Below are 72,089 nucleotides of genomic sequence, written 5' to 3'. Positions count from 1 at the left end.
AAAGTCCCGAACAGTATTTTCAGGAGCCAATAGGAAAGTAGCAGTCCATCGCCACCTATCGATGAATGCTGATCTGAGCACGCAGGAGAAGTTGGTGCCGCTCTGCCGGGCACCGTTTTCGCATGCTCGTGGATCTAGCTGGAAAACCCTGCTTCCGATTAGCACTTCATTCTGTGGCGAGCTGTGGCCGCTGGCCGGCGCGCCACTCCTTTGCGAGTCCCGAGTTACGACCGTACCCCGCGTAGCAAACTTCTGTGATGGTGCATTTAACAATTTTTTTACGTGATGCAGGGTCGTCTTCAGGGTTTCGACATGGTGTATTTGCTCTCATTTATTTCAGCGATGAATTTTTTTTTCGAGTGTGTTTCGCCATAATTTATTTCCATTCCCCGTACACCTGGGAAGACAGTGCAGTGTTTAGTATGCGAGTGTATTTGAAACAAATTGTTTAAAGCAACATCTGCAAATGTATTGAGGCGTTAAACTTGTTACCTAATTTGTTTATGCGTGCAAATAATACAGAGTAGTGGAGAAAGACAAATTTCATAAGTGTGCCGCGATCACTTTTTAGAGTCTGTGTTCAAGTGTGGCAGTATACACTGCAAAGCTGAAGCAAACTACTGTGCAGCGATCTCTTTGAAAGTGAATTTAGAGACATATTCAGTTGGATTTAGTTACTCCTGGAGCTGCTCGTGCTCAAAGACAAGGTTATTTCCCACAAAAGCGCTCGAAGTGTCCCATGGACAGTTTCGCAAGTGTGTCTCGATCTTTTTACAGGCTGTGTTCAAGTGTGGCGGTGGTGGTATTCCTCAGAATAAAACGTGTAATTGTTTAAATATTCTTGCGTCATCTGCAATGCTCTCTCTCTCTTTTTGCAGTGGTGCATTTAGTTCCTGTGACATCTTCAAGTTATGTATGTGACGATACTCTACACATTGCTTAAACACGAGATGTAATAACTCCCGAAGCAGTCCGTGTTCAACGAGAAAGGGTATCTGTGTGCCAGGGATAGGGAGGAGGAAGGCCTTTCCAACGTGACAGCAGCTACGCAGCCACTCCTGGAGCTACCGAGTGGTTTGTCTTGAGCCCAGCAAATGGCCTCTCCTCCTGTGGAGCGCGTGCACCGGAGTGAATCTGTTGCCTTTCGCATTTCGAAAGACTGACTGGGTTTTTGTCGAATGATCTACAGTTACAGTGCACGCATTTATCAGCATGAGTTGCGAAGTTTAACTTAGCCCCAGCATGCTGCATCTACATTATTTGATGAAGCATATTCGTCTTCCCCAAACATCAGTGCTATCGATATAGTTCTCAGATGTATGAGTACAGGTAATACGCCCATTAAACTCCTTCTCAAACACAGACATCTCATCCACTGAACACAATAAACAATTTCATCTGTCCTCTCAGTCCAGCAGCTAGACACAGAGTCCTTTTCCTGTTATTTTTTCCCCAGACCGCCATCTTGGATTACATCATGGGAGGGGAGAGGGGGAAGGCCAACACCACTCTCTGGTGACGGTGTTGTGAACTAGATCAGAGGGACTCTGGACCTCATAGCGAACACACTGGCTGGAGCTACTGTCTATGTCATCTCAAATTGTTTAAATAAACAATGCATACAAAATAAAGACTTACATCTATCCTATCTGGCAGCCAGGCACAGACTGAGTCCTCTTCCCGCCAATTTCCTGATGGTGAAGGGAGGGGAAGGTAGAGAGGTGGTGGCGAGGGGGGTGGAGGGGAGGGGCTTAGGTTAGTGTAGGTAGCCCAATTGACCTATAATGCAAGTGGGGCTGTTATCTCTTTACCCTACTACTCCCAGTGTTGCATGGGTATGTATTTGTTCCAACTTTGTATTGGTCTGTTTCTTCCTTCCCCCTCTTTCTGACCATTTCCTCATCCCCTCTCTTTGTACATCTTCTCCTCTTCCCTTTCTCTGTCCATTTCCTCTTCCTCTTCCCCTTCCCCTGTACATCTCTTCCTCCTCCCTCTCTCTATCTATTTCCTTATCCTTCCTTTCTCTATCCATCTCCTCCTCTACCCTCTCTCTGTCGATCACCTCCTTTTCTCTTTCCGTCCACTTCCTTATACCCCTCCCTCTCTCCATATCCTCCTTCTCTCTCTTTGTCTGTCCATATCGTCCTACTGCCTTGTCTCTGCACTTTATTGTCCCCTCCCCAGGAGGAGGTTGCTGTTTCTTACCCTAACAGTGTTTTTTTCCATATAACAAATAGTACGTTTACCCAATTGTGGTTGACAACAATCCACAGGCGGAGATTTTTACTCTTGGCTTTGCTCATCTACGCACATGTCACAAAAATTTCACATACATTTAACCTATATCACACATATTTGTACACATAGTTCGCCTGCATCTTTAGCGAAATTCGTCCTGCTGTTTCGCTCTCACGTAGCTCGGTGTTTAAGACCTCATATCTCATGCACTGTGTGTCGTACAATGATATAATTTTGTAGGTATATTCAGCTGCATACGTGGATCCTGTCTCCGAAATGTGCTGCTAATTAATGGAGTTAGCAGCAAAGAAGCAAAGAACTGAAAAGTCATGCTGTTTCTCACGCATCTCAATTTATGGCGTCATGTCCCCTGAGCTATGAGTGACACAGTGATATAATGTTGCAGGTACATTCAGTGGTATTTGCAAATACTGTCTGCAAAACGTGTCGCTAATACAGTTAGTGGTGAATAACTAATAATTCAAAACGTCATGCATGATGCGTCAGTTTTACTGCATGAACAGTGAAAATGTAATAAGCGATAAACTTTTTTTCTTTTACAATTTTGTGGGGGATGTCAGCGAAAAAAATTTTCTTAAAGGTTTGAAATTATGTGTAAAGTTTGTTGCATGTCACGAAGTACTCCCATTCTCAAATATTAGATGAATGAACTCTGGGTATTCACGCGTCTTGGTCTACATTTCTTTTTCGCCCTCACCCCTTTGAGAGGTAGGTACTTTTTGCTCCCACAGAGATCCTTTCCAAACGTTAAGTGATATGTATACGAAATTTGGCTGGAACCGGTAGTATGATTTAGGAGATGTGAAACTAAGATACACTCACACATACATACATTTGCACATACAAATATCCAGTTTTATAATTTGCATGGATGTAAGCTGCTTCACTACACGGAGGATATCTACTTCTACGTTACTGACGTTGGCAGCTCTTCTTTATTCGAGCTCTGAAATATTTACTTCATCTCCTGTGGTCAAGGAATTTCTGAAAACAATGTTTACTAACTCTGCTTTAGTGACACTGTCGTCTGTAATACTATCATTGGTATCGCACAATAAAGGTAACGATTGTGTCTTGTTGGCGGTGTACTTTAGATACAACCAGAATCTTTCTGAATTTCGTGCCGGATTTATAGAAAAAGTTTCGCTATGGAAATTATTACAAGTTTCAATGCATTGAACTCTGCACTAAGTTTCGAACCTCTGTAAAGAATAGCCGGCCAGTGTGGCCGAGCGGTTCTAGGCGCTACATTCTGGAACCGTGCGACTGCTACGGTCGCAGGTCCGAATCCTGCCTCGGGCATGGATGTTGTGATGCCCTTAGGTTAGTTAGGTTTAAGTAGTTCTAAGTTCTAGGGGACTGATGACCTCAGAAGTTAAGTCCCATAGTGCTCAGAGCCATTTGAAACCTTTTTTTTTTTTTTTTTTTTTTTTTTGTAACGTATAGCCAGTCTTGGAGATTTTGCGTTCATTTCGATTTGTAAGACTTTTTGTTGTTTCTGCAACAGAGTTCTGTCCTATGATATGTACCATGATGAATCACTTGCGTCTCTTTTTTCTACATGGTATAAATCTCTCAATTGCTATCGATACTGTACCTTTGAATTCAAGCCACATCTGGTCCACGCTTACATGGTTAACTTGGAAAGAATCAGGACTATATTCCAGTGGCGTAGGTTATGACTGGCACCGGACTTCACTCTCTCAAAATGATTCAAATGGCTCTGAGCACTATGGGACTTAACTTCTGAGGTCATCAGTCCCCTAGAACTTAGAACGACTTAAACCTAACTAACCTAAGGACATCACACATATCCATGCCCGAGGCGGGATTCGAACCCGCGACCGTAGCGGTCGCGCGGTTCCATACTGTAGCACCTAGAACCGCTCGGCCACTCCGGCCGGCGACTTCACTCTCTCCCATCGCTTCATCCATAACAACATAAACCCAAGACTAGACTGTACAAAACAAGTCGAAGGAAGGCAGTGGTAAACCACATCCAATAGGACCTTGCCAAGGACGGCTATGCGTCATCCCTGCAGCTGCTCCCCTTCACTAATTCCATGGTTATCAGGAGGTAGAATTTTTACGATTTCGTAGGATTAAGAGTGTGCTTTTTTCATGATGTTTATTGAAGTAAATGTCAGTTGTTTAATTCAGTCTGATTTAACATATACCAATGGCCAACCATCTCCCCCGTACACAAGGATTTTTGTTAATGCCTATGATCTGGTACTTGCGAGCCAAGGAAAATATTTTGAAGTTGTTGAAACCCACCTGACAGACGCATTGAGGGAAATAGTAATCTATTAATTCGTCCAAATCCAGCTAAAACAGAACTGTGCGCGTTTCAGCTTAAGCACAATTAGGCACGTCGCAAACTTAACATCACATGGCAAGAGTTATAGTTAGTAAATATGACCCATCCAAAATATCTGTGAATAGCTCTGGATCCTACTTTGACCTGCAAGCAGCATTCCGAGAATACGAGAATGAAGGTGGAAGCCAGAAATAAAATCCTTCGCAAGTTCACTGGTGGCAAGTGGGTCTCTGGACCACAGACGCTGAGGAAGACAGCACTAGCAACATGTTACAGTGCTGCATAGTATGCATGCCCAGTCTGAAGGTGGAAGCCAGAAATAAAATCCTTCGCAAGTTCACTGGTAGCAAGTGGGTCTCTGGACCACAGACGCTGAGAAAGACAACACTAGCAACATGTTACAGTGCTGCATAGTATGCATGCCCAGTCTAGTATAAATCCAACAGCGAAAACATAGTGGACAAGGCGTCATACGAAACGTCTACGTGGTCTGAAACCGAAGCCACTAGTAAAACTCTACCAACACACTGGCGTAGCGCCACGAAATATTCGTCATGAGAAGCTGCCAACGCGAGAGAACAAATAATTCTCATCAGGAAAATAATTCACTGTATGGACACGTTCCAGCGGCTCTAAGGTCCAGAAGAAGCTTCCTCAGTACTGCTTTAGTCTTTCCAACAACAGCAGCGGCAGTAAGTAAACAATAACTTGAGAATATCTTGTAAACCTTCCCACGTGGACATGATGAGAATTGGACCATGTAGAGATCACTCAGCTGTCTTCGTTCTGGCGTTGCAAGATCCAGGAGTAATATCGAGAAATAACACTTCCCTCTGGATACCAAAAACTGTGCCTGCGGAGAATCAAAGACATGCGGTGGTGTCAGCTATGCCTTGCGTCTTGCACAGAAGATCCGCTTGTTACACCAGGTGTAGTTCAAATTGCAACATTTTGGTCAAGTAGTGGTAATGATGACTTACCATGTATTGTATTTCTTTCTGACTCGAATAAATAAAACAGTAGTATTTGTGAATGTCAATACCAGGAGGCCTTTTTCTTTGGTTGTTCAAAATGGTTAAAATGGCTGTGACCACCATGGGACTTAACTGCTGAGGTCATCAGTCCCCTAGAACTTAGAACTACTTAAACCTAACTAACCTAAGGACATCACACACATCCATGCCCGAGGCAGGATTCGAACCTGCGATCGTAGCTGTCGCGCGGTTCCAGACTGTAGTGCCTAGAATCGCTCGGCTTGGTTGTTCACCACAGAAATGATTACAGTAGGGATCTCTGCTGGAGGTACTTTAAATTGGCTCGTTTCTTGAGAGTATTTCGAATACTTCGGCAATGCAATAGGTGGTGCTTGGCTGTGAATGATACTTCTCCCGGAGAGAGCTCATACGGAACCTTACATGGGGATTTAGTTGCAGGCACGGATCGCAAGTTGTTTCATGGGTACTGAACGAGAGGATAACTTCAAAAGATTGTCGATAACTTCTCAGTTTTACAGGAAAGCAGATCTAACAGTGCAGGAAGAATTATCACCAAAGATCGACTTTCTTCTACGATTTACGGAAAGTCTACCCCCGAATGTTGGGGCGGGGATCTGGCTCCTGCTCCTCTCGAATCGGAACTGGGTTGTCCTAAGCGCCAGAGGGTTTTCAGTGGTGCCAATGAAGCTTTTTCAGGAGTGTGGGAAGGAAATAATCACAGAAAGGTGTTGGAAAATGGGAACGCTAAACAGAGAAGAGTGATTAGCTTGAAGGGAGGAACCACAATTGGAATGTACGTTGCTGACGGAATTTGTCAACTAATTTTTGGCCCCGGTGCTGAATGTGAGCGTAGATTATTGAAGTAAGATAGTTTCGTAGTTAATGTTGGGGGCCGAGAGTGCTGATCGCGTTACGGAAGTTTCAATTTTTAAACAGGGAGTTTGGCCCAGGAATGTATGTTGAGCTAACTGAAAGAGAAAGAGGCATTGTAAAGTTAATTAAGATTTAGTCATCGAGGACTTTAATTTGCTGGTGGTAAATCAAGATAGTTTCTTGTGTTTTATTTCGTAGTACTAGTCCTATGATACGTGGCATCTCTTAAAATGATTTGGGGAACGGATTAGAACAGAAAAGTGGGTTTTAATAGTATTATGGTGACAAGAAAATAGATACTTGGTGTGGAAGCTGACCTTTGTGGCTGTTCACTCTCTATTTTCAACCGCGGATGTTGCGACTTTACTCCTTAGGGATGTGTGGACGTTGATTAGAACCAGATGGTGGTTAAAAGATGACAGTAAACAGTAAGTAATGTTTATTGTAATGGTTGGATCTGGAACTTCCCGAGGACAAGCTGGTAGAAACGTGACTCTATGAAGATTTTAAGGAAAAGAGACCAATACTGTCTCGTGAGTCAAAGCTTCAGATATAATAAACATCTTAGGGCCTTAATGGTGAAGATGATTGCTCTAGATCTCGAAATAAAATGCTTTAACCGTGCGAGGTGGCGCAGTGGTTAGCACACTGGACTCGAATTCCGGAGGACGACGGTTCACAGCCGCGTCCGCCCATCCTGATGTAGGTTTCCCGTGATTTCCCTAAATCACTTCAGACAAATGCCTGGATAGTTCCTTTGGAAGGGCACGGCCGATTTCCTTCCCCAATCTTTTCTAATCCGATAGGACCGATGACTTTGCTGTGTGGTCCCCTCCTCCAAATCAAGCAACCGAAATACTTTCTTTGACAACTATTAAATAATTACGTCATGTACCGAAATCCTAGTGGGATAAAACATCTGGACGGATGAAAGAGAAATATTTTACATCACGCAGAACGCGAAGTACTGTTTCAATGAGAACGGGAATGTCATTACTGTGATGAAAAATTGGCTCCTATCGACTTCGAATGATAACAGTATTACGTGATTTATACTCAAGATTTGCTTTCAAACTAAAAATATTAATCTGGCCACTAATCGCAAGCACACCATTCGATTTCACTGGCTTGGAATCGGTTTTCAGGCTTGAAAAAGCTTTTGGAACCCTTTAATATACTGACAGACATTCCAAACCGATATCAATAAGTTCTTGCCAAAGATTAGGACACAGTGGAAATATCTGAGATAAGTTGTCAACTGCACTGTTCTTGTAAAGAGACTAAGCTGTATGTTTTAAGGTTCCAAAAATACATTCATCCCTTGGTGCTATTCAGCGTATAATGTTAAGAGATTAAAATAATAAATTTGCTCTTGTTAGTGAGGCAAGTGATTCGAAGGTTGGGGATGCGCTTTTTCATCGTTTCCTCTACGTTTTCAGATATCTTCAGGCTGGTGAGTGAACGATCATGATTCCCCAATAACCTAGCATAATCTGAAATATAGCGAACTATGAAAATTTGAGCTGAAGATATGGAAGAATTATATTCTGTCCAATGTACTAACAAACTGCAGTTACGAAATTGCGAAGTTGTAATAGATGCTGTTAATGTTAGTATATTTTATTGCCTCATGAAATTTTTGTCTGATGTGTGTTTGACGGAAAGTGTAAAGACCAAATACTTTCAGCAAGGTTATTGAAGATCAGCTACATTTGTGAAAAATGTATGCTCGAATTTTATGGAAAAGTCTTCTTTTACAACACCACGAATTTATTAACAGTGAGCGCTTCAGTCTGGAACCGCGCGACGGTCGCAAGTTCGAATCCTGCTTCGGGCATGGATGTGTGTGATGTCCTTAGGTTAGTTAGGTTTAAGTAGTTCTAAGTTCTAGGGGACTGATGGCCTCAGAGGTTAAGTCCCATAGTGCTCAGAGCCATTTGAACCATTTTATTAACAGTGTTTAAAACCATTATTGATGTTGCCATTAGTAATCGGAACAGTATATTACAGATGAGAGGCGATTAGCTGTTATTACATAGAAATGATTTTATAGGGTATTCCTCTGGCCTGAGGGAGCGTTGGCCATTGGCTCTCGGAAGATCGGTCAATGCTTCATTTCTGTTGCCTCTGATATGAAAGTAAGGCTTCTGTTATTATAGGATTGTCCCGAAAAACTCATTTTATCATGAAACAAAATTGTAGTAGTTACGTAGCAATGTTCTACGTAGCACGTCGATCTGACTGTTAGCTACTTAAGGCTTAAATCACAGTTGACCTAATTTACAGTGAATGGGCGAGCGGCAACTGTGAGGCTGCTGCCGGGACTCATCGCACGGACTGGGACAAGGGCACACACTGTCCGGTAGTTAGCTACCGCCAGACTGTCGTGCATAGGAACTCACAAAAGAAGATCCATCGAAATGCAGCGTCCAATTTTTGGCTACAAGAATACCTACGTACAACAGATTTTGTGTTGTGAGACGAATTTTGATTGTTATGTAGATGACAGCAACTCTGTGTCATCACATTACTTCTATTTCCGGATCGTAGGCTACTGTTTTCATCCATTTCCGCATACTATACAGTTTATACTATCAATGTAAGATAATTCAGGCCTAAAGGCATAGCGCCTCACGGTTTAGAAAATCGCGAAGAAGTACTGTTGCACTCTGACAGTACCTCCGGAATTTGTTCAATACACGTACATTATCCGATTCTCTGTTCAAAACATGTAGTCTTATGTGGTTAACTTCGAATTATACACACTGTGTGTCATTCTTCAATGTTTGACTATCACGTGGCACTACCACAAGTACTCGTACCAATTTTACAAGAAATATCTTCCTTACACATACGAAAAAAAAAATGGTTCAAATGGCTCTGAGCACTATGGGACTTAACTTCTGAGGTCATCAGTCCCCTAGAACTTAGAACTACTTAAACCTAACTAACCTAAGAACATCACACACATCCATGCCCGAGGCAGGATTCGAACCTGCGACCGTATCGGTCGCGCGGTTTCATACTGTAGCGCCTAGAACCGCTTTTTTTTTATATAAAACCTTTATTAAAAAAAACAATGTTACACATTGCAAATACATACTAAGTTATACATACATGAAGTTATTTAAACAAAGCGGTTTGATCATTTCAATTGCGCTGACATTAAGGAAAGACAACAGAAGATTGTGTTACTGACTAAATCACCAGAAAGAATTAAATTAAACATAAATACTTGAGAATGGCGGAAAGGAGATATATAATAAAGTTGACTAGCCTTCCAACTACACTTTCTGGACATTAATTGAATCTAAGTATTTCAAGTGATCAGATCTATATAATCAGTCTTTCACTGCAAAAATGAACAGGGCAATGTGCCAGCCATTGAATATTACATTTATCGGATAGAATCTTATGGTTTTAACCAATCGATAAGGAAATTTCTATAAAAAACTGTCTGTTTCCAAATTTCTAGTATAAGCCAATAATGCACCTTTCATGTTTTGTGTTTGGCACTATTAGACACACAATCTCAATGTCACATAAGTTCTGTACATTAGCTTATAAATTTCAAAAAACTACTCTCTGAAGTAGAGAAAGCACACATAATAAATATACTGTAAAATCTTAAATAGTATCCTTAAGGTAACTATAATACATCACTGTCAACACAGTCTTCTTTTTTATATTAACCAATGCCCATTCTTTCAAATACAATTTTTAGCATATTACCGAACTTTTTCTTGTGATTCGAATAGCTTCTAATTTTGTGGAACTCACACAGCATGTGTACCTTGAACTCTATGATACTATCGGATCCTAATTTGTTAAGGACGTAGTTAACAAAATTTCCCAGCAACCAGTACACAGCGTTATTTTTTGCTTCTGGGAAATAGCGTGCTTCAGGCCTGTTTATCAATGACAGCGATATATACTCAGGGGATGTTCTTGTAATCAGAGCTATTTGCTCCCGGATCCACTTCCAACTATTCATGTGACCACTGCAAGTATATCTATGAATTACTGTGTCAACTAGATGGCATTGTTGACATAAATTTGTTTCACAGAGTCCGATTGCGTGCAGTCTTTCATTGGTGCTAACTATGTTGTTAACTGTCTTGTACCATGACGTTTTTATGTTAGACGTGAGCACATTAGAACTAATGTTCTTCCAAATCTCAGTCCACTCAATGTTTGGAAACTGTCGTTCTATTTTGTTTCTTCCTTCGCTTTTCTTTCGTTCCCGCATTATGGCTCTCGATGTTAAGTGTCGGGACTGCCTGAGTTCGACACTGACATAACTAAACTCAACATAGAAAATCCTCACGTGCTGTAAGCGACTGTTGATATTCTGCACGTCAATCGGGGGAAGCAGGCTTGGAGGTTTAATGATCTCGAAAAGTTGGCTGGTTATGCTTTCTCGCGAGTCTCTTATTAAATTAACTTGCCTTTTGATAAAAAGAGCAGAGGCTTTATCCGTTATGTCAGTTAATCCTAGTCCACCATTTTTAGGATCTAAAGTGGCTACTTTAGCAGGTACTCTGAACACTTCACCTCTCCACAAAAATTTTGTGATTTTGGACATTATTCTTCTCGCTATCATTCTCGGTATTGGAAACAGCTGGGCAGTATAATAAGCCTTAGCAAGGATGCATGAGTTGATATACTGTGTTCGTTGAACTTGGTTCATATATCGAGTTAAATTCTCTACAATGGCTCCTTGCACTTTATCTGCTGCAACTTTCCAATTTAAAGCCGTCATTTTCATAGGGCATGCTGTCAGGGTGATCCCAAGTGTTTTATGTTGTCCGACTAATTTTGCCCACTCGACGTTGATATTAGCAAAACCTCTGAGATTTAACATCTTACTTTTTTTTCCGTTTGCATTGGCTCCAGATGCTCTACAGTACGAATCAATCACTGTTGCTAGCGTGGTTACCTCGTCATTATTCCTTATAATGACCCCTATATCGTCAGCATAGGCTCTTATAACTGTTTTGTTTCCTGATAATGTTAAGCCTTTTAATGTAGCATGGACGTGTCGGAGGAAAGGTTCCAGCGAAATTGCGAAGAGCGACATGGACAGAGGACTTCCTTGAGGAACACCTCGTTGTATTTGCATCGGCCTGGATTGTTGACAATTCACCGCTATTTTAGCATTTATTCCAGTTGCTATGTTCTTAATCAACTGGATAACCCTATCGTTGAAACCTATTTTCTTCAATGTCTGTAGAAGATATTCATGGTTAACTACATCGAACGCCTTATAAAAATCTAAAAACAATAAAGCACACTTTATGTTTGTTACAGAAGTTATTGCAATGATATCCCTGAATTCCGCTAGATTTTGAAAAATGGTTCTGCCTTGCGCACAGTTCTGATGTTGACTAATAATTTTATCTGTAAGGCATGAAATTCTCTTGTTTATTATTCTAGCTATTAATTTATAATCAGAATTCAGCAGTGAAATTGGACGAAAATTATTTAAATCTTTGTTTCCATTATTTTTTGGCACCAGAACAATTTTACTCTCCTTAAACTCAGCCGGAATCATTTTACCCTGAATAACCTCATTTACAATGTCCGTAATTTTCGCACCTACTATTGGCCAGTAACGGATGTAAAACTCTGCTGGCAGACCATCCGGTCCTGGGGATTTTTTTGGTGGCGAGGCGCACAGAGTCTCATACACGTCTTCTTCACTGACAACCTCGAGAAAATTTTCGTTGTCATCTTCTGTCAGCTGTGGGGCTATGATGTCAAGGAATTCTCCCAAGGAAGTATCACTACTTTGATGTACAGAATATAGCTCGCAATAATAGCGATAAATCTCGTCCATGATATCCTGCTGGGTTCTGAGAATCGTGCCGTGTTTTGTTCGAATTTCTTCAATAAAAGTCCTTCTCCCGTTTTTCGTATGCTTCACTAAATGATATAGGGAAGTAGTTTCATCTGCTGACACCGAATTTGCCTTCGATTTTATCTTCAACCCTTCCATTTGACTTCTCTTGATATTAAGTAACTTGGCTTTGACTTTTTTTATGTCTGCTATCCGAAGTGAGGAACCTGCTGAGACTTGATCATATAGATCTCTCAAAACAGAATAGTAATACTCTATAGTGCATTTCATTTCCCTTGCGCTCTGGGCACTGTATTGAATAAGAACTTTCCTCAACTTTGGCTTTGCCATTTTAACCCACCAGTCAATAGCAGTGGCATATCTACTACGGGCTCGCAGGCATATTGCCCATGTTTCTTTAATCAGATCTTCTAAATCATGATTAACTAACAAGGAAGTGTTCAAATTCCACTGATTCTTGAATCGGCGAACCGGCTGTCTTGTTAGATTTATGCAAGCTAAGACACTTGAATGGTCTGAAAAGTACGTAGGAACGGTTTCTACTTTTGTCACGGAAGTTACAAGATTTTTAGAAATATATAGTCTATCAATCCTGCTACGTGATGTTGCCGTGACATAAGTGAACTCAACAGTGGAGGGGTATTTGATTTCCCATATATCCTTTAATTCTAAACCAGTAACTAATTGTTTTAGTTCACTTGAGAAATTAAAATTAGGTAACTGATCTTTTCGATTTAAAACACAATTAAAATCACCTCCAAGTAATAACTGTCTTGGTGATTTCATTAACAAGTATATCAGGTCATCTTTGAAGAAACGTGCCCTGTCAGCTCGATGAGAACTTCCTGAAGGGGCGTACAAGTTGATGATAGTCACATCATAGATGTTTAGTCCTATTCCCCTTCCGGATTCCAGTCGTTCCAACTCGCTTACTGTAATCCCTTCCCTTACCAAAATAGCTGTTCCAACACTTGTTTCGGGAGACACATTTATGTAACTGACAAAACCGGGAATTACCAAATCCGAAATTAGAACTTCTTGTAACAGGGCAATATCAGTCGCGGATTCGTACAAAAATTCCTTAAGGGCCGATAATTTCAAACCGGTCGTGATTTTATTTATGTTTATAGTGGTGACAGAATAAGATTGCGTCATTGTGCTGTCACTATGTAGTTGTTTTGTTGAACTAATTTAGTTTACTGTGGTTCAGGGTTCAGTTAAGCTGTAACAGTTTTCTCGGAAGGCTGAACATGGAATAACACTTCAATCAGTTTATTAGTTACTGTCCCGTTTTTTTCTACTTCTGATGTTTTCTCTTGTGCCGCAAGCAGACTGATTTCCTGGTAAACTTTCTGATTTTTCCTCCAGTGATTCGTGTACGACCGTTTCGGACTGAACATTCTTTGGGCTTGGGTCGCCCCTACTGGATTTTCCCTTCCCTTGGTTACGAGCTACATTCTCATTTGGTTGCGTCGGTATTTTACTTCGCGGCTTATCTGGAGCAGCAGCAGACGCTTTCGCAATTTCGGTTGCCGGCGCCTGCCCTGAGGTGTTGACCGTGATTTCAGTTTGGCCACCACTTCCTCGTTCTTTATTAATTTCACTCACTTTCTGATCGAGGGAAACAAATGGAGACTGCAGTTTTGCATCCTCTCCCTGAAGTTGTTTATTAACAGATAGATTCTGATCTTTGCAATCGGCTACTGCACCTGTTGTTTCTTGCAAATTAATGCTACTTACACCCCTTTCATTTTCTGGTACCGTATGTGTATTATCTTTCTGTTCATTAGTTTCCATTCGCATTTTGCCTTCAGGTTCCTCTGCCTTCTCATCGCACTGTTTTTGCTTGCGAAGTGAGGGAGTGGGACAAGACAGCTCGTCCTCTGAGCAACTATCAGTTAGCTCCAGAGGTCGTTTTTTCGGTTGCATTTCAGTTTCACGAGTAGTGGCAACGGGGTTTCCTTTTGTTGTTAACGGGGGAAATTGACTGTTATCGTGAAGGGAGACATCAGCTTGTCCCGCTGCGTAACCATCCTCAACCAGTTGTTCCGGGCTATTCTTTGGTAACAGATCATTTAAGGTAAGCTTCTGACGCTGTATCAAATTACTTTTAAGCACAACAGTTCGCCGCGGACATTCCTGTCTGGAGTGGCCGGTTTCGTTACATATATGACATGTAGCTTCCTAACCTGTATAAACAATTTGTGCCTTATACCCACAAACAGTTATGTGAGACGGAATATTCGTCTTAACGTCCATCTCTACACAGCGGACCCCGTTAAAACACTGCAGTTTAAAGCGAGGCGACCATCTTTCATTTGCAATTGATTTAACGTCTCCGTAGTTTGAAAGAGCTTCCTTAATCTTATCATTTTCAATTTCAATGGGGAGATTCAAGACACGAACGGTTTTGTAATGAATGTCCGCTCTATAGATGGAAACCTTACTTTTATAACCATTTCTATGCACAAAATCTACTTCATAGCCCCACTTTCGTAACACTTTATCAACAGTCGAAGCACTGATTAACTTGACAAAAACACAGTATTTTTCCTGATCCAGTTGCCAGGTATGAACGGTTTCAGAATTTAGACCAATTACCTGTGTAATCCAGTCATCAATTTCCAGGGATGTCGGCTGAACAGGACGGGATTCTTTGTCAAAAGCAAATACCAGAGTATTCTTCCTGAGGTTTGTAGCCATGGTTAATCCAGCGAAGCAATTTCGGTTAAACAACCGAAATTCCAAGTAGCAGCAGCAAGACCAGAAAGAGCGATCAGATCACAAGGAACAGGAACGAACACGGAGATTAACGGACAGACGGCACTCGGCGAAGCACAAGTACAGCGATGTAAACACTGAAGCGCAGCGCAACAGTTAACAGCGGCCACTCGCGAGCGCGGCTGAAACGGAACTGTCGGCCACTCCGGTCGGTTACACATACGAGTTACGTTAGTAAGTTTCAGACACAACTTCGTAGGAAAATTGGGTATGTTCATTTCACACTGAAAGCGGCTGAGGCGTAATACAAAATGAATGAAATGTAACAGTGTACTCCATAGTTATTCCAACAAAGCGGAGTATGAACGTTGAAGCTTAAAAGTCTTATTTCTGAATACTGAAATGAGTAGCGTGATTTTGTTCGATGTACTAAGTAAGTGAGAAAAACACTTACGAACACAGTAATACAGTATGGTAGAAATACAGGGTGCGGCAGAACCGACTACGCAGTTTTAAGGAGCAAGAAAAAGTAAATCTGGATGTATAGAATAAAAATGTTTTCATTTCCTAAATTAGTACACAATTTGTAAATTTGTGATAAGATTTTATGTGACCAAACTACTTAGGTCCCTAAGCTTACGCACTACTTAATCTAACTTAAAATAACTTACGGACAACACGGACACCCATGCATGCCCTCGGTGGAGGACTCGAACCTCCCGCGCGGACCGTGACAAGACGCCGCAGACCGTACATTATACCATTTTACATTCATATAGTTTTGAAAATAATGTCCTCAAGATGGTGGCCGTTAACATCAATACATTTTTGTAGACGATCCTTGGAGCTTCCAAGCAGCTCTTGGACAAATATCGCTGGGCATGGCATTCACATCGTCAATAATCCGCTCTTTTAACTTTGGTAGGGTGTGAGGGCGGCTTTTGAAAACCTTTTCCTTCAGATATCCCCAAAGAAAGTTGTCATAAATGCTCAAATCTGGTGACCGCACAGGCCACCCGATATCACCCCTTAACCTCTTAAAACATGAAGTGAAATTCGAGCTGCGTGAGCAGTAGCTCCATCCTGCTGGAGCCACAAGTCCCCCAGTCCTTTTTCTTCAACAATCTCGTCCATTCTGGGTTGCAGAAAATTTTGCAACATTGAAACACAACGTGTGGAATTCACTGTCACGGTCACTCCTTCCTCCTCAAAAAGTAAGGGCCTAAGACGCCAAATTGTAATATGGCACACCACACTGTCACTTTAGGAGAATTGCGGTCTTTAATGAATAATTCTGGGGTTATTTTAAGCCCAGTAGCGAAAGGTTTGCTTATTCGCGCGCCCACTAAGATGAAAATGTGCCTCGCCACTACTGAAGAAAGCTGCATTCGCAGGGATCTGAGCAAGAATTTGCTCACACAAATTTTGACGGTTGGCGTGGTCTGCTGGGCGTAATTCTTGAGCAGTCTTTATTTTGAAGGGATAGAACTTCAAATCGCATTGCAGAATCCTTCTCAAACTGCGGTCTGAAATTCCCAATGCAACAGCATGTCGTCGAGCATAACGTTGCGGCGATTGTTGAACTGCTGCTCTCACCCGCTGCACATTTTCTGGCGTTCTGATGGATCTGCGTCGCCCATGTGTACCTATTCTTAGTGTGCTACTACTTTCCTCCAACTGCCGAACCAAAGACCGAATTGTGTTTGCATTAGGGACGGCAATGTGGCGTGGAATGTTGAACTGTCGCCGAAAAGCTCGTTGTGTAGCGATCACAGATCTGCTATTTTTATAATAAGCGCGAACAGCAAAACCACAATGTGCACCGACCCAGACCATGTTGGCTACTGAAATGGTGTCAACGACTGCAAAAAGGAAGACCACGTGCCCCCACAGCCCCATCGGGAATCGATAGAAACTGCTTAGTCGGTTCTGCCGCACCCTGTACTTGCTCGTATGACTCATTTAAAGGGTTTAAAGAAGAAAGATCACATCCGAACGACCCGTAGACGTCGAAGTCATTATATAGGGTGCTTTAGATAAATTGGTCAAGGAAAAGGGAGGATACCGGTTATCTGTTAATGGAACCAACCCTACATTAGTCTCAAATGATTCAGGAAGCGTTGAGGATCATAAACCAAGACAGTCGCAAGCAGGTTTCAACCCCGTCAAAAGGCGTGAAACTTGCGTATATCACTGTGCGACTTCGCTAAATGGTACTTGAGTTAGGATGTCCAATAACAAGTGAGGCTATGAGGTAAATAAGAGAAGTGAGGATAGTTATCTGCCAAAAATGCTCAGTTATACAACATAGCGAGGCAAAAACTGATACTTTGTGTCCCATGAAACCTGTCCCTTCATCTCACAGATGGCTACAGTTACAGAATTTTCGAGAGTTTCAGTGGTTGACGTACACCGAAATTGTTGCCAACCCGGGGAAACGCTTCCAACACAACTGTAGAAGACATTTTTTGTACATTACCGCACATAATGTAGATACTAAAAATGGGCTGTGCTTCAAGTACATAGTTTTTCTTATTATATTACTAACAGTGTTTAACAAGTTTCAAACTGTAATAGAATTATTACAACCTTTGCCTACCCCTATGGACTTTTAGTCGTATCTATGGCGGGTTTCCGTGAATCGCACACGGAGGAGGGTCCATTATTATCTGACACCACTACGTTGTATAGCATCTGAAATATCTGTCTTAATTAACTAAGCAATAACTATGTATCTCCCAAATGAGCGCTCTTAAACTTATTCCAAATAAAATTAAAATTCAAGTTGTTGGTGCGTGAAGATATACAAAACTAACTGGGAGAGCACGTGGAACTATCGAAAGGTAGCTTCCATTCCAAAGATGCTCGTTGTACTACATAGCGACAGCAGTGCTGGTAGTCAGTACTCATACGTATCCAGCATAACTCCACTAAACTGTTGTTACTGGATGGGTCTCACGTAGCTTAAGTCGGTGGTAGAGGCGAGCATCGTTTTAGCCAACCGATTTGTTCCAACATTCGGAACTGTATGGAGCCCGTAACTACCTGCACAACGTACAGCCAGACAAACATGGCAAATATCCATGTCAGTGACATGCTACTGAGCATTTACAACTTACGATTACTACCTCACAAATACTTCACACTTGTTAAGGAACCAAAAACAAGTTGCCTGCGTCGGATACAACGCATGCGTCTTTTTTATCGTTGTAATCGGAAGAAGTTCGTGGGTCAGTTGAATCGTGTGTGTGTTCTGCTTCAATAAACATGATAAATATTTGTGTATTGGTCGCCAAAACTGTGATACTATTAATTTATTGCGTATGTCTGAAACAGTGAAGGCCCATAATGCTTCTCTTATGGCACGAGGTATTTTTAAACGTATTAGGGAAATATACATTTCGTTTCGAGTGTAGCTGTCTCATCACGGGCCGAGCCCTAACGAGAAAGTTGACCGTTCTCCATACTAAACGTTGATTCCATTTTCGAAGGTGAAAACACGCTAAAGGATCGTGCATGTCGTTTTCAGTAATGGTTGGAAGAACACACGTGAGAATTTTATCCCAGATGCCGTCTCACCAATTTCGTCAGATTTCAACCCAACTGGAAACTGGTGACAGTTCCTGGAATGACACATCTCGTCATTCACAGGGCCGGACAAAATTTGCAACAGTTTAAAGAAAAGTGCTACAGTGGTTAAAGCAATGGATTCTTACTTTTGGTAAGACCAAAATACTGTGATTATCATGTGGCAATACAGATTTTTGACTGATTTCTCTGACAAGCTCAAGGTGATGGTACGTTTTCAACAGTCCCATCTACATCTACATCTACTTGGGTACTCTGGAAATCACATTTGAGTGGTTGGCAGAGGGTTCATCGAACCACCGTCACAATTCTCTATTATTCCAATCTCGTATATCGCGTGGAAAGAACGAACACCTATATCTTTCCGTATGAGCTCTGATTTCCCTTATTTTATCACTGTGATCGTTTCTCCCTATGTGGGTAGGTGTCAATAAAATATTTTCCCATTGGAGGAGAAAGCTGGTGATTAGAATTTCGTGAGAAGATTCCTCCGCAACGAAAAACGTTTTTGTTTTAATGACGTGCATCCCAAATCCTGTATCATTTCAGTGACACTCTTTCCCTGTTTCGCGATAATACAAAACGTGCTGCCCTTCTTTTAACTTTGTCTTTACTCCGTCAATCCTATCCGTTAAGGATCCCACACCGTGCAGCAGTATTCTAGAAGAGGACGGACAAGCGTAGTGTAGGCAGTCTCCTTAGTAAAGCTGTTAAATTTTCTAAGTGTTCAAATGGTTCAAATGGTTCTGAGGACTATGGGACTTAACATCTGAGGTCGTCAGTCCCCTAGACTTAGAACTACTTAAACCTAACTAACAAACCTAAGAATATCATACACATCCACGCCCGAGGCAGGATCAGAACCTGCGAGCGTAGCAGCAGCGCGGTTCCGGACTGAAGCGCCTAGAATCGCTCGGTCACAGCCCCTGGCTTTTCTAAGTGTGCTGCCAATAAAACGCAGTCTTTGGTTAGCCTTCCTCACAACATTTTCTGTGTGTTCCTTTCAGTTTAGGTTGTTCGTAATTGTAATTCCTAGGTATTTAGTTGAATTTACGGCCTTTAGATTTGACTGATTTACCGTGTAACCGAAGTTTAACGGATTTCTTTTAGCACTCATGTGGATGACCTCACACTTCCCGTTACTTAGGGTCAATTTACAATTTTCGCATGATACAGATATCTTTTCTAAATTGTTTTGCAATTTGGTTTGATCTTCTGATGACTTTACTAGTCGATAAACGACAGCGTCATCTGCAACAACCTTAGACGGCTGCTCAGATTGTCTCCCAAATCGTTTATATAGATTATGAACAACAAAGGGCTTCTAACGCTACCTTGGCGAACGCCAGAATTCACTTTTGTTTCGCTCGATGACCTTCCGTTAATCACTAAGAACTGTGACCTCTCCGACAGGAAATCACGGATCCAATCGCATAACTGAGGCGATATTCAATATGCACGCAATTCCACTACAAGCTGCTTGTGTGGTACAGTGTCAAAAGCCTTCTGGAAATCCAGACATACGGTATCAGTTTTAAATCCCTTGTCAATAGCACTCAACACTTCATGCGAGTAAAGAGCGAGTTGTGTTTCACAAGAACGATTTTTTCTAAATCCGTGTTGACTGTGAGACAATAGCCCTCTTTCTTCGAGGTAATTTATAATTTTCGAACGCAATATATGTTCCAAAATCCTGCTGCATATCGACGTTAATGATATGGGCCTGTAGATTACTCCTATTACCGTTCATGAATATTGGAGTGACCTGTGCAACTTTGCAGTCTTTGGGTACGGATATTTCGTCGAGCGAACGGTTGTGCATGATTGTTCAGTATGGAGCTATTCGATCAGCATACTCTGAAAGGAACCTAATTGGTATACAGTCTGGCCCATAAGACTTGCTTTGATCAAGTGATTTAAGTTGCTTCACTACTCCGGGGATATTTACTTCTACGTTACTCATGTTCTTCGTCTTCTTTTGTGAAGGAATTTCGGAAGGCTGTGTTTAGTAACTCTGCTTTGGCAGCACTGTCTTCGATAGTATCTAAATTGCTATCACGCAGAGGAGGCGTTGATTGTCTCTTGCCGCTTCACATACGGCCAGAATCTCTTTGGATATTGTGCCAGGTTTCGAGACAAAGTTTCGTTGTGAAAACTACACTCCTGGAAATGGAAAAAAGAACACATTGACACCGGTGTGTCACACCCACCATACTTGCTCCGGACACTACGAGAGGGCTGTACAAGCAATGATCACACGCACGGCACAGCGGACACACCAGGAACCGCGGTGTTGGCCGTCGAATGGCGCTAGTTGCGCAGCATTTGTGCACCGCCGCCGTCAGTGTCAGCCAGTTTGCCGTGGCATACGGAGCTCCATCGCAGTCTTTAACACTGGTAGCATGCCACGACAGCGTGGACGTGAACCGTATGTGCAGTTGACGGACTTTGAGCGAGGGCGTATAGTGGGCATGCGGGAGGCCAGGTGGATGTACCGCCGAATTGCTCAACACGTGGGGCGTGAGGTCTCCACAGTACATCGATGTTGTCGCCAGTGGTCGGCGGAAGGTGCACGTGCCCGTCGACCTGGGACCGGACCACAGCGACGCACGGATGCACGCCAAGACCGTAGGATCCTACGCAGTGCCGTAAGGGACCGCACCGCCACTTCCCAGCAAATTAGGGACACTGTTGCTCCTGGGGTATCGGCGAGGACCATTCGCAACCGTCTCCATGAAGCTGGGCTACGGTCCCGCACACCGTTAGGCCGTCTTCCGCTCACGCCCCAACATCGTGCAGCCCGCCTCCAGTGGTGTCGCGACAGGCGTGAATGGAGGGACGAATGGAGACGTGTCGTCTTCAGCGATGAGAGTCGCTTCTGCCTTGGTGCCAATGATGGTCGTATGCGTGTTTGGCGCCGTGCAGGTGGGCGCCACAATCAGGACTGCATACGACCGAGGCACACAGGGCCAACACCCGGCATCATGGTGTGGGGAGCGATCTCCTACACTGGCCGTACACCACTGGTGATCGTCGAGGGGACACTGAATAGTGCACGGTACATCCAAACCGTCATCGAACCCATCGTTCTACCATTCCTAGACCGGCAAGGGAACTTGCTGTTCCAACAGGACAACGCACGTCCGCATGTATCCCGTGCCACCCAACGTGCTCTAGAAGGTGTAAGTCAAGTACCCTGGCCAGCAAGATCTCCGGATCTGTCCCCCATTGAGCATGTTTGGGACTGGATGAAGCGTCGTCTCACGCGGTCTGCACGTCCAGCACGAACGCTGGTCCAACTGAGGCGCCAGGTGGAAATGGCATGGCAAACCGTTCCACAGGACTACATCCAGCATCTCTACGATCGTCTCCATGGGAGAATAGCAGCCTGCATTGCTGCGAAAGGTGGATATACACTGTACTAGTGCCGACATTGTGCATGCTCTGTTGCCTGTGTCTATGTGCCTGTGGTTCTGTCAGTGTGATCATGTGATGTATCTGACCCCAGGAATGTGTCAATAAAGTTTCCCCTTCCTGGGACAATGAATTCACAGTGTTCTTATTTCAATTTCCAGGAGTGTATTACAAGCATCGCACATTGAAGTCCGCGCTAAATTTCGAGCTTTTGTAAAAGATAGTCAATTTTGGAGATTTTGCATCTGTTTAAATTTGGCATGTTCGTTGCTCCTTTAACAGTGTTCTGACCCCTTTTGTGTACCAAGGAGGATCAGCTCCGTCGTTAGTTGATTTATTTGGTAGAGACTCTTAATTGCTGCCGATACTACTTCTTTGAATTCAAGCCGCATCTGGTCTACACTTAAATTGTTAATTTGGAGGGAGTAGAAATTGTCCCTCAGGAAGTAGTCAAGTGAATTTTTATCTCCTTTTTCGAACAGGTATATTTTTCATTTATTTTTGGAGAATTTGGGGATTACAATATTCAATCTCGCTACGACAATCCTGTGTTCACTAATCCCTGTATCTGTTTTGATGCTCGTTATTAACTCAGGATTATTTGTTGCTAAGAGGGCAAGTGTGTTTCACAACCGTTTGCTATTCGCGTGGGCTCATGAACTAACTGCTCGAAATAATTTTCAGAGAACGCGTTTAGCACAGTTTAGGATGATGTTTTATGCGTACCTCCGGAATTAAACATGTATTTTTGTCAACATATTAAAGTCACCACCAACTGTAATCGTATGGGTCGGGTACGTGTTTGAAATCAAAATCAAGTTTTATTTTAACCTTTCAGCAATTTTATCATCTGAATTGGGAGGTCGGTAAAAGGATCTAATTATTTATAATATTACTTGAAAACACAGCTCTTCGGTTGCACAGGTAAAAAATTTTCAACTTTACCTAGGTTTCAACTGCTCTAAGGCAGCCTTCATCAGCAGTAAAAAATTTTTACATTACCTATAACAGAGTTTTGGAATTATATAAAAATTATTAAATCAAACATATGTAATAAAATTACATCATAGCTAACTGCTACGGTACAGTAGACAAAGAAAGCATACTTACATAGAGTAAATAGTTATGATATGGTTTAGAGCTACAGTGCTCACGTTAAAGATAAAAATATATTTGTACATTATAAAATTTTCCTAGGAATGCACAACTTGATTAACACGCGCCGCTATGGGTCGCGTGTGCGGCCGGCACTGTAAGCAGCATCAGACTGACAGGCGCGCGCGCCGTCAATGTTTAGCAAGTCGGCACCTTGTATCGCGCCATCTAGTATTGAATGCTTGTAATTTACAGTGACAACAGCTGTCAGAAGCATTGGAACAGAAGTGCACGTAATGTGTTGATTACATTATGCCAGATAGTATGTAACAGATCGAAAGTTGAACAAAATATTATACTGTAAACCAGGGAGAGAGAGAACAATATTTAAGGCTACAGTACGGGAAGCATAATAGCAATATTCCGCGTTAAGTGATTTTAAGCAAGGGCTTTACACCATCAAAGAAATTTTTATCACGTAATTGTAACTGCTCATTGAGGATTAAATGGTCGTTATGGGAAAAATTTTTTTTGAAAATTTCCAACTGTTCAAGAATATCAAGTCTGAAGCCTTTCTTTTCCATATGTAAGATGCTAATATCATGAACATCTTTAGGTTTGTCTCCTGTGATAAGAAGGTGGTCAGCGAATGACGAATTATGTACGTTCGTACCTTTTTCCCTAATAGATGCTCTTTATATCTAATCGAAAACGCTCGTCCAGTCTGTCCTATATAATAAGATGAGCAAGTGTCACACGTGATTTTATAAACGCCTGAGTTTTGCAGAGGCGACCGTCTTGGTTTTAAATTATGGAGCCGGCCGAAGTGGCCGTGCGGTTAAAGGCGCTGCAGTCTAGAACCGCAAGACCGCTACGGTCGCAGGTTCGAATCCTGCCTCGGGCATGGATGTTTGTGATGTCCTTAGGTTAGTTAGGTTTAACCCAGTCTGCTTTCCGCAGCGCTGCGGCGAGGACGTCTTGTTTACGTCCCGTCCGCGCGGTCGCGAGTGCCCGTAGTTGTTTACTACTTCGTCGCCGCTAGTTTAGAGTCCATCACTACCGACGAAACATGGCACATTCATACAGACAAACCACCATCAAGATCAGTTTTCAAACCGATCATGCACGACCGCGAGCTTTTGAAGTGGAACGTTTTCTACGTGACGACGTTAAAATTGACCCGCGAGACATAATTGGTATCCATCTCTCTATCACGAGCAGTGTTGTCTACGTCAAGCTAGTAAGTGACGCGGTGTGCAACAGAATCGTGAGCGCACATGCGAACGATCTTAAATTCAAACATTCTGATGGCCATATTGGGGCGGTCTCTATCGATCACGCGGGGCTTGGCCTCCGTACGATACGCGTCTTCGAACTCCCTTTCGAAGTACCACCGGACGTAGTCACCGCGGCTTTCCAGCCCTACGGCAGAGTGATCAGCCATATGGCCGAAAAATGGACCACCTTTACAACGTACCCCGTTCTTAACGGGGTACGACAGATTAAAATTGAACTGACCAAACATGTTCCGTCATATCTTGTCATCGGCGGATGTAGGGCGATCATTATGTATGACGGTCAGCCACGCACTTGTTCTGGTTGTGGCCAAGAAGGGCACGTCCGGTCGGATTGTCTCCGACGACGGCTTACTCAAATCCCGACAGGTGAATCTCTGACTCCTTCTACGGTGACGACCCTCCCTCTCAATTACGCCGAAGTTACACGGGCAGCAACTCTTTCCGGTGCTGACGACAGTAGTCCGATAGCCGCCCCCGATGGAGAGACCAAAATGGCTTCTGCAGTACAGGATCCGGCCTCTACAACGGCGCCCCCACCTGAAGATAATCACCGATCGACCTTGCAAGAAGGCGTGGATGCCAGAATGGACATTGACCCATGGGTTGTGCCGACAGCGGCTTTTCTTCCAGACACCGGAGCAGCTGACGAAATCCACCCACATTCAGATACTGAAACACACGTCCGTAAACAGCGTTCCCCGCGGAAACACAAGAGACGGCGGCGTGCTCCATCGGACGAGTGTTTGCAGCGATCGTCTGACATGGACTATGGAAATTCCGACGACGGTACCGGCGGTACAGAGGCCGCTGTAACTTCAAACTCAACAGATCGCCGTGGTGACGGCTTCAGCCCCTCAGACCCCACAGCACAGCAGGATCACAAGCAGACATCCGCTGCCGATTCCCAGCCAGCAGAGCCGATGGAGTCAGCGCCGAGTGCCGCAGCAGCCACTAACAGCCACCAACAGCCGATGGTGTTTCACGGCGACTGGGCGGACGACTGTGAGGAACACTCCTTGCCCATCGTGTCGGACGACACGGGGGGAAATTTACCCCACCAGTGTTGATCCTTTCCCGCTGTCAGTTACAGTGACGAGACAGCCTTACCAGGGTATTGATGGCCAACACGGATGCTGTGGATAGACCTCAAACTTATCGCGTTGCAACTATAAACATCAACACTATACGGACGCGCGCTAAGTTATCCTTGCTTCAGGATATGTTGAACTCTGCTTCCATCGACATAGCCCTTCTCCAGGAAGTGTACGTCGACGACTTCCCAGGCATGTACGGTTACGATGCTTGCGTCTCTCCAGCTTCCCCAACAGGCAGCGGTGTCGCTGTACTTCTTCGGGAAGGGATAGTGGCGGACGATATCCTGTTTCTGCCTGGGGCAGGAGGAATGGCACTCACAGTACTGGGGGTCCGCCTTATCAATATCTACGCACCTTCCGGGACGGACAAACGTCGCGAACGTTCACGATTCTTTGCGGAAGACGTCGCCCCGCTCTTCCAAGGCCGCCACGACCACCTGGTGTTTGGAGGTGACTACAATTGCGTACTGGCGCCCAGAGATCAACTCCCACGACATAATCCGTGCCCGGAACTCGGGACGCTAATTCGAGACCTGCAGATGGTGGACACTTGGGAACATCTTCACGGCCACCGACCGGGATTCACGCACTTCACAAGTCACTCTTCCAGTCGTATCGATCGGATTTATGTCTCACGCTCTCTCGCCGCTGGAACACAGGATGCGGAACTGTGGCCTGCAGCATTCTCGGACCACTCAGCTTACATTTGTGCCGTCACCCTGCGGCGGCAACAAGTGTGGAGAAGCCGCAGCCCGTGGAAATTAAACATCGCTCACCTGTCGTACCCGGATTGCCGCCAAGCCGTTGAGGATACGTGGCATTCGTGTGAAAATCGCCTCCGTGCATATCCCACAACGATCCGCTGGTGGTTGGACTGCGCCAAACCGGCACTGAGGCGAACGTTGATAACCTACGGTCGTGACCACGCTACCTGGCGAAGACATACACTCGACTTTTACTTCCGGGTCCTGCGCGACTGCGATGCTATGGCGCCGTCTCCGGAACGACAAACGGCGGTCCACCGTGCTAAGGCTCAGATCCTCGCTCATATGCGACGCCACCTAGAGGGGGTAGTCATCCGCTCGAGGACGCAGGATCGGATACCGAGCGAACGCCCGTCAATGTTCCACGTCCTTCGTGAACGTAAACGACGCCAACGAGCGCTGATACGCTTCATCGACACGGAGGACGGTCATCGCCTCACCACGCAACAAGACATAAACACAGCGTTCTACAATCATTACTCCCAACTCTATTCCGCTCAGACCCCTGATCCGACAGCACTGGAGGACGTCTCTCAGACGATTTACGGCACCGTCACCCCGGCAATGGAAGCGGCCTTGATGGAAGAAATTACAGAAGAAGAAGTGATCGACGCCTTTCGAAAAGGTGCTGTCAACAAGTCTCCGGGTCCTGATGGCCTCCCCTTGGAATTTTACCGGACTTTTCAATATTTATTAGCCTCCCGATGGACGGACATCTGTCGCGAACTCCTATCCCCGGACGTGCCGCTCCCTGCGGCCCTTGTGGAAGGAATGATTATTCCTATTCACAAACCGTCCGGTGGCTCACGACTGCAGGACTACCGCCCGTTGACGCTATTGAACTGCGACTTTAAGATCTTTTCTCGACTGTTGGCGGCGCGGATACGCCAGACCCTACGAAATGTTATCTCACCCGATCAAACGTCATTAGGAGGCGACAATAATATTCAAACAGCACTCAGTGAATATCGTGACTTGATCTCACTGGCGAGGGCATGTCGTCTGAAGGGTGCACTGGCGGCAATCGATTTTAGTCAAGCTTTCGACCGAGTGGACCACAACTATTTGGAAGCGGTTCTCCAACATATGCGGTACCCACAGCCATTCGTCACTGTCGTCATGCGACTCCTCCGTGGCGCGACGTCCAAGGTGATCGTCAACGGCCGACCTTCGCAGCCCCTCACCATTTCTCGATCGATACGCCAAGGGTGCCCTCTGTCCACTTTACTTTACGCTGTGGCCATGGAACCTCTCCTCTGCGGCCTGCGCCAACGGCTAACGGGTATGACGTTACGAGGCCACACTTTCCGGTGTAAAGCGTACGCTGACGACCTGGTGATTGTCATCCGCCACGGTGACGACATCGCTAGCGCACTAAATTGGATAACGAAATATGGCATGGCCGCTGGTAGTCGTATCAACGTCGCAAAATCGGTGGCGATGAACATCGGGGTCGGATTGTCTGAGAACAGTGTCACCCCCTTACAGCTCAGAGATAGTTTGAAATGTCTCGGCATTGACTTTACAGACGATATACGACGGACCGCTGCTCACAACTTTCGACGGCTTTTACGGAATGTTCGGACTGGAATTGCCAACAACCGCCTACGAGCCCTGGACATCGTCCAACGGACCCAGTATGTTAACTCACATTTAGCGTCACGCATTCCGCACATCGCCCAGATATTACCTATACCGGTGATGTTAGCACGCCGTATACATGCGGCTTTTGGGTCCTTCGTGAGTTCAGGAATGCTTTTCAAGATCAAATATGAGACTCTCACCCTTCCTCCGGATCGGGGAGGGCTTGGCCTTTATCACGTTTATGACAGAGCGGTCGCCCTATTTGTGAGCACATTAGTCAAACTACGGCACCGCCGTCCGGACAGTCTGACCAGTTTGTTAATAGAAGAACTAGCACCGCCCTCCCTGTTGCCGCCTGTGCCGATACACCACGTCCCCCCCTCGCTCTTCTACATCGGTGTCTTTTACCTCGAACTCAGTTACGTTCAACTTGCCTTACCAGCGACTCAACTGGCGACGGCAAAGGCGGTTTATAGGGTCCTACAACGTGGACGACCCGATAACGTCGTGGAGAGTAAGCACCCGAACGTCAACTGGCGAGTAGTGTGGAGGACAATTCACCACGTAACACTGGACACTGACGTCACGTCGATGTGGTATATCACTGTCAACGGTAAGCAGGTGACCAGATCAAGGCTACATGCGATCCACATGGTGGACTCACCCACGTGCACGTACTGTGGCGTTCAAGACGACGATGAACACCGTCTTAGCTGTGGCGAGTCTACGGCAGTGTGGCACTTAGTAAGGCAAATGTCAGCATACTTCCCTCGGGTAACGCCGAATCATATCGACCCCAAGACTATCTTATTCCCGGATGAAACGTATTACCCACGCACTAAAACTAATGCAATGACGTGGCTTCGTGGACATGCAGTGCATTATTTGTTTCAAGACGGCACTAAGGACACTTTAGACTTTTGGAACTATTTGCAGGAACGACATTGCAAGATCCTCCGTAACCCTAAGTATCGACAATATTTTTCCAATTTTTTGTGGAGTGCGTTCCACGACCCTCCACGTAGCTGGAACATCACGGGTAAGAGAAGCTAAAATTACAATACGATGATAGAACACTACACGGTACGACGTGGGATCTACTTTCATCACTACGAGAAGTCATACCTGGATGATACAGCAGATGGAGAGTTTCGTTGTGAACCCTCACACTCTGTAGCAGTATTTGCCCCATTTCCTCTTTTTGTCCCCGGTGCGAAAAGGTCTTCGCAGTTTTAGTTTCCCCATCCGGTGCAAGATGTAGCACTGGTTAATGGTGGTATGGATTCCACCCTTCAGTTTTGTTTCATGGTTTCCTTCGCCCCGCACTTTGTTCTCTTTCTTTATGCCTTTTTCTACAACTATTAGCATGGTTTTAGTTATGTGCCTCCCCAACTCGACGCAAAGAGTGCACTTACTAGTTTTCAGTTCCTTACTGTTAAAAAAAAATTAAAAAAAAAAAAAAAAAAAAAAAGTAGAGTGTATTACCTTCTGAATCAGCGTTGTGTTAAAAGTGTCGAGATGTCGCAAAATTACCTTACGTATTTATGATTTAATTTGTTACTTCCAGTCATTTTATATTTTCGCCCATGTAATTGCTATCATTACTTATGTTACTCATTTTCCTCGAAATTCGTTCCATTTATAAACTAAGTTTTATTTCAGTCCTCATTTGTGTTATTTTCTGGAATGGTGCTAGACGAATTTATGTTTTAAACGTTTTGTATCACGATTACCGTTCAAAAAAAAATTGTATGATATAACGAAAAATAAATTTTTTCCAGTGTTGCACAACTAAAAAAAAAAAAAAAAAAAAAAAAAACTAGTTCTAAGTTCTAGGGGACTAATGACCTCAGCAGTTGAGTCCCATAGTGCTCAGAGCCATTTGAACCATTTTTTAAATTATGGACAAGATTATTTTTGAGAGAGTTGTTGGTAGAGAAAACTATGTTGCAGCCATATTTATTTTTAAGGAGACTTTGCAATCTGTAGGTTATTGACCCTACATACGGTAAAGAGAATTATTTCTTCAAATCGCTAGGCTCGTCAATAGTGGTCCCAAGCGTGGTAACACGCGACCCTTAGCGGCGCGTCTTAATCAAATTGTGAATTCCTAGGAAAATTTTATAATGTACAAATATATTTTTATCTTTAAGGTGAGCACTGTTGCTCTAAACCATTTCATAACTATTTACCCTATGTAAGTATGCTTTCTTTGTCTGCTGTACCGTAGCAGTTAGCTATGATGTAATTTTATTACATATGTTTAATTTAATAATTTTTATATAATTACAAAACTCTGTTATAGGTAATGTAAAAATTTTTTACTGCTGATGAAGGCTGCCTTAGAGCAGTTGAAACCTAGGTAAAGTTGAAAATTTTTTACCTGGGCAACCGAAGAGCTGTATTTTCAAGTAATATTATAAATTTCGTCTACGGTTGCTGCATTATCGGCCATGTTCAAAATTGTAAGATCTAATTATTATTTTAATCCCGTTGCCAACAATGACCTCTGCCCACTCTAACTCAGAGAAAGTATCTACTTCAATTTTGTGACAAGATAAACTACTTCTTACAGCAACATACACGTCACAGACAACCGTGCTTAGCCTATCCTTTCGGAAAACGGCCAGTCAGTAATCGTTGACTTCGCGTTTCTGTTTGCTGGTGGTACTTTAAACCCTAACTCACTCACTCATCCAGTTTGGCGTCTGTCAGTTTACTCGCAGAGCGGGTTTAGTTCGTCACAGGCTATGACATTACATGGAGATCAGATTAGTGACTATAGTGGGACTAGTTCACCTCATACAGAACTGGACTTCACATCAGTCTGCAAGACTACTATTGATGGGCTTGTACCACAACACATGGACTCTATTGGCTCTGAGCACTATGCAACTTAACTTCTGAGGTCATCAGTCGCCTAGAACTTAGAACTAATTAAACCTAACTAACCTAAGGACATCACTCACATCCATGCACATGGACTCTATTCAAGTTAAGTGAAGGTTTCCAGTTCATGTAAATAAAGAACCGTATTAATCCACGTGTGCATTTGTGTTGTAGAAAGAGGATACTGGCCACCTATAACAACATCCTATCCCTTGCTTCCTTGCGGTACAAGACTCTACAGTGGCGAACGAGGATAATTCAGTGGCGATCGAAGTTAATCAACTTGGCCAAAGATGTTGCTTTTTTCCCTTGTGTTTTAACTTGCAGTGGTGATCGTGTTCAAGTGTTTCTATTAGCAAATTTGTTGTAGTGGTCTTGCATGTATTTCAGGAGGGCAGCCGCAGAACTAATCAAATTTCTCTTTCAAAGGCTTTGCTTGCTTTTTGGTATAACTTATTTGTGTCAGTCATGAATTCCCCTCACCTCTACCCCCTACCCCCACGCCTCATCCGCAGACGGCCAATGTGATGGACCTAACATAAGCTTTTCAGTTTCAGAACCAACAAATCGCTACCTTACCGACGACGGTACAACAGCTACTGGCTGCACAAGCTGTGTCGGCCGCACAACCACAACCGACCAACCAGCCAGCCCAACAAGTGTACCAACGTTCAGGCAATTAAAGGAAACAGAGGAGGAATGGATCGAATACCTGACTCAGTTCCAAGCACATTGTCAAGTTCATCATCTTCAAGGTACTGTAAAGTTACAATACTTCCTTTCGATTCCAGGGTCCCCAGTGTTCAGGTTAATACAAAAACTATTCCCAACCACGTCTCCCGATGAACTCGTCTACGACCAAGTAATCGCTGCATTAACTCAATACTATGACCAGAAAGTCCAAGTAGCTGCAGATAGATATCATTTCATTTGCTTGTAGAAAAATCCGGAACAGACGTACCACCAGTGGTTCACAGAATTAACGGGCTCTACTAGAAAGTGTAAATTTAAGTGTGGTTGTGGCAACTTTTACAGTGATTTAATGATAGGTATTGCAATAACGTTTAGTGTCCCAGATAGTAGAATACGTGAACAGATCTTAAAGCATTCTGTCCATGACTTGCCGGAGTATTGCAAATCTTAGAGCAACATTATTCGGATGCCATAGCGGCCGATAAGTTTCACCAGATTCCGATTTGTCGGCTGGAGTCGCCCCTTGCTCGCGACCGCCCAAGCAGCCACAACGAGCGCGTACACAGCCGCGCGGACAGCCATGTAGACATGTAAACAGGCCTGTAAATGTCGTGTGACTAAGGCCTCCCGTCGGGTAGACCGTTCGCCGGGTGCAAGTCTTTCGATTTGACGCCACTTCGGCGACTTGCGCGTCGATGGGGATGAAATGATGATGATGATGATGACACAACACCCAGTCCTTGAGCGGAGAAAAATCTTCGACCCAGAAGGGAATCGAACCCGGGCCCTTAGGATTGACATTCTGTCGCGCTGACAACATTCTTTTTTTATATATATATATGTGTCTTATTTTGTTCTACATCGTTCGTTGAATTTGTTCGTTGCGGACGTCCGATGACACCCGTTCAGGTTGTTCGTTTAACCGTTCACTCAGTTTTTTTATTACAGAGGGCAGCTAAACCCTCTGACCGAACACGCTGAGCTACCGTGCTGGCATCCACTCAGCTACCGGTGGCGGACAAACAGGCCTGTGAATTTAGTGAAGTGTTGCCCTAGATGTTACGCTCGCCGTAGAAGACAGGATTGCCCATCACGTAACGCAACGTGTTACACGTGTGGAAAAAAGGCTATGTCCAAGCAGTTTGTTTGCAACGGCACAAAAATGCCAATTTTGCCAGCTCCCAGAAAAAAACAGGCTCGTGCACATACAGTGAACGCTGTGTTTTCAGAACCTACGAAAGGTTCTGACAAAAGTAAGATTAAGGTTGTGCCTCCTCCTTGCTCTAGAGCTGTGCAACGATGTTCTAACAAACTATTTGTCTCATTACGAATTGCTTGCCGCCGTGCGAACTTCGTTAGAAACAGGTGTTTCAGTAATTTTGCCTAATCGTACCATGTACGAACGGTTAGACTCACCACGCCTTTCTAAATCTAACAAACACCTCACCGCTTACAACAGACACAAAATTCCAGTGCTTGGATAGTGTAGTTTGCCTGCCACTTACAAATCTCACACTAGGGCAGTGAACTTTACTGTGTTGAAATCAAGAGATAGTGAGAACATATTCGCTTTGGATGCCTTTGATTTATTTGTACTTAGCATCAAAGACAATGTACTTTCACTGTCAGCTTTTGAACCAAAAGACAGAATTTATTGAACTATTTTCAGATGGAATGGGAAAATTTAATAACTATGTAGCGCATGTTACATTGAAAGACAATACACAGCCTAAGAATTTCCAGGCCCGCCCCGTTCCAGTTGCTTTAAGAGACAATGTAGCCAGTGAATTGAAAGGATTGTAAGATAATGGTGTAATTGCTCCCATTAAAGCTAGTCAATGGGCAAGTACTCTCGTTTTGTTGCCTAAGCCTTCTGGTTGCACTCGCATTTGTGTTGACTTCAAGTCTACAATCAACCCACAGATGGTAGTTGACACTCATTCGTTACGTCGCCCTGACGAACTCATGGACAGCAGGACATTCCTTTTCTGAGACCAGATTTGCGTGATGCCTACTTGTAAATTCCATTGGATGAAGAATCACAGAAAGTGTCCTAAATACACTTTAAGACTGTTCAGGTAGATGCGTTTATCCTTCGGCAGTGCTTCCGCACCAGCCATTTTTCAACGTTATTTGGAACAGCCGACTGCAAAAGTGCCATTTTGTTCAAACTACCTTGACGATATTGTCGTCTCAGGTCGTACACCAGAGGAACATATAGCCAATCTGCGTACTCTTTTTCGAGTGTTGTCAGAAGTCGGATTCAAGTGTCGTCTCGAAAAGTGACTTTTTTCAGACGGAACTACAGTACTCAGATCATGTGGTAGTCAGGGTGTGCGTATCGTCCAATCTCATTTGCTTGCAGTCCGTGACCTGCCTGTTACTCGCAATGTGTCTGAACTGCAGTCAGTACTAGGTAAGGTGACATACTCTATTCGATTCATACAGAATGCCGCTCAGATCGCGGCTCCATTGTGTCGCTTGCTTCGGAAAAATGTGCCTTTCCTGTGGACCAAAGAGTGACAAGACGCATTTCAGGAACTCAAAAACGCTTTGCTTGGTGATAGAAGTGTAGTGCATTTTCACCCTGCCAAGCTGGTAGTTTCGCAAGTCGACACTGAAAGGTCTCTGTTGGATTCCTTTCATGTTTGATTTCTTAAATCTGTTGTCATTTACGGCATAAATTCCTCTTCTAAATTTACTGTGGCATTTCTGACTATCTGGGAGAAGACTGAGTAGTGGAACGTGTTACTTTTACACATAAACAAGAACGATCTGTCACATTACTACACTTTAAAACACAGTTTATATGTAATTCATGTCACACAGTCTCATACGGAACCTACATCCGCTTTCTTTTATATACTGTATATGATAAGATACTGTCATCCCCCTTCCCTTCTGTGTGAGAGGATGAATGAGCAAATGTATTTCTAGTTGCATGCTTGAGGGTAGCAGACAAGCCTGTCTGCTGGAGAACAGTAGGACCAACGTCGGAACAGGTAGCTACGCTTTCTAAAAGCAAAGAGGTTTCTATCCTTAGTATGGTCCTTTCCGTCCATTGTCATGTTGGTATAGGAAGCTGCCTCTCTGGTCACTTCCGTTTGTATTTGTGAGGCACCCCTCAGGTAGGAACCACAGCAGTCTGTCCGTGGCGAGCGTCTGAAGTGGTAAGATCTCCGGCTAAGCGCGTGTCTGCTAAGTCCGTAGGACAATGGATTTCTTAAGTTCAGCCTAACTGAAAACTTAATCACCTTTATTTCAGGTTTACCTCTAAAATATCTAATGTTATCTTAAATTGCAACGCAGTGTAATTCGCGTGTGAAGTTCAGATTATTTTCCGGTAGTTGCTTTGTCACTACTTTGTGAGTAAAGTGGAACCACGTGTTGATCAGTAACTCTAACTAAGATCATCAATCTTAAATGCGAATGTGCGTGAGATTATAACGTCTCGTCTTGACAGTATTTTTCAATATAGCAACTTTTCTTTATGTTCAACCCACGTGGGGTGTACTTTGTGAGACCACTACCACGTGCTTATATAATTGTTTGACCCATCAGGTTAATAGTAAGACGTTAGTAACCAGTTCGAGGTTTTTCTTTTGTAAATTGCTTTTCGATCTAATTTATTTTAATTATCAAAATTATTGTGGAGTTACACGCTTTGTGTAAACCAAGTTGACCACGTAAAGCATGTGGTGTAATTATCAAAGTAGCCCTCAGCTATTCTTTTCGGGAAGATTTCACAAAGAGTTAATATGAATTTAGTATACCAGTGTGTGGTAATTACATGACGGACAGGATTGTGCCACGAACGTAACTTCTTTGGGTGAAAATTGAATCGGTTGGTTGTGGTTAATTTCCTCTTGCATATGTTTCAACGTTCTTCGTGTGTTATTTTATGAATCCAGTGTTGTATGCAGTCTCCCAATCTTGGCTCCATATTTGATGTGTTCCGTAAGATTACAATCTCACATTTTCACAATCCTAAATAAGGCACCAGCTTAGTTATGAATCGAGTTTAATATGCTGAAATTTCAATGATCAATCTTAAAATAAATTTCCAAATATAAACTGATTTCTTTCTTTTTATTTAAATTCTCTTTTTTATATATATATTACCGGTTGTTGTATGACTATTAAAAGATTATAATTAATGTTAGTCTGTTTGGGAATTTGGTAAACCTAGACTAGATACCTGGTGAAACAGTTGCGCAGTAATGCATGGTTAACTTCACCAGACTGCTCACAGCTTTTAACCCGCTTTTATTGGCTAGCAGCACCGCTTACACTAGAAAATTAAAGTAACAACCTTACACATGGCGACCCTGTTCTGTGATTCCGCTAGACTCTGGAATCTCTGAAACGTTAGATTGCGAGCGTTGTATAATCTTAATTTTTTCCCTGCAGCGCTCAAACAACTTCTGCGTTGTTTCTGAGCAGACTTTCAAATGATTCACGGCGTTGTTGAGCGGCGTTGTGTTGTTTGTTTTGTTGTTTTGTTTTCTATATTGTGTTTTTTATATGTGTGTGTGTTTTTTTCCCGCTTGTAAATTGCACTGCTTCGATCAAAGTCAAAAATTTGTTTTGCATGTGAAAAAGTGCGTACTAGGTTGGGTACATTTCGTGTAACTGTCGTAATTTTTTGGGGGATACATTTATTGTGAATAGTGTGTTGCGTACCGGGTAGAAATTGAACTAATGCAGACACGTAACCAAGTTAAAAGTAAGCGGTCCGACAACTTAAGCAACATGGACCAAGGGGATAATTTGATTTCGAATATTAACGCGTCGGACGGTTCCGAAAATGCAATGGGAAATACTTCAGACGAAATGCAAAACAGGACGAACGGGCTCACAGCAGAGTCAGAAATTAATTTGCCTCCTACTAACCATATTGATTTGGCAGAACTCATGAAAGCCTGATTGCAACAAAATAAAGAAAACGCGGAGAAATCAGAAAAATCGTTCCGAGAACAAAAAGAATCATCCGAAAAATCGATCCGAGAGATAGGCGAACAAATGACGCAGAAATCTGAAAAATCGATCCGCGAGCTAGGCGAGCAATTGACGCAGAAATCTGAAAAATCGATCCGCGAGCTAGGAGAACAAATAGACGAAAAACTAATCCAGCAGACAAATAAAGTCGACAAGTCGATGCAGAGAGTGTCCGATGATATCTCACAAAGAATAAACAATCTGGGAAGTGAAATAAAAAGCGATATTATGAAAGAATTAGGCCGTACATTTGAACAAATCGATGACCGTCTGCAAGCCTTAGAACAGGGCAAGCAGAGTCGCGATGCGGAATCTAAAGAGAGCGATGAACAGCTACTTAGGAATTTCCAAGCGCTGAGAGAAGAATGCCAAAGAGAACACCAGCAGGTACTCTCGAGGGTCCAAGAGGCGGAAACGCATTGTCCCATGTCCGTTAGCAATGCAATAGCGGACAACAGTCTAGCGATTCACGCGCTGGAACAGCAAGTAGAACAATTGAAGCAGACTGGGGCGGAGGACAAGAGACAAATACATGATAAGATTGCGGCATTAGCGGACATTGTAGGCACGATGAAGGTGACGGAAAGCTAGAACGATACTACACCGGTAGCGGCCGCAGAGACCGAAGAAGTGCGTTCGCTTCTTAGATTTCAGAAGGGACAGTTCGAAGTGAACAGGCAGCACAAAGCTGTAACAGGCGAATTACAAGAACGCGTGGCGCATCTGGAAAACCACATGGCGTGTGATTCCAAACTCGCCAATAGCACTAAAAATTGCCGTACGAACAGTGCAGAGAGGGACTCCGGCCACGAGGGAGATTTTGACGACAGGGAAGAACGTATTTTGAGGGGCAGACATGAGAAAAATAGAAACATTCAAGGGCCTCGCCGGGAGGAAATGCGGGGATTTGATTTCAAACATTTCCTTACGATGAGAAAGTTTGAGATATTTCGAAATTCGCAAAACGGAATACATCCACGAGCATGGCTCGAGCAATTTGAGTTTTGTCTTCCCCCCGACTGGGCAAGTTCACATAAGATAGAATATATGTGTGGCTATTTGGAAGGCGAACCGGCGATTCGCATGAGGTCGGCAGCGCGTCACTGCAACTCCACTCGGGAGTTTCGACAAGCCTTTCTGTCCGCCTATTGGTCGGAAGCGGCACAAGACAAGGTCAAACATGGCATAATTATGCTGCCAAATTTGAACCAGTCTGGTTTCGGCAGCCCAGCACGCCTATTCGACCACATGCTGCAGGCAAATCAATTTTTATACGACCCATACGGGCCTGCGGAACTAATTAGGATATGCATCACCAAATTGCCGATGCACTTGCGCCACGTCATTCTTGCGGGACGATGCAAAGAGGACGTGGAAACGTTTAAGACACTTCTCCAAGAGTTGGAATACAATACAGGAGAATGCCCGCCTAATCAGGCACAAAGTTATTACGGGGCACAGCAGCGCGATCGCAGTCGTGGCCGTAGTACTAATCAACGGCGTGACTGGTCGTCGCGACGCGAACGGAACAATAATCGGGACCGGCCGTATAGAAACTGGGGTAACAGTCGCGAACACAGGTGGAACAACGGAAATGATCGAGGACGTGGACAGAATCTTGAACGCAACAGTTACGGCAACCAGAATCGATACTACGGTGAACACGGTGGGAATAGGACTGTAGGCGGAGCACCTCATGATGTTGAAATTCGACCAGCTAACCCTAGACATAATCCAGCAAATGGAAATGAACAAAACCGGCAATGACAAACGATCAGCGCAGAAGGCGCCCAATCGGAACAAATGAGCGACATGGCAAATGAGTAGAAAGGGCAGTGAGGAGTAGAGAGGACGGTGAAGAGAAACAATTTATTAGTTTACATTTGTGATAAATGCATTTTGAATAATATGTTGGTAAAAATAGTGATAAAGATGTTTCTATGTGATTGATTGAAGTGATGTTTGTAGTTTTTTTTTTCTTTCCTTGTGCAATTAGGATTTAGGTTGGTTCAAATGGGAAGATAAAAGGTTTCTTTGTGAACGAGTGAAATGCTGTTTATGTTTTTTTTGTGTGTAAATTGAAAAGAGTCGCTCCTGAGAGAAGCAAGATCTGTGTTGAATTAATGCAAAACTCAGGGGAATATCCGATCTGTGGGTATTATGAGTCTGGCAAACCCAGGTCCCCAGCTGTTAGTAGCCTTGTTTCCGATTTTCTGCTTTCAGTGCTACTATCTATCTATTACTATTCTATATCTGTCAGTATAAATGAGGATCTCTTACTATAGTATGCGTGCTGTATGAATATTTTAAGATAAAAGAACTCTGAGAAAGGAATGAGTAAGTTTGGAATCTTGAAAACAGGATGCGATAACACGATTGTTTAACCAATGGCTTCCCAATATACGCTAATATGTTAATATTGATGATATATGTCTTTTTTGTTCTTTATAGCTGAGTATGTAAAGTGCTGTCTGTGGATTTCGTCAGTATATTGATTCCCTTCAAGGTGAAAGAAGAATTGTGGTTTGTGTAATTTACGTGGCCCTGAAATATTATTGTGGTAGTCAAATACGAGCAGTTTTTCAGCAAATGGAGAATGGAACAGAAATATCGATCCTTTCTGTAGTCTTGATTGAAGTTGAGCCAGAGCCTGAAAAATTATTCTGCGTTAATACTTGTCCTAGAAAAGCGACGTTTATGTGTTTTGCTGATGCTGTGAGCATTACAGCTTACTGTTTTCGCTGGTGCGGGATGCACTGCAGCCTATATGATTTGTACTGAGGAAATTTCCCTCTTGAAAGTAGAGGAAGATTAAATAATTTTGATTATGGGACCGAAGGAAAGCTTGGTTTAAGGTAATAAGGATGAAGCAAAACATTTGTCATTTAAACTACAGGAGGATTCGGATCTTTTGTGTCTGTTGTAAGTTCAATATGTTAAGATGAAACTGTTTTACAGAATAGAGGAGACCACAATTTTGCCATTCATGAGAAATGAATCCAGAATAACCACCACAGGCGAAATAACTGATTTGGAAGCGAAAGGTAACTTAAAGAAGGAACGAAATCGCAGCAAAATGGGTAAGAAAATGTAGTATAACCTGTATGATGCAGATTTTTTACCGTTCTCAGAGTCATCTGTGTGATTAATTCTTCTGATAACGTAATTTCAGATGAAATTGTCTTACTGTTTTAAGTATAAACATATGAGTATGAGAGATGTATAATTGCGAGTCTCTTATCAGGTGTGTCAACTGGTATAAATGTTTTTGCGTGTAAATAACCATTGTTCTTTTTACTGTGTATGTTTAAGGAAAGTTCTCCATATTTATCACGTGACAAGACATATGCCGCAAGCGTCAAGAAGAGGACGAATTAGAACAATGTTGTAGTGGTGTAAACACTTTGTTGAAGTAGCATTGAAGTAGCTTGTTGGATTAACTAGTAGTGGATAGAAGTAGAATTTTGAGTAATGCATGTTTATGGGTAGTTAGTTTGTAGAATAGACAACAGGTGTGCATGTGTGTGTGTAAATAACATGTGAACCCTATGCTGTCCTGACCTATACTTGCACAAGGCATAATCCTATTCATTTTAGTGAATTAGTAAGTAGCATTTGATTTATTAAAACGTAAGTGAACCACATTAGTGATGTGGATTTAAATATTGTATTGTCAGTTCATTTAATTTTTATTTTTATACTGTCAAGTCATTTCACTTTTATTTTTTTATATTGTCAAGTCAATTACTTTTATTTTTATACTGTCGATTCATGTAATTTTTTTTATTTAAAAAAAATTAAGTCTCACTTTCGTTCTTAAAAATTGTGAAAGACAATACTAAGCGGTATTATGTATGACATTTTGTAATCACGTAACTATGATGAACGATGTCTTTAAATGCAGTTGAGAACGTGAAAGCGAACCGGCTAAACTCTTACGAGACAGCGGGAGCAGCGAGGAGGAGGGCTAGTTGTAGACTAGCGGGTTTCCCAGAGGGACACGCTGCCAACCAGTCCACTTCGGGAGCGCGGTCGACAAGAAGGGCACGCGACAAACACTTTCCCTTGCACCTGGAGCTAATGGGCAGCCGCCCCAGTCGTGGAGGCGATGACCTGAGATGGGCGAGCGGTCCACCGCGCAGAAATCCATCTGCCGGCAACGCAACACACGCACGCGACCGTGACGAGACGGCCGCGGCGAAACAACACAAGGGGCGTGGAGCCTTTTGACAGGTACTGTCCAGAGAAACTTGCAGACGTCAACGACGCCTATCGACATTTCCTGACGGATGCCTACTGTCAAGCGACAGTAAATCATGGTTCGATGTTCTCTGGTCGCTAAGGGTGGCACAAAAGATGAGCCATTAAGTGTCATCCTTGCCCAGGAATATCAAACCGGCGAGCCAATTGAGGATAACTCAAGAATGTAACAACACAAAGGGCGTGGAGCCTTTTGACACATACTGTCCAGAGAAACTGGCAGACTTCAACGACGCCTATCAACATCTCCTGACGGATGCCCACTGTCAAGCGACAGTAAATCATAGTTCGATGTTCTCTGGTAGCTAAGGGTGACACTAAGAAGAGCCATTAAGTGTCATCCTTGCCCAGGAATATCAACCTGGCGTGTCAAACGAGGATACCGCACGAATTTGACAACACAAACATGGAACCAAATCGAGATGTACGTGACACGGGCAACCAAGAGAAACTTCATGAGAGGGCAGAGACGGCGGGATCGCACGCAACAGATGGACAAAAATCCCTACTGACAGCTGCGGCGACGAACCCCCCTCCCCCCACCCCTTATATCGCGCCCCGGAACAGTGGAAGTACTGAGTGTGTCAGTGAACAGTGATTATACGGTTCTTAGTCCAGTGCATATACGTGTGTTTCTGTCACAGAAACTTTGACTCGTGTGTTTTGCAGGGGTTCGATTTATTGGTGTTTATTAGACTGACTCTTGTATTTTGCAGGTGTTCTATTTATTGTTTTTTTTAGACTTTGACTCTTGTATTTTGCAGGTGTTTTATTTATTGTTTTTTTTTAGATGTTGACTATTGTACTGTTTTATTGATCAATGTTTGTTCCTGTGTGATGTATTAGATTTGTGATATTTTGTTTCGTAAATTCATTCAAGTGGCATTGCTTCGTTTATCAGTCAGATTGCTATTCATTCTCATTGGACTGTGATCGATTAGCCTTTGCATGGGGCATATTTATTGTGAGGAACCCCTAAGGGTAACAATCACATAATTATTGTAGTTTCAGTATAATGACACAGTGCTCATTGTTGCTAACTAATTGAAATATAGTAGAGTGATTAAATTAGTGCCACATAGTTATTTTAATTCTACAAATTATTAGTTTTATAAGATATAGAATGTTTTTGCGATAACCACTTTGTAAAACATGTTTTTTCTCTTATCATTTTTTTGCTTTTGCGGATTGTGCATTGTAATGTTCTGCTTTATAATACTGATGTTATTTCATGTTCTTTTTTAATTGCTGTGGCACCTTTGCTATTTTCATAAATTTTGCTTGTTAATAAACAGTCATAAATTTTCCTGTGATCAGTTGGCTCTTGCAATGAGCAAATACTGGTGAACTCCAAAAGGGTAACAACCAGAAATTGTTTTCATATTAATGACACAGGAACCATTGTTTTTACTTGCTGACCGAATTAGGTCTACACTATCTTTTAAATAGGTGTCACAGATTGTTTTTTTTTTTCTCTTTGAAATTGGTAGATTCTAAAGATGTGTTGAAATTATTGTGTTTTAGCAAGTAGCTGGTGACCTTTTGCCTTTTCTTTACATTTTTGGTTTAAGTAGGGTGTGAGAAGCCTGCTTGGGAATGTCCTAGCATGGCCAGAAAATTCCCTGCACAGTCTTTTCCCGGAGCGTTGGGGTTATGAAAGGTCTCTGTTGGATTCCCTTCATGTTTAATTTCTTAAATCTGTTGTCATTTACGGCATAAATTCCTCTTCTAAATTTACTGTGGCATTTCTGACTATCTGGGAGAAGACTGAGTAGTGGAACGTGTTACTTTTACACATAAACAAGAACGATCTGTCACATTACTACACTTTAAAACACAGTTTATATGTAATTCATGTCACACAGTCTCATACGGAACCTACATCCGCTTTCTTTTATATACTGTATATGATAAGATACTGTCATCCCCCTTCCCTTCTGTGTGAGAGGATGAATGAGCAAATGTATTTCTAGTTGCATGCTTGAGGGTAGCAGACAAGCCTGTCTGCTGGAGAACAGTAGGACCAACGTCGGAACAGGTAGCTACGCTTTCTAAAAGCAAAGAGGTTTCTATCCTTAGTATGGTCCTGTCCGTCCGTTGTCATGTTGGTGTAGGAAGCTGCCTCTCTGGTCACTTCCGTTTGTATTTGTGAGGCACCCCTCAGGTAGGAACCACCGCAGTCTGTCCGTGGCGAGCGTCTGAAGTGGTAAGATCTCCGGCTAAGCGCGTGTCTGCTAAGTCCGTAGGACAATGGATTTCTTAAGTTCAGCCTAACTGAAAACTTAATCACCTTTATTTCAGGTTTACCTCTAAAATATCTAATGTTATCTTAAATTGCAACGCAGTGTAATTCGCGTGTGAAGTTCAGATTATTTTCCGGTAGTTGCTTTGTCACTACTTTGTGAGTAAAGTGGAACCACGTGTTGATCAGTAACTCTAACTAAGATCATCAATCTTAAATGCGAATGTGCGTGAGATTATAACGTCTCGTCTTGACAGTATTTTTCAATATAGCAACTTTTCTTTATGTTCAACCCACGTGGGGTGTACTTTGTGAGACCACTACCACGTGCTTATATAATTGTTTGACCCATCAGGTTAATAGTAAGACGTTAGTAACCAGTTCGAGGTTTTTCTTTTGTAAATTGCTTTTCGATCTAATTTATTTTAATTATCAAAATTATTGTGGAGTTACACGCTTTGTGTAAACCAAGTTGACCACGTAAAGCATGTGGTGTAATTATCAAAGTAGCCCTCAGCTATTCTTTTCGGGAAGATTTCACAAAGAGTTAATATGAATTTAGTATACCAGTGTGTGGTAATTACATGACGGACAGGATTGTGCTACGAACGTAACTTCTTTGGGTGAAAATTGAATCGGTTGGTTGTGGTTAATTTCCTCTTGCGTATGTTTCAACGTTCTTCGTGTGTTATTTTATGAATCCAGTGTTGTATGCAGTCTCCCAATCTTGGCTCAATATTTGATGTGTTCCGTAAGATTACAATCTCACATTTTCACAATCCTAAATAAGGCACCAGCTTAGTTATGAATCGAGTTTAATATGCTGAAATTTCAATGATCAATCTTAAAATAAATTTCCAAATATAAACTGATTTCTTTCTTTTTATTTAAAATCTCTTTTTTATATATATATTACCGGTTGTTGTATGACTATTAAAAGATTATAATTAATGTTAGTCTGTTTGGGAATTTGGTAAACCTAGACTAGATACCTGGTGAAACAGTTGCGCAGTAATGCACGGTTAACTTCACCAGACTGCTCACAGCTTTTAACCCGCTTTTATTGTCAATCAGCGCCGCTTTCATAGCAAATTAAAGCAACATCGTTACAACACTTCTGCCTACGGAATCGGTGCTGTGCTTTCGCACGGAATTGCTGCACAAGACAGACCTATTGCTTCTGCCTCAAGGTTGCTCACTCAAACTCAGTGCAATTATTCTCAAATAGAAAGAGGCTATCACTATTGTGTATGGTGTGACAATATTGTATAACCATCTGTTGATGGCCTTTGTAGGCCTTTTTTCACCGGTCGAAGCCGGTTCCTAAACACACTGCCCAAAAATTGCAAAGTTGCGGTTTGTTGCTTTCGCAGGATCAGTATGAAATTGTGTACAGAACTACGGCGAGCATGGCAATGCAGCCGCCCTATGTCGCCTTCCGAATGGCCCGGACTCTGATTTTGATGCATCTGCCGTATCTTGTTACCAAATCGATGAGCAGAACTCTGAATTGCTGGAACCTTTTCCATTGCACTACATAGAAATTGCACTGGCCATGGAAGGAGACCCAGATCTCAAGATTCTGTTGTATTACATACGCACGTCTTGGCCTCGTTCATTGAACAGTATCCAGAACTCAGCTGTGCGCCGATATTTTGCAAGTCGGCATAACCTTTCAGTTCAAAAGGGTGTGATTCTAGTTCAAAATGACAGTGGACAATCGCGTGTGCTTATTCCCAAAGTGTTGCAAAAGGATGTGTTGGGATTGCTCCACCAAGGACACCGGGGAATGTTCTCACTAAACAGTTTCCGCGACGGCACTGTACTTGGCAGGGCATGGACGCCCATATTGAACAGATGACATCAAAGTGTCGCGCATGCGCGGAAAACCAATCCGCTCCGCCACAGACATTCTCAGCTTGGCCTAAGACTCAATCCACATGGCAACAAGTCTTTGTGTCTCACTCCATCCGCTCAATGGACAAACCGGCGGTCCTTCCCCGACTGTCATTTGGTGCATGTTCGACAGGATTGTCCACAAGTAGAAGCCATGTATGGAGTCTGCCGCAAAATTGACCATTTGGCAACAGTTTGTGACTGACGGCGAGCTGTGGAACGGTCGTTGAAGGCCCGAGTGCTTTCTCTGCACTCGAAGGCTGTCTTCGACGCCCCGCAGGTATCGCACCAGTGTATACTGCTAACTTTGTTAATGGGTGGGTGACCGATTGTGTTTAGGTGGACACGGAGAGCGACTGTAAGCTCCGTTAATTTAGATGCATACAGGATATTAGGCTGCTCTGTACTGCAATGGCCATTACGTCGAGTTGTCTTGTAGTAAACAAGGTAGTCTTTTGGGGGTGCAATTCCCAGTCTCAGCATGTTATAAGAATGTGGAATGGCAAGTTACGTTACTAGTCGTAAATTCACTGTTGGCGCAAAATATTTTTGGCTTAGGCGCCTTTTCTGTTTTTGGTTTTCAGTTTCACATTTGGTGCCTCAGTCGGTCCCTTTTCAAGATTTGGTCTTCTTGCTACGTTGGTACAACCAGCTGTTTGAGAAGACCTTCGGTCGGTAAAGATATTGATAGGCACGCGTCTCCCTTAAGGCGTCGGCGATAACTAAGTTTTGTCGTCTCCCACCCCATGCCATTTACTACGACAAGGTCAAGATCGACTTGCAACGTTGGCAGGGCCTCAGCGTCGTTTCTCCTATTTCGTCATGTCAGTGGGCCACACTTTGGTGGTGATTCAGAAACCAGACGGCGCCGTGCACCTTTGCGGTGATTTTAAACACAGTAAACTTGCAATGTGTCGTGGATTCGTGTTCAACTCCACGACAAGAGGAGTTGTTGGCGAAGCTCTCAGGGCGCCAGTATTTTCCACGTATCGATTTGCTCGCTTCTCACCAGCAGTTGTTGCTGGACATCGCTGCTTGAAGTTTCTTAGTGCTCAACACCCCGCTTTGCTTTACCAGTTTCCAGAATGAGACTTTCACTCTGCAGTGGAGTGTGCGCTGATATGAAACTTCCTGGCAGATTAAAACTGTGTGCCGGACCGAGACTCGAACTCAGGACCTTGGCCTTTCGCCGGCAAGTGCTCTACCATCTGAGCTACCCAAGCACGATTCACGCCCCGTCCTCACGGCTTTACTTCTGCCGGTACATCGCAGGAGAGCTTCTGTAAAGTTTGGAAGGTAGGAGACGATGTACTGGCAGAAGTGAAGCTGTGAGGACGGGCCGTGAGTCGTGCTTGGGTAGCTCAGATGGTGGAGCACTTGCCCGCGAAAGGCAAAAGTCCTGAGTTCGAGTCTCGGTCCGGCACACAGTTTTAATCTGCCAGGAAGTTTCTTTACCAGTTTAATCGCTTTTCTTTCGTAACCTCGTCTACTGTATTTGGAGCAGTTAATTCAGGACATTCTTTGGTGCATAAACTACCTTGATGTCATCTGCATCACAGGCTCTATACGAGAGGTGCATTTACGGAATCTGCAGGCGGATTTTCTGGAGAATGACCTTCGTTACAAATTGAAAAAAATGAACTTTTTTACCGGAGGTGTATTTTTTTTGTATCTGGAAAGATGTCTCATTCCTATCTAAAAGCACGTCAACTTGCCGACGCCCAAGAACCTGAGGTTGCTCCACTCCTTTTCGGGCAAGATTTCGTATTATGCTCAATTCATTCCCGAGGTCATGCACACCTGCCATCCTCTTAATCGGCTTCGCCAAAGCGTATCGTATTTTTTTTATCCAAGGATTGTCAGCCGCCTTTTCAGTCCCTCAAGCTGTGTTTGTGTTCCGTTTCCTCTTTTGCCTCTTTTACTTCGGGTAAACCCTTTAACCCTGGTCTGTGACGCGTTCTGTCGCACCAGAACTTCGATAGCACCGCGCAGCTCATCGCTTACAACTTTCCAAGGTGCAACGTAATTATTCATAGGAGGAGAAATAGACGCTGGCAATATTTTCAGAACTAAAAAGCTACACGTATTCTTGCATGGGGCGAAGTTGCTTATCACCGACCAAAAACCGCTGGGTTCCTTATTCAAAAAAAAATGGTTCAAATGGCTCTGAGCACTATGGGACTCAACATCTATGGTCATCAGTCCCCTAGAACTTAGAACTACTTAAACCTAACTAACCTAAGGACAGCACACAACACCCAGCCATCACGAGGCAGAGAAAATCCCTGACCCCGCCGGGAATCGAACCCGGGAACCCGGGCGTGGGAAGCGAGAACGCTACCGCACGACCACGAGATGCGGGCAGGTTCCTTATTCAACCATCGTTGCAAACTGTCAGATATGACTGCCCACCAATTGCAGAGATGGACGCTCTTCTTCTGTAACTATTGTTATAATATTCGATACCGGTGCACCGCGCTGCATTCAATTGCTGACCACTATCGCGAATGCCATCGGGAACAGATACGGATTTCGACTGACATAAGGGTCTCGTTTCCGTCTTGGACGATACCTTGCAGTAGACTCTGCTGTATCTTCCGTTGACCTGGCCAGAGGTAGCGGCCGTCATAGCCGCTGACCCGCTTCTCCAGAAAATCGTTACGGCTCTCCAGGGGGTGCGGCCACATCGCACTCTTTCGGAAGCGGATTCGGCGTGGTGTATGTTTTTTCTTCCCCGTGATCGACTCAACGTTTGTCTGGAGATCCTCATCCTTGATACGGAGGAGCAAAGCTGTCGTGTGGCTGACCCTCTGGCAAGCATCCTCGCTGAAACGTCCCCTTAGAAAAATTATTAAATGACTGTGCTGGTAAACCCCTTACTTTATTTGATTTTCAAATAGCTGAGCAGAACTGAACGTACTCAGACATTTCTCTCTTTACTTATTCTGATCAACACTAAACTGACACATAATATTTTTAGCGCAACGCAATTTGACTTTCAATAATCCCTACAAAAGAATGGCCCTGATTAACAATAACCTATACCTTTCAGGAATCACTTACCTCACAAAAGTCTTCGTTACTCGAACTACTGCAATACAGCGAGCGCCAATACTGCCAGCTAAATAAAATATTCTAACTACTGAAGTCACAAACTACTGATAGGCATAGTTAGCAAATGAAAGATTTTAATAGAGAACAAACAATGTATTTACCTTAATAATGTTCAAAAGTCATCATGTGTGTGTGAATATATATATATATATATATATATATATATATATATATATATATTTTGTCAGTCGCCTTTTCAGTCCCTCAAGCTGTGTTTGTGTTCCGTTTCCTCTTTTGCCTCTTTTACTTCGGGTAAACCCTTTAACCCTGGTCTGTTCATGGTATCCAGTATTACAAATTTACTCTTTCTGATGGACACACGTCCAGATCATCCGCTCTCAAAATTCTGCCATCTCTCTCCCCACATCCACCACTGCTGGCGGCTTACCTCCAACTGCGCAACGCCACGCGCTGTTCACATCCAACTGTCCAACACTACAATAGCAAATATTCCAACAATGCAAACCAGTCACAGACTTCGCACAGCACAGTGATTATCATATAGAGCGCTACGTGGCGTTACCAACATAAAAACCTAAACAGCCTACTTACATCGCGTACTCCAGCAGCTGCATGTGTCGCACTGGGAAATGACGTGCATGAAGGCTTTGGGGTGTCGCTACATCAACTGGCCTGCGGTCGATTGTGATACAAAATCCCGTCTTTGTAGAAAATTTCCCTAAGCCATTAAACTAATTGTGCGAAGGCCACTCCCTTAAGACTCATCCTACGAATTTATTGTACACAACTTCTAACGAATAACTCGAGTTTTTTGGTCCTAGAGATAGATCGTAGAGTGAAGGATCCACACAGTAATTTAATGTAACAGGAAGGTGTCTGAAAACACAATCTTTCATTTAAATAGTTTGATTTATTCGTTGGAACATAGATGATCACAAATCATAAAAAAGTGATGAAACATTTCACTAATGCTATCTGTATGAAAATTCTTATTAGAGGTTATATGAATAGCGGTGTTAATTGACTGCATGAGATGATCTGAAAGTCAATTTTAAAACATATTTCCTGATGGAAAACATTGACTGACTACAAACGTACATTAAACCTGAGACAAGCGAACCCATGTAATTCCACAACTGCGGAATAACGATGACCTTGCTAGCTGATGCTGCTATGAATGCTCACCGTAATTTAATTGTTGTGCGCTGTCATGAACGCCGCTCTAATGCACACTTTCTTGAGAAGGCGAGGGCACTTGCTACAACTGCTACACCATTTCATAGACGTCTTCTAACTTGGAAGTCGTTGTGGTTAGCACTACGCTTCAGCCGGAGTCGATGGCACCTTTTCTCAACCCAGAACTGATGACGCCTCCATCGTGTCTCAACCCTGAGTCTATGCTATCTCCATCTTGGCTCAACCCTGAGTCGATCCCTTCTCCACCCCATCTCAGCTATGAGTCGATGCCGTTTCCACCGTCCCTCAATCCTGAGAACGATACCGGGTGATCAAAAAGTTAGTATCAATAACTGAATAAATCACGGAATAATGTAAATAGAGAGGTACAAATTGACACACATGCTTGGAATGACATGGGGTTTTATTAGAACCAAAAAAATACAAAAGTTCAAAAAATGTCCGGCAGATGGCGCTTCATCTGATCAGAATAGCAATAATTAGCATAACAAAGTAAGACAAAGCAAAGATGATGTTCTTCACAGGAAATGCTCTATATGTCCACCATCATTCGTCAACAATATCTGTAGTCGAGGGATAATGTTGTGAACAGCACTATAAAGCATTTCCGGAGTTATGGTGAGGCATTGGCGCCGGATGTTGTCTTTCAGCATCCCTAGAGATGTTGGTTGCTCACGATACACTTGCGACCTCAGGTAACCCCGAAGCCAATAACCGCACGGACTGAGGTCTGGGGGCCTGGGAGGCCAAGCATGACGAAAGTGGCGGCTGATCATCACCAAACGACGCGCGCAAGAGATCTTTCACGCGTCTAGCAATATCGGGTGGAGCACCATCCTGCATAAACATCGTACGTTCCAGCAGGTGTCTATCAGCCAGGCTGGGGATGATGCGATTCTGTAACATATCGGCGTACCTCTCACCAGTCACGGTAGCAGTTACAAAACCAGAATCACGCATTTCCTCGAAGAAAAAAGGCCCCATAACGGTAGATGTGGTAAATCCAACCCATACCGTGTCTTTCTTGTCGTACAATGGAGTTTCCACGACAGTTCTAGGATTTTCGGTAGCCGAAATTCTGCAGTAGTCAGCGTTGACAGACCGTCGGAGCGTGAAATGAGCTTCGTCGGTCTACAACACGTTACTCTTCCGCCATCTTTTGAAACGCCCACTCCGCAAATGGCCTCCGCTTCACTAAATCGCCAGGTTCATGATGCCGATGGTTTTTGTACGGATAGCATCGGAGGGTACGCCTAAATGGCAACCAAACAGTAGTGTATGGAATGCCGGTGCGACGTGCGAATGCACGAGCGCTGACTTCCCCTTGCATAGACGAACCCGCTACAGTCTCCATTTCTTCCTGAACTCTCAGCCGCATTACGCCTTGTGCTCGGTCGGCCACTACGGGGTCTATCGTCTAAACAACCCGTGGCTTCGAACTTTGAAATCATTCTCGCCACAGCTGCATTTGTCAACGGACCTTTACCCGTTCGAATCCCCTTCCTATGGCGATAGGATCGTAACGCTGAACTAGCACATTCCCCATTCTGATAATACAGCTTCACTAAAAGCTCCTTTACAGGTAACGTCAATATGCTGCGACTGCTGGCGCATCTGATTCTCTCTCACATTACAGTTCCTTTTATACACGATTGTCATGCGCAGTCACTGACGTTTTGCTGTCCAGCGCCATCTGTCGGACATCTTGTGAACTTTGTTTTTTTTTGGTTCTAATAAAACCCCATGTCATTCCAACCAAGCATGTGTGTCAATTTTTACCTCTCTATCTACATTGTTCCGTGGTTTATGAAGTTTTAAAATTTATACTGACTTTTTAATCACCCGGTATTTTTGGCTCTCTTACACTTGCTCACCTTTTCCTACCAGAAAGTGCCAGTCGCCAATAGTGAAATTATAAAACACTGTGGCCCATTAGTGAGGTTTCCCTCCAAGATAGTGAATCCCACCAAAACGGTGCAAGGTGTCCAGACGCCATTCATATAGCAAAAATCTCCCCCACAACCAAACAACGTCTGCTCCAGCTCTATGCTCGCGACGACGCACTCCAATATACCAAGCGGCGTTTTCGCGTCTGAAGGCCTGTAGCACTAGCCTCGGATCAGAGGGCCTCTGGAATTAGTAACAACAGCTCATGAGGCTAGCGCATTATTTTCGGCAGCTCACGTTGTTTAAAACGACCGATAGCTATCTACAGAGGCTGTCCACATAAAATGAGGATGCGGCCCCCGCATAGTACTTGTGGCGCCTCTAGGCCGGGCGTGGTTGTAATGCTAGACAACAGTTTGCTTCCCCCTGCCTCTCTTCATCTTGTCTCAACTCCAAAGCACTGTGTCATTCCACGCATGCAAAAAGCGATCAGAAACCAGTAAGTCCATCGCCGTGATAAAGAAGGGAAATGTAACTACATACAGCACCGTACTACTAGTCACTGTGGGTCAAGACGTTAAACAAAAACATTTTAAATGAAGTCCACATCCGTGCGGTTCTAGGCGCTACAGTCTGGAGCCGCGCGACCGCTACGGTCGCAGGTTCGAATCCTGCCTCGGGCATGGATGTGTGTGATGTCCTTAGGTTAGTTAGGTTTAAGTAGTTCTACGTTCTATGGGACTGATGACCACAGCAGTTAAGTCCCATAGTGCTCAGAGCCATTTTTGAAGTCCACATCACTATCATCCTCTAAATACACAAATAATCTCGAACTGCACCAAACAGGCATGTGAAATTGCCTGCTGTGTTTCATAACACCCTCCTATATACGTAAATTTTGTACCGTGGCTGACCGTCTTAAGGTAGGTGGAGGGACAGCGATAAGCAAAATTTTGAAAGTAGAAAAAACTGATTTTTTTGTATAAATATCTTGCCTTTCCGAATGACAGTCCAGGTTATCGAGTATCATTGGTTCAAGTAACTTTGTTCGCCTTAGTGTACAGGACAAAAAGTAGTTAACACATCAGAGCAATCATATGCACACCAAAGAAGACCACCCTAACCTTAATTTACCACTGGACTGGTTGCTGAAGGCAGGTACTTTAGAATTATGAAATCTTAGCATGAAAGATTGACTTATGTTCTAGCAGAACAAGTCAGGAACAGATCTTATCTCATAGGTCGGAATTAGCATTACGTTATATATTATGAAAAAACTTACTCTGCCTGATATTTAATATGAGTCGTTGACCATTCATTAATTAAACGATCAGTATTGTGACTTAAGCTCCATTCATTCTCTATACCTACTAATTGTTTGGTAATCAAAAGTGTGTTTTCTAGAATGACTCTAGAACATATAAACAAATCAAAAATTTGTAACAAGTGTCACCATGAGGTGTGATTGAATTATGGTTATCATGGTCCATGTGACGCAGAGAATCGTATGACTCATAGATATGTTATATAGAATAAAACATCATGCATTAATACAACATCATAGAAATTTTTCTTACGTCTACCCATGTTTTCAAATGGCTCTGAGCACTATGGGACTTAGCTTCTGAGGTCATCAGTCCCCTAGAACTTAGAACTACTTAAACCTAACTAACCTAAGGACATCACACACATCCATGCCGGAGGCAGGATTCGAACCTGCGACCGTAGCGGTCACGCGGTTCCAGACTGAAGCGCCTAGAACCGCACGGCCACACCGGCCGGCTACCCATGTTTTCAGATTACTTAAACAGGTAAGAGAATGTTGCATATTGTGCTTCCTATCAGATTATCTGGTGTGCGTAGTTATGAATTACCTAGTTTGTGAAAACATGGTGAGTATTTTTGACAAAGACAAACAACATAGAAATAAATCATTTGTGTACTGGTGGAGTGCTTAATCTGTAAACGTGTGTAATTTGGCACACATACAATACATTGGCAATATATGAGACATGGAATACAGAATACAGCAACAATATATACAATAAACTTTCAATAAGACATTGATATCAAAGTATTCACAAAACCCACAAAAATGGAGCGAGACATTACACATTACTGGGTTCATACTCGACAAACGAGTATAGTGGGGTTCACTTAAGGCAGAATGTACTGTGGGAGGGGTCACACAGAATAGTCCCATGCTGCCATATTATCGTCGCCCGTATGGACGTGTCGCTACTCGTAGGAACAGTCATTTCAGAGTACAGCAGGTCGGGCTCCTTCATGTCTTCCTACGGACCAGAGAAGAGCGACAGCGACCCTGTGTGACACCAGCATGCTTAGAGATACGTCGCTACCATTTTCCCATTCTACCAGTCCCTTCGCCACTGGTGTGTCTCCAGGAACAAGCAGTCGGTACTGTTTCCAAAGTTTATGCAGAGATAACTGATGATGGTCAGAACTGCCAAATCAACTGTATTCTGACAGTAATGCTTACATACTCGATAGAGGTGAACAGAGAATTCGTGGTGGACCAGCTTGTACAATCATTCCACAATCTAAAGTTCACTGTAACCTGGGTATGCTGACCTGTACCGCTTATGACCGCTGATAGCAGGAGGAAGTTCTCGTTGTGAGAATAGAACTTGTCGTCTACTATTTTTGCATAGCATGGAACTGCTGGGTGGTGCAGTTTGGCTAATGTATACCGATTTTCACCAGGAGAAAAGGACCTTATGTGTCATGATGTAGGTGACACGTTCAGTCAACAAATGACTGTGGTAGAAGATTTGTTAGATGTGGCATAGTACCAGCATAATCACTAAGAACTGCTCTCGAAGGTTATGGGGATTCCTTGTTGACTTCGCCTCACCGTAGCAGACCGCTGTTTACCTTGGCTGCCACGCTATTTGTCTCCAGATCTGCACCCTACGCATCTTGTGGGGCCTCTCTGTTGTACTCTGCAGCCCCCAGCGCTGTTCAGTGCCCGCCAAAAGCCGCTCAGCAGCTGATGCCAGCTGACCTCAACCGCTGTCTCCATCCGCTGGAATGTGCCTCAAACTCTCTTGTTGCTTGGGCGTGAAGTCGCAGCCTTCGCTCTGTGTGTGGCCCATTTATCTCAGTCAGCAAGCACGACGCGTGTTGTCTATGTGCCTTCACTCCTCGTCTCCTCATGGTTGGAGTTGGGTTGTTTGGGGAAGGAGACCATACAGCGAGGTCATCGGTCTTATCGGATTAGGGAAGGATGGGGAAGGAAGTCGGCCGTGCCCTTTCAAAGGAACCATCCCGGCATTTGCCTGGAGCGATTTAGGGAAATCACGGAAAACCTAAATCAGGTTGGCCGGACGCGGGATGGAACCGTCGTCCTCCCGAATGCGAGTCCAGTGTCTAACCACTGCGCCACCTCGCTCGGTCTCCTCATGGTCCTGCACAGAATTATATGCCCAGACTCAGTACATGTAATTTCCTGTTATGTACCTACATCATACTGAACACTTCCCTAAGACTATACAAAATGGAGTTACCTTACCCAAAAAATAAGGAAATTAACTACCACACGGTCTGTTCAAGATCAATAAAATGTGAATTTATTGTACAAAGAATTGAAACTACCATATCGTTGGTAATTTACCGTCAAGTATTCCGTGAAGTATACTTTTTTCCTTTTTTCCTCCAATCAGTGCCATTGATAGCAACACGATACACTTTCATTGTCATTTATACTTTCATCGATGAAGAATGGGTTAGTCCCGTATTATTTTGCCATTTAGTACCTCATAAAGTATCCATGCCACGCAAACCATGCCTTATGTATACTTGTTGGGTTGATTAGCGTGTGTAGTACCTAATTAATTCCATTAAACATGCAAGTACCACAAATGAAGAATAAAAGTTGTCGGAACGCACTACCTTTACATCATTCATGTATGCTTACGACCATTGCCTTTGTCGACATTCCACAACTGCACGCTGCTGCGGACAAAAATCTCTCACTCACTTCTCTCCTACTACTAATTATTGTACATATACCAATTTCCTTCTAACAAATTACTGTGCAAAAAATTGTATCTAACTTGCTCTTCCTTTACCATTCGACATCTCCGACATTTCTGTAATCTCCTTTTTCTTTCTTTTTGCTCTCATTTATTATCCTTTCATGCACCATCCTTCTTCTGCTGTATATGAGTAATCATAAAATCACATATTTCATATCATGAAGTAATTGTACGACTAAATCTTCATTACAACGTCAACTAAAATCGTAATATCCCCATGTATCGCCGGCCGGAGCGGTTCTAGGTGCTACAGTCTGGAACCGCGCGACCGCTACGTCGCAGGTTCGAATCCTGAGTCGGGCATGGATGTGTGTGATGTCCTTAGATTAGTTAGGTTTAAGTAGTTCTAAGTTCTAGGGGGACTGATGACCACAGCAGTTAAGCCCCATAGTGCTCAGAGCCATTTTTGAACCCCATGTATCGACCAGTCTACACTGTGTGATTAAAAGTATCGGGACACCTGGCTGTAAACATCGTGGCGCCCTCCATCGGTAATGCTAGAATTCAGTATGGTGCTGGTCCACCCTTAGCCCTGATGATAGCTTCCATTCTCGTAGGCATAGGTTCAATCACGTGCTGGAAGGCTTCTTGGGGAATGGCAGCCCATTCTTCACGGAGTGCTGCACTGAGGAGAGGTATCGATGTCGGTCGTTGAGGCCTGCACGAAGTCGGCCTTCCAAAACATCCCAAAGGTCTTCCACAGGATTCAGGTCAGGACTCTGTGCAGGTCAGTCCATTACAGGGATGTTATTGTCGTGTAAACACACCGCCACAGGCCGTGCATTACGAACAGGTGCTCGATCTTCTTGAAAGATGCAATCGCCAGTCCCCAGTTGCTCTTCAACAGCTGGAAGTAAGAAGGTGCTTAAGACATCAGTGTAGGCCTGTACTGTGATATTGCCGTGGAAAACAACAAGGGGTGGAAGCCCCCCTTCATGAAAGACACAACCATACCATAACACCACCGACTCCGAATTTTACTGTAGGCACTACACACGCAGGCAGATGACGTTCACCGGGCATTCGCCATACCCACACCCTGCCATCGGATCGCCACATTGTGCACCGCGATTCAGCACTCCACACAACGTTTTTCCACCGTTCAATCGTCCAATGTTTACGCTCCTTACACCAAGCGAGGCGTCGTTTGGCGTTTACCGGCGTGATGTGAGGCTTAGGAGCAGCCGCTCGACCAGGTTAAGTTAGGTTAGATTAGGTTAGGTTAGGAATCCAAGTTTTCTCACCTCCCGCCTAACTGTCATGGGACTTGCAATGGAGCCTGATGGAGTTTGGAGTTTCTGTGTGATGTTCCGGATAGATGTCTGCCCATTACACATTACGACCCTCTTCAACTCTCAGCGGTCTCTGTCAGTCAACAGACGAGGGCGGCCTGTACGCTTTTGTGCTGTATGTGTCCCTTCACGTTTCCATTTCACTATCACATCGGAGCAGTGGACCTGTGTATGTTTAGAAGTGTGGAAATCTCGCGTACAGAAGTATGACACAAGTGACACCCAATCACCTGACCACGTTCTAAGTCCGTGAGTTCCGCAGAGCGGCCCATTCTGCTCTCTCACGATGTCTAATGACTACTGAGGTCGCTCATTCGGAGTGCCCGGCAGTAGGTTGCAACACAATGCACCTAATATGAAAAACGTATGCTTTTGGGGATGTCCGGATGTTTGTGATCACATCGTGTATAGCTACACTCACTTCATATCAACTCTTACCAAAGACAAGCTACAATCATATAAAAAGAATAGAAGGAAACCTTCCTGGGAATATAGAAAGAAACATGCATGATAAATTACACACAGTCTACCAATACATAAAGATATTATCGTATATGTTCGCGGCTGTTAACAACCTATTTTTCTAACTTACACTATAAACAACAAACTTAGAATTCAAGCATTAAATCTAATTTTCAGTACTCAGCAATCAACTCCCTCTTGTTCAGAATAGTTACATGTGTCGTTCTTGCCCCAGGCAGTGCTTGTTGTCCGCATCTGGGCTCTGCTATTTACATATTCTCTATGTCCGTTGAAAGGGTACAGTACCGCCCGACATTGAAAATAGGTACAACATACTTCATTATTTTTGTCAGAACAACACATTTTTTTTTGTAAAATAACTCAATTTCAATTATTACAGCGAAGCCGGATACGAGTGTGGGAAAGAATGACAATTTATTTATATAATTGATCACATGTGCACTCCCTCAAAATAAATCCCTACATCCAGTTTGGTGAGATCTGTGAAATGAATGAATGTATGGTCGTCTGCTAACCGCAGACAGTGAATGTGAATATATGATCATCTTTGAGACGATCCTTTGGCCACCTTTGGTGGGACCAAAGAGATGAAATTTACCTGAGCTTTGAGAGCCAGAAATGTGGCTGACCAATACGGTAGCAAGGTGCTCCCCCACTTCGGCAGAGGTGCGAGAGGACCTGAAGAACGGCCACGTTTCAGCACTTTGCCGCTGGATCTTGTGCTGTTAAGACCTGTCTTGGGTGTGCTCCGTAAAGACAAAAGAGTGGAGATATGGTATGCATGTGGAATACTTAAGAGTAGTATGAAATAATAATTTCTCTGTTTCAGGAACTTTTGTGGGGAGAATTAAATGTCAGGCAGGTAATATTAATGGGATCATAGTAATCTTCGGAAGTGACCAACGGTCACAATGAAACCACGTGTAGCAAGAAGTTGAAATACTTCCGTGTGCTTAAGTTAAGCTGAATTACTAGCATGTGTACTATAAGTTGAAATATTTAAGAAATAGCGTGTGCAGGACTTGAAATTAGTGGCGAGTACTTCCACGTGGTGAGTACTGTGTGAGTCTCAATCTGTGTATGAGACGAAGGATAAAAAGAAGTACTCGTCCATGGTATCAGTTGAGGACTCGCGTGTGTGATGAATATGTTCTTAATATTACTTTGCGTGATATGATTCTGTGTGACGCTAGATTCAAACTATAATACTCTGAGATAGAAGCAAGGTGAGTCAGTCGTCTATCCAGCAACGCCATTTGGCTTGCATTGCACAGGAAGACGGGCATATATCTCCAGAGTTCATAGTAGGAAAGTAGAATTACGAAGTGGGGCAGTTTCGTGTGAAACTGGGATAAATACTAATTGTGGTTTGCATGGGAGAGTAGCTAGGTAGTTGCAGAGGTAGTGGGTTATGCGTGTTCCTTTTGTACTGCTCGGTCTGGAGGAAAGTTTCGTGATGATGATTGTGAGAGTTGAAGTGTGAGATATAATAAAAGATCCACCATCCTATCCAGAAAGTGCACTGTAGCGTTAAATAATTACGAGACCATAGGATAGAGAATCACCAATGTAAAGCCATGCCCACTGGGCGGAATTTCTCATGTGTTATTGTTGTAGGTTATAGAATTTGTGTGTTTAGGTTATAGAATTTATCGAAATAAATAAGATAGTGAAAAGAAAAAGATTGGTGGCCTTTTCCTTCGAATTGTATGTCGTCATGATATCCAGAATTTATAATGCGTGCGCCATTCATATTCAGTGCGATGGCCGCGTGTTGATAAAAGCCGTTAAATAAAAAAAAATAAAAAAAAATGTGGTATTGCCAGTGCGTAGTGAACAGTCAGAGTTCTGTAAATTACTGATAGTTAGATGTGCGTTTCCGTTGCGTATTATTCATACAGGAGGATAATTTGTAACTTATTTGTGAGTACGAGAGTTCATGTTACACGATAAATAAGAATGAATCCACTCACTTGGCAGACCACTCATCTTGCAGGCCTGACTGCTTGATGCCACAGTATGAGCAAGGCATGTGGGTGCCTCTCACCGTTGCCATGTACCCCTATTGCTGTGCTTATTATTAGCATAATAGCACCGGCTATATTCCATTTACACGTTCCAAATCTCTGCATAATGAAATTCCGTCGCCTTCTCTCTTTTCTGTCTTCGCATTAGATCCGGCGCATATCTTCTACCCACCTAATAAACTCATCAATGTTCTATATACATTGTCCAATTGACACCCATCGAAATTTTTCGTAGCAGCTTGTCCTCCCACAACCAGAGGACTTCAGTAACGGAGAAGAGTTCATCGAGGTAAAAAAAATTTTTTCTCTGGTTCAGAAAATACTCGGATTGTGTTTTAGAATCAGTTCTCCCTTAACGTCTGTCATCGTCTCATTTCTTCTTTTATACGATCTTGTTTCGTATGTCACCAGTAAGTCCACAGAAATTTCTCGTAAAATTTCACAAATGACGACCATTTCCCAATCACAGTTAGCAACCAATTCAATGACTCCATGTCGAGGTGCATCATGACGTACCTGAGGGGTTGGCGTCCTGACCATTTTAGTGGGAAGCTGTTATCAAAGTGACGCACCCAAGGCTCCGGATAAACTGACGTCCCATCATCCCAAAATTCCTTGAACATAAATTGTAGCTCGAACTTCTCGTAGTTTTTCATTTGTTGTTCTTTCACGAAGCCGTCCGGTGTGGCCCTGCGGTTCCAGGCGCTACAGTCTGGAACCGCGTGACCGCTACTCTCGCAGGTTCGATTCCTGCCTCGGGTATGGTTGTGTGTGATGTCTTTAGGTTAGTTAGGTTTAAGTAGTTCTAAGTTCTAGGGGACTGATGACCACAGATGTTAAGTCCCATAGTGCTCAGAGCCATTTGAACCATTTTTTTCTGTCATGAATGCGGCACCTGCTTCATCGTTTCCGTCCTTATTTATCTTATTCGCATTTGCGGGATTAACAGTTCCTGTACTAATGAGTGATTCTGCCCCCAAATCATGTGTTCGCTTCCATTCCTACATGTTCTGCATTCTGTTACACTTGTGTTGATTGTTCGGTATCCTTTTACGCACACCTCGTCTATCACAAACTGCGCTGGATTCTTTTGCCACATTTATTCGTCTTTCCTTTCGATACCAAAGACATTATCCTCCGGTTCTTCGAATTCTGGGAACAGCTGCACGCCTGTGGACATTAGCCTGGTCTCGTCCTGTGCTTTGCTCATTGCATCTTTTATACTCTCGAGCTTTATGTTTTGTATTTGACGCATGACCTCTTCTAATTTTTCATTCATATTCTTCTCTGATTGGTCTACATGATCCTCTGTCTTTTCTGCCAATCTTTGGCGCACTTCTTGTTGCTTCTGCAAATTGTCAATCCTCCTCTCAATTTAATATGGTCTCGCGACTCAATTCATCTATTCTCTTACACCCTTCCTCTGTCTCCGTTGCATCCCTCGTAGATTCTTGTGCCTTACTGCGCGCCTCCTGTGCTATCTTATTCGTTTCCTCTGCCAATTTGACATTTTTGGTGGTTTCTTCCTTTATTTCTCGAATTTCGTTGTCCGCAGCTCGTGGTCTAGTGGCTAGCGTTGCTGGCTCTTGAACACGGGGTCCCGGATTCGATTCCCGGCCTGCTGACAGTGGCTAGATTGGAGTGTGTCAAAACTGGACTGTGTAAAATTTGGGACTTTGTACGGGCGCTGATAACCGCGCAGTCGAGCGCCCCTCAAACCAAACGTCATCGTCTCGAATTTCGTTCTGTATTCTTTCCCGCATGTCCTTGTTTTCTTGCCTGACTTTCTCTTACATCTCCCACTCTCTCCCCCAATCTCTTTATTTTCTTTCCTCATTGCTTTCTAAAAAAATCTTAAAAATCCGTTTTACTGAACTCGTCATTTCCAGATTTTCCAGTTCTGTATAGTGAAGGTGCTCTGGGTTCTGTTGGGTATACTACTTCCTGTTTCGATTTGCTATACTGTTCCTCCTCCCAGTCATGACTTATTTCTCTCTCTCTCTCTCTCTCTCTCTCTCTCGTCGAGCGTCTGTTTCTTCCCTTGTATATAATTGCTACCAATGTAGTGATCCGTGGCATATGAATTGTACTGTCTCCCTTCATATTCTCCTGTACCACAACTAACTCCACGAACCTTCCTCTCTTCCTCTTTGCCGTCCTGAATTTCCTCCTCTCTGCCAGCATTGCCTTCATTTCTGAATCCTTCTTTTTGCTTCTTGTTTTGACAGTATATCCGATTTTACGTTATCTGACTTCGAATCATGGTTAATTCTTTGAATGTTCCCTTTCTCGGAGTAGTACTTCAACCTTATCAGAAAGTCACGTGGCACCACATCTACATAAAGTTCGCAAATAACATATCAGAGTATGCGTATAGCAAAAATCAGCTGCCGGTATGTTCAACCATCTATTTAACGCAACACAGTACGATACGTACAATAACAGAGATTCACTCCCCTTAATTCGTTGAACAGTGATTGCTCTCAAGTTGCTCGTATATTCACTGCGACACGAAGTGACAAAAACATTTTGATCTCCCGTAATTTCTGACCAACCACGAATCTTCAGTCAACAAAATCTTTTAGGTTTTCTTTTCATTCATCAGTTAAGTAATTCTTTGGCAATCTCTTCTGCCACTGGATAGTTTTCTGCACACAATGGTCAACATAAAAATAAATTTCTCCCTCTGTTCATCACAGAACACTATAAAATTATTCTCGTTAGTGCTACTGGTAAAACTTCTCTCTAAACTATTGTTGTTACACTAACCACAATCGTCGTCTGTCTTCACCTCTATGCCTCTCTCACTGCTCTCCTTACTTCTTTCTCCTCATGCACAACCATGCACAGCTCTCGCATTCTTGTGCGGAATACATATACTGTTTGCAAATTTCACAGCCTCCCGTTTTACTTGATTACACAGCGTGCTGTGGCCAGTCGGATTTGTTGGTTACATTTCGCGGGTCGCAAGTTTCCTGTTTCCCGTGAGTTTCCTTTGAACTGAAACAAAACCGGTTCCACACTGTAATCAACCATACGGACCCGAAATATTTGATTTTGTGACAGTCTACTAACGCTCTTTCAATTCTTATGCTCCTCAAGCAAAACAACAACGAAAGAAATTTCCCTGTTACGGTTTTCTGTTTTCTTAGACACAATAAATTATTAACAAATTGTTGTACGTATGTAACTCCTCCACATTTTTTGCGTTTTTCAGCGCGGGTTATCCTCACAAAATGGTTCAAATGGCTCTGAGCACTATGCGACTTAACTTCTGAGGTCATCAGTCGCCTAGAACTTAGAACTAATTAAACCTAACTAACCTAAGGACATCACACACATCCATGCCCGAGGCAAGATTCGAACCTGCGACCGTAGCGGTCGCCCGGCTCCAGACTGTAGCGCCCAGAACCGCACGGCCACTTCGGCCGGCGTTATCCTCACACGTGGAACAGATTAAACAAAGCCATGAACCTGAACGTACAGAATAGAACGTAAAAAGATTTTTGATTTGCGCCAGCCAGTGATAGAACTACCGCGCTGCGATGCATTGTCTCTTGTTTAGTCACCTAGAACACATGATGATTGATCACAAATCAACGAATAACTGACTTAACGATCCTGACTCCGCAGGTCCACCGATTTTGCGAACACTAGGATTAGCATTGCTGAGCGTTTCCGGGAGAAATCGGAGCCCTATCCTGGCACAGGTTCGCCAATTTTGCAAAATCCTCTCTTCGTGGAAAATTCCCGTAACCCAGAAAACTAATTGTGAACAGGCCACTCCTTTAAGGTCTTTCCTATGAATTTAATGTGCACAATAACTAAGAGAAAACGCGATTTTAGACCCTAGAGATAGATTCTAAAGAGGGGGATTTACATAGTAATTTAATGTGTCAGGAAGGTGTCTGAAAAAACAATCCTTCATTCTAACACTCTAATTTATTCTTTGACACATAGATGATCACAACTGATAAAAAGTAGGCAATCAGACAGCTGACTAACGTTATCTGTATGAAAATTCCGATTACTGATTATATTGGTGCAGGTGTTCTCGACTGCATGAGAAATTACACCCCCATTAACTCAAAAATGATGATCTGAAAATCAGTTTCAAAACTCGCTATATCCTGATGGAAAACAATGACTGAAAGCCTGGTGACTGATTGAAAGGTTCGTACATGCCACACATGTTCTCTGAAACTGAGACAAGCGATCGTATGTTATTCCACAAGTGCAGAATAAAAATGTCCTACCTTGCCGATGCTGTTATGAGTGTTCATGGTAATTTAATTTCTAGCCCGTGATGAACACCGTCGTCATCCAGACTCTCTTGAGGAGACAAGGGCACACTGTTAAAACTGCAACACCGTTCCGTGGACGTCTCCTAACTCATAAGTCATTGTCATCAGAACCACATCTCAGTCGAAGTCGATGTCACCTCCACCATGTCTCAATCCAGAGTCGATGCTGCCTCCGCTGTGTCTCAGTCCTCAGTCGATGGCACCTCCATCGTGTCTCGACCCTGAGTTGATGCCACCTCCACCACACATAAAGTGAGTCGATGGCGCCTACACTGCGTCTTGACCCGCAGTGCTATATCTTTGGCTCCGTCTTACGCCCTGCTCTCCTATTCCCACCAAGAAGTGCCAGTCGCTAATAGCGAAAATACAAAACACAGTGGCTTAATAGTGATGTTCCCCCTAGCATAGAGAATCCCACCAAAACGGTGCATCGTGATCAGATGCCAATCATATCGCATAAGTCTCCCATATGATTAAACGTTCGCTCCACCGCTGTGCTCATGACGACGCACTCCAATATACCGATCGCGCGTTTTCGCGCCTGTGGTACTAGCCTCTTATCAGAGCGCCTTTGAAATTAGGAACGACAATTCGCGGGGCTAGCATGTTATTTTCTGAAGCCCGTGTTCTCTAAAGTAGCCAATGGCTGTATAGAAAGGTGGTCATCAAAATATGAGGTAGCAGCCCCCTTCTACTGCTCGTGGTGTCTCTCTGTTCTGGGCAGACACTAGGCTGGGTGAGATTTTAAAGCTGGACAATAGTTTGCTACTCCCTGCGATGCTTCAGCAGCCCCACTTTTCGAAATTCACCTTGAGCTTTCAGTCTCTGCCGTTTTCCATAAGATTCTCTGTTCTCCCCATCCCAACTCCAAAGCACTATCTGTTTTCACTTACATAAAAGCATTCAGCACCATTGAGTCCATTTCCATGTTAAAGAAGGGAAATTACGCTACAAATAAAAATATGCTAAGTTGAATCCCCATCGTTATCATCCTCTAACTACATAACCAACATCAAATAAAATGAAAAACACATGCAAAATTGTCTGCTATGTTTCATACTGAACGTCTTGTGTAGGCTTGTGCAGCGTGTGCACAAAACCAGGATGTGCTTCTGTATCAGCCTTCCAATTGGCTAGCCCCAGATCACTCTTGTGGCAGGGTACATGTCGACTTTGTTGTGGTCCCTGTTTTAGGAGGCATGTAGTTGTTGGTGGTCAAGCTTCTCATACATTACCAAACTGTCATCGATGTTACTGACAGCAAGTGTTCACATTTCAGTCGTTTCTGCTAGTAAGGGATAACTCTGGATCCTCAAATCCGAAACCAGACAGTAATTTGCGTCACGTGAATCTGAACATCTTTGTCTTCACATTGGTATCTAGCGTCTGACTGCCATCCCATTTCATCCTCAGCATCTAAATTGGAGGTGGAGCACATCGTGCATGTGTTCTAGATCCATATGATGAGGTCCATATCTGCCTCATCCAAAGATGAAACATTACAGTTTTCTGGATAAGTACCTGGTGTTACTGTTGACCGATCAGAACGTGAGCATAAGTGCTAGCTGTGTTGTACGCCGAGTCACATGTGTAAGTCCACCATGACACACAAAGTTTCCTCCATGGGGTGCCGTTTGGGCCCTCTTTTACAGCTGGCAACAGCTGTCAGTCAGGAGCAGTTGATCTATCATTCCAATTAGTTGCAAATAAGACTTGTGGAACCTTTGACATACCTACAAGCCATCTGGGTGATGCTCTAGCTCGCGGAATTGTTCCAATGGGGAGATTCTAATTGTGGCAGCATGCTAATTTCAACTACAGAATAGGATGACAGCGTGGCTACCTCCTGCACTTATTGCTTTGGAGCCAATAGAATTTCAATCATTCCCTCTTTTTACCTGCTCATCTGTGGCAGAGTCTTCGCTCCGATCTATGCCAGTAGACAAATAATTGCCACAGCCTCTGTAACCTTCTGGCCCTCTAGCAGAGGAAACTGTGTTGGCTTCATTGGTGGTCGATCAACTGCTGGGTGACCTCGCGCCCTCTATGGATTTGCAACTGAGGTCAAGGCACAAACTGGGATATTTTCTGCCCTTTCTGGTCTTTTCATGACGGAGGGATTTAGTATCCCTGCCAGGAGACATTTAGACGGATGGTGAGGAGCTGGCATGGTTATCACAGCGGAATAATATAGCACACTGTCAGGGAGGGCGTTTGTGAAGCCTAGTGTGGGCAGAGCCACTGACACAGGTGTTTACCTATAGACAGCAATAGGCCTGACCCGGCAGTTCTTGCGCTGATATCAACAGTCGTAGAACAGTCCCTCGCCTCATGCATGCTCTGTGTTCTGATTGCTACTGAAAGTCGTTCGCATTGATCATGTTTGTGCTTATCTACATGCTTCATCTCTAAATAGCGCACAGACTCTCTACTCGCCTACAGATCTACTTGCATGTCGAGTTTTGTTCCCTCCTCTGGGGTTCAGCTCCTGGCTTGTTGTCGAGCCACCGTCACTTGTATAGATTAAATTCATGCTGACAGTGGTGGTTCGTGACACTGTTGTGCCTTCTACAGATACCAAACTTCGCAAAGGCAATTGCTAAAATATCACTGTTTACAAATTTTGCTGTACACAGCGCCGGCCGCTGTGGCCGAGCGGTTCTAGGCACTTCAGGCCGGAATCGCGCTGCTGCTGTGGTCGTAGGTTCGAATCCTGCCTCGGACATGGATGTGTGTGATGTCTTTATGTTAGTTAGGTTTAAGTAATTCTAAGTCTAGGGGACTGATGACGTCAGAAATTAAGTCCCATAGTGTTAGAGCCATTTGAGCTGTACACAGCTACAAAACAAAGAGGAATAACATTTTAAAATACTGGTACTATACTGATGGTATCATATCAGCCCCGTGTTGGGAAGCTAAGTTATCTAGTGAACAAATTTGTTGGGCCCATACTGCCCAAGTTAACGGGCATGGTAATGGAGTCAATACACAATCCAGTTTGAGAAACTGATTTACATTAATTACATATATTAATTACAGACAAAGTTCATCTGATATGTATTACAGCTTATTTTTAAGTCTTCAATATGCTAGAAAGCGAAAAATTGCTATCCTTAAAATGATGATTGTCTGTACTGGACTGCAGAAAAATGAGTTCACTTGTATTGCGGCCCATGCCGTAGTAGCAGTAGCAAATCAATGAACCGTTACAAAGTCTTTTGGGCAGTACTGTCAAATGATTTTGTGATTGGTGCGACTTTGTCTACGCCAGTCTCGCTGCTTGTGCCTCGAATACCAGTTAGAGAATGGACATTGTTATTAGTTCCACACAGGTAGGACACTCGAGTTTTGAATTTCGAATATTCTTTCATTGCCAGGTTGTTGGATTCTAAGTTTTATAGCGTAACTTGTCAGTACGTTCTCATAGTCAGAATCACTAGAAATAAAGCATTACTAACCACATTAAAATAATATACTTAACTTAAATGGGGGACAAAAGTGTGCGTGTGCTCAGGCGGTTGTATGGAATCATTACAGCTAGATGGGTAGATGTGGAGGCTTGGTAGACTGGCAAAAAGGAGCTAGCATATGTGGACGTGCCGACGTCATTACCGTGAATAAAGTTGCCTGAGTTATAGGTGGATAAGTGTGGACTGTCATACTTCTTCATGGAGTTTCGTTTACCACTCCCAGCCATACAGCACAGTGTGAGAACAGTTATGGTTTGAAAACCTTGCATCGACATTTGTATCGCGCCAGGCGTTTGTTTGTTTCAGTTTAAACAGTTCAGTGTCAGACAGTCAGCAAGGCAGCTACTTTCGTTCCTGCAAGCAGTATGAGCGAGTACAGCGCTCGTTTGTGCATTTATTAACTAGCTCCAGACAGGAACAACCTACTTCCAGTTACTTGTAAGGTTACTTGCTTAATACCTACATTTATTTCACGTTTGTGTGCGAGGTGCGGGGTCTAGCAGTGTATTTAACACTATATTCTTCTAGAATCTTCATATGGAAATGATGCTCTAAGCGTCCCCTTTTCTAACTGCGACTTTTGCTGTTGCACATGGATTAAGAAGAAACGCGAACTGACTATAATCGACCCTGCAAGTGGAGTAGAAAAGAGTTTGGCACCTGCAATAATTTAATTTGATAGAAATTAATTAGATAAAGGAAAGCTTCATTAACGTAGTGAGAAATGAAAGGGTTGCTCTACTGATTAACAGAATGAAAGTTCTGTCCAAAAACAATTTGATTTATTATGACTAAACTCAAAATAATAAACAAAACACATGAAACATTTACAATACATCAAATTGGATACTCAAATAAATGCTGTGAAGGTGAGGTTTTCCATAAACTAGACTGTGACATTTATGACAAAGTGGTATGTGGAACTAATTCCTTGCAACTCAAATCTTAAGAGAAACACACAGCCAACCCAACATTAATTGCTGCTACTGTACTGAGAACTCAGACAATGAACACCCAAGACAGAACAAAGTTAGAAAAGACGAACAGGCGCGCTCTCCTGAGCTCTGATGATCACCTAGCAAAATTCCCTAGTCTGCTGGTGCTGCGGACATACATTACCAAGCTGTCTTCTTAACGGCAAGGACACGATCTGGCGTACCAGAGTCGATGGCTGGTTGCTTCGACGTCCCGTCATGGTGATGATAATGTCGCGAGCATAGCCCGAAACAAATTATCCTGGCCTTGTTGTTCCAGACTGAAGACCTCCTAGCAATACAAATGCGCCTCTGAGGGAGGCGAAGAAGACCCGCCACACAATCACTGACGGTACAGCGGTTTTAACAAGCGAAGTCACACAGTAGTTCTGATACAGTCAACTTTAGCCAAAACTGCTCAAGACAGACAACATAGACCGCTTGTACGCAGAACGCTCAATTGCCAACTGTACCCGGAAAGTTACGCTGAAGTCGAAACTTCAGCAACTTCGTCAAACAGTTACAATTAAATGAAAGTATATTAGACAGCCAACGGAAGGCAGGCTGTTCAGAGCAGCGAGAGCTCAGTCTTGTAACCTACTCCAACCAAAAGGCGAGAGCCGACCCCTCGAGAGCACCCGTACAAGCCGAATACAGAACATTCCCACCCCCACGACAGTGGCCGTGGTTAAACGTTCCAATCAGCAACTCGAAAACCGGCGGAAAATTCCACTCTGTTGCCGACGCACTACTATTCCACCAATGGAGATACTTGGCGCGAATTTTTTGCGCCGATTTTGCTACGTCACGGAGCTATTCCCTGAGCAAGCCGATCACAGTTATGATTTTGCGGAAAACGCGGGAATTTGTCCGCCAAGACTGCCTGTTAACATAAGTCATTCCCACGCCTCGCTGGTAGCCCGCCAGAAACTGTTTTCACCAAGTTTCTGTGAAGTAATGGAATCTCTAGCCCAACCGCTCCGTCAGGCCCCTGTGGGCGTGACGCCCCCGCTCTTATGACGTTGTCGGCGGCTGGAAAGCATCCACTCAACTCCCTCACACCCGTCGACTTAACCCTTTCAAGATCAGCAGTACCCGCCTGTCACCGGACCACCCGGGTGAGGAGAGACGCTGCGTGGGAAGTCTGCGTGTGAAGGAATAGCAACTTTTCACCACATGCCATTCGAGAGGAAATTCGAATTACTCAGAGTAAGATAGAAATATGAGAGGGGGCTCATGTCACCTCTCATGAGTACATAATATGCCCACTCTATTGTTTTAATAGTAATGTAGGGTAGAGTTCTACCATCTTTATTATGAATAGCAACTTTCATTCCTGTTTTCGGATTCAAGCTTAGTTAATGACCCTGGAGCTCACAGCTCTAGGTGGTGCTGCCTTCGATGACGCAGCTTGAGACTGTTGCCAGTGGGCATTACTGTGGTGGGCTGTACATGGGGTCTGAGAGACGTCCAGCACCTCCCACGTGTCCCCTGATTGGTCCACTAATGTTGATGCCCCTATTACTGGCCCCACTGAGGTTGAACCCTCACCTGTTATCGAGTGGGAAGTCGTCACAAGGTGTAGCAGATAGCGAATGACTTTCTGGGAGACCAATCGAAATGCCTCCCTAGTTCGTCTGGCTAACACGTTTAAGGCACTATCTGCGCCTGATACAGATCTTGAACCAGTTGCAGTCGGTTATTATATTTAGCCTCTAAACCTGCAATATCTGAGCAGTCACAGAGGACTGGTAGCTGAGAACTCCAATGTTAAGTGTGTAACGGGGTCCCCTTAGGGACACGATTGCCAAGGGAAGGGGGGGGGGGGGATCCGACTTGCACTCTGTGTGCATATCGTGGGTGGGGAAATCTTATAAAATGTGGAACAAAAATGGTGCAAATGGCTCTAAGCACTATGGGATTTAACGTCTGAGGTCATCAGTCCCCTAGACTTAGAACTGCTCAAACCTAACTAGCCTAAGGACATCACTAGGCAGGATTCGAACCTGCGACCGTAGCAGCAGCGCGGTTCCGGGCTGAAGCGCCTAGAACCGCTCTGCCACAGCGGCTGGCTTTAAAAAAATGTGGAACACATCCCTCCAAATACCATGAAGAGCACAGAATGCAGCCTACTGCAGCTGGTGGCTCATGTCTTTACTAACGATGTGTACTGTACTGGATCGAAAGTTATTCTCTCTAGTTTTGAGTATCTAGCTGAATTGGTAAAGACTGCCGGCCTTGTTTGTGACATAAGAGCCAAATGCATCATGTGTAGCACTATCGACAGGGCCGATTCCATACCTTTGGTACACATCCGAGCGGAGAGTCTGAATCATCTGAGTCAGAGGCTCAGACAGTTCTGTGGCCATGTAGGCTGTAGATTCCTCGACTTGCGCCATAGGATGGCCGGGAATCTGGCTAAGCTTCTTACGTCAGCGATACACCACACACACGAGGCAGTTACACTTACAGCGGATTCTGTGTGGATAGAGTGGGACGGTCTTTCAGGTTAGAGCTTCTCGGGACAGACCAAAAAGCGTTTGTCCCAAAGGGTTCAGTTAAACCACAGGGCAAGAGTTCATGTAGTTATTATAGTATTAAACTGTCCTATCTGTGTTGGGAAAGAACGAGAGCTGCAGGCTGTAATAGAAGGTACCAAAGCACAAATCGTTGTAGGTACTGAAAGGAGGCTAAGGCCAGAGGTAGGAGCACCCGAAATTTTTGCAAAATACCTAACAGTTTTCAGAAAGGTTGGTTTAAATGCAGTTGGTGGTGGTGTTGGCTGGCTCTGAGCACTATGGGACTCAACTGCTGAGGTCATTAGTCCCCTAGAACTTAGAACTAGTTAAACCTAACTAACCTAAGAACATCACAAACATCCATGCCCGAGGCAGGATTCGAACCTGCGACCGTAGCGGTCTTGCGGTTCCAGACTGCAGCGCCTTTAACCGCACGGCCACTTCGGCCGGCGGTGGTGGTGTGTTTGTTGCTGTTAGAAGTAGTCTATCTCTTAGCGAAACTGAAACGGGAAGCTTCTGTGAGTTAGCATGGGTAGAGGCTATACTTGTAAAAAGAGATAAATTAATAACTGATTCCTTTTACTGGCCTTCCACCTCATGTGATACCGTTCCTGAACAGTTCAAAGAATACTTGAATGGCCTATCAATTGGGTATCAAGTTCATTCAATTATTCTTGATGATGAGTTCAATCTGCAATCGATGTGTTGAGAAAATACACGTTCAAATTTGGTGGTAGGCATAAAACAAGGTCCGAAATCGTAGTAAATGCTTTCTCCGAAAATTATTTTGAACAGTTAGTTCACGAACCCACTGCAAGATTAAATGTTTGTGAAAACATACTCGAATTTTTAATAATGAATAGTCTCGAGAAAACAGGGAGCATTATGACGGATACAGAGGTTAGTAACCACAAGCTCGTTGTAACGTGACCGAACACCTTAACACACAAATCCACCAAAAAGAAATGCAAAATATATCTATTTTAAAAAGCAGATAAAAATTCGCTTGACGCCTTCATAAGAGATAGCCTCCATTCTTTCCGAACTAATAATGATAGTGTAGAGCAGATGTGGCTTAGATTAAGTGAACTAGTATCGATAGCAATGGAGAGATTTATACGAAATAAATTAATAACAGACGGAACTAATCTCCCATAATGCACAAAATAGGTCAGAACATTGTTTCAGAGACAATGAAAAAAGGATGCCATATTTAAAGGAACGTAAAATCCGGAAGATTGGTAACGCTTAACACAATCTCGAAATTTATCACGAACTCCAATGTGAGATGCTTTTAATAGTTTCCACTTCGAAACACTGTCTCGAAATCTGGTAGAAAGTCCATAAAGATTCTGGTCGTACACTAGCAGGAAGACGCCTTCAATACCTTCACAGCGCAACAGCGAAGGTAATGTTACTGATGAAGCGCCGTGGCAGCGCAGTTATTAAATATTATTCTTCACCAAAGATGACGAAGTAAGTAATCCAGAATTCGAATCAAGAACTGCTTCCAACATGAGTAACTTAGTATATATCCTCTGTGTAGCAAACCAGCTTAAATCACTTAATAAAGGCAAATCCTCACGTCCAAATTGTAGAAGTAGCAGTAATGCGATGAATTACAGACACACATACCTAACGTCGATTTTCAGTAGGATTTTGAAACTTGCGGTATACTGTGTTCGAATATTATGAATTACCTAGCGGAAAACAATAAATCTGCTGACATACAGTCAGTATGGAATCAGGAAATATCGTTCTCGTGAAACACAACTAATTCTTCATTCTCTCGAATTAATGAGTGCTATCGACAGAGGATCTCAGACTGATTGCACATTGCTAGATTTCTAAAAGACTTTTGATATCATTCCTCACAAGCGACTTGTAATCAGATTGCATGGCTGTAGAGTATCGTATTAGTTGTTCGACTGAATTCGTGATTTCCCGTTAGAAAAGCAAC

This window comes from Schistocerca piceifrons, chromosome X (genome assembly GCF_021461385.2).
Source record: "Schistocerca piceifrons isolate TAMUIC-IGC-003096 chromosome X, iqSchPice1.1, whole genome shotgun sequence".
Lineage (NCBI taxonomy): Eukaryota > Metazoa > Arthropoda > Insecta > Orthoptera > Acrididae > Schistocerca > Schistocerca piceifrons.
This window is presented reverse-complemented; position numbering follows the sequence as displayed.